The following is a 72,089-nucleotide window of genomic DNA, read 5'->3' as shown; positions in this document are numbered from 1 at the left end:
GTTTTCCACTATGGATCTGACCTCAGCATACCATCAGGTACCTTTACATAAGAGTTGCAGACACCTTACTTCTTTTGTGACTCCAGTTGGCATTTTTCAATTCAAGCGTGTTCCTTTTGGTTTGGCTTCTGCCGCCTCCATTTATCAACACATTATGCACTTAATTTTTAAAGACATGAAGAACGTAGAAATTTTCCAAGATGATATTCTTATCTTGGGGTCAAGTAAAGCTGAATACAACAGTACTTTAAATGCAATACTCCAAATTTTGGGAGAAGTGTAACATACTTAGGGCATGAAATTAGTTTGATGGGTATTTGTCCTAAATCTGAATTGGTCAATGCCATTAACAAGAGCCTGTGTGAGGTATTTTCTAACAGAGGTATTGACTTCATTTCACCAAGAATTTCTAAATTGGTTGTTGGTTTACAAGGATATAATTTCTGTGTCAAATACATTTCTGGATCAGAAAATATTGTAGCTGATGTACTTTCTAGATTGGTCCCTGTTACTGAATCTGATTGCCAAGAAGATTCACCTTTCAATCAATCTCATGATTTTGTCAGTAAAATTGATTGTAAGATTATTTCAGAAGAACTTTGGTGTGAGGCTTGTCATGAGGATGAGGTTATTCAAGGTCTAATGAGACTGATCTGTGTCGTTTGGCACTATAAAGAGCAATCAGATTCATGTTTTAAAGAGTATTGGTGTGCGAAAGATCATCTGTCCTCTGGTGAGGGCATGCTATGGAGAGGCCATAGATTAATCCCTCCAGCTGTAGTGTGGACAGAATTACTAGATCTAGGACATAATGCACATTTGGGCATTTCTAAGACCAAAGAGAGAGTATGTTCTACTTACTGGTGGCCTAGTATGGATCGTCAAGGTGAGCATTTGGTAAGAGAATGTGTTCCATGCTCACTGAGTGAGAAATGTATGAAGACCAGAACTCAGCCTTTGGAAATAAGGTCTCATCCCAGTGGCCGTTGGAAAGAAATTGCTTTAGACATTTTGGGTCCTGTACATGGTAATGGGCAAGACACCTATCTCATCGTTGTGATGGACCTATACTCGAGGTGGCCTGCAATAACATTTGTTAAAAGTGTAAATGCAAAAACTGTTATTGGTTTTCCTAAAGTGTTTATCACAAGAGAAGGAATACCAGAAACCTTATTGACTGACAGTGGCAATGAACTTGTTTGAAAAGAAATGGAAGAATTTCTCCTCAATTGTGGAAGTCATCATAGAAAATTTGCCCTTTACCATCCAGATTCCAATGGGACAGTGGAAAGGTTTAATAGAGAAATAAAAGAAACCATTTCTTTGGCAAAACAAAACTGCATTGATTGGAAGGAGGAGGTATCTAAGAGGGTTGGGGTGTATAGATTTGCGCCTCACTCGACAACAGGTAAAACCCCGTTTTTTTTGTTTCATAGTAGACATCCTGATATTTTTCTGGAACACCCGTAGGTTGATAAGTTTCTCTCTGATAAATATGTGATCCCTAATATGCATGATTGGAAAGAGAAGGAGGATGAAAGGTGCATAAAAAGTCAAAAACCATATGATTTGAGACACGATGTCAAGGCAACCAAAGTGGTGGTTGGTGATTTAGTAATGATTAAAAAACCTGATTTCTGGTTTGAAATTCTCAAAACCCTTGAAGGTTATTAAAGTCTTTGACAATGCTGTTAGAACTTCTGATCATAGGGTATGGAATCTCAGCAAAATTGCTGTATTTAAAGGGAGGAGATTTTGTCATCTGAGTAATGATGGTGACAAACGTGACCTTACGTTTCTAAGGAAATCTGAAAGGGAGGAATCACTGACAAAATATCGACCTACAAAATATTGACCGACAGAAATATTGACGCAGGAATATCGAAGGCAAGAATATCGGCATCCTATCTACAACATGGTAAGTACAAAAATATGGAAACCAAAATATCGATGTTAAAAATATCGTAATTAAAAATGTTGTTTTTTTCTGTAAAAAAAAATTGTAAAATAAAGTAAATAATACTTATAAATAAAATAAACATAGTTAATAACATTTAATAATGTTTAAAATGAATAAATCATACATATATAATAATAAAACATTAGATAAATTAATACATAAAATATATCATATATACTTACTTAATACTACGTTTTAAAAATTATTTTAATAACATAAATTATTTAAAAATATTACAAATTACAAATACATCTACACACTTTAAACAATAACATAAATAAAAAGTAAATACATAAATAAAAAGTAAATAATGATGTTTAATAAAATAAAAAAATTAAAAATACTTTCAATATTTTTAAAATGTATTATATACTACGTTATCTAAAATAATACAGAAAATATTAAATACCTAAATAAATAAAACTACTATTCAAAGTCCCAAAAAAACGACAGTAATGAAAACATTGGATAGCATAGGACTTAAAATTACTATTCCCACTCCAGAAAATGCAACAGTAGGGAAAACGTTGGATAGCATAGGAGTAAAAATTACTATTCCCAGAGAGTGCAACAGTAGGGAAAGCTTTGGATAGCGTAGGGGTAAAAATTACTATTCTTACTCCAGAGTGTGCAACAGTAGGAAAAGCATTGGATAGCGTAGGGGTAAAAATTACTATTCCAACTCCAGAGAGTGCAACAGCAGGGAGAACGTTGGATAGCGTTGGGGTAAAAATTACTATTCCCAGAGAGTGCAACAGTAGTGAAAGGGTTGGATAGAGTAGAAGTTAATTATAACATGCTAATAAATAATTTTAGTATTTAAAATAATTAATAATTAAATTTTTTAATATTTCTACATAATTTACAAATACCTATTAATAATTACTAAACACATAATTACAATTGAATATTTAATTAAAAATAAATTAACAATAAATACCAATAAATATTAAATAATACATATTAGTGACCAAATAAGAAATATTGAAATATTGAACAATAACATATTTTGCATAACAAAAAACATTAATTATTAAAAATTGATTAACAATTAAATAATATTAAACAATACAATTATTTTTATACCCCAACAACTTTTTATGAAACATTAATTACCAATTAATAAAAAATAATTAACAATTAATAAACATTAAATACCAATTAAAGATATTAATGGCAAATTAGAAAAATTTATTACAAATGAATTACCAATTAAAAAGATTAATTACCAGTTACAAACATTAATTGCCAATTACGAAAATTATTTACCAACTAAAATAATTAATTACCAATCAATAATTAATTAAAAATAAAATAAAATAATTACCAATGCCAATAAATAAAAATAAATCAATACTTAATTGCAATTAAATTACTTCCCACCCAATTCCCCTATAAACCCACAACCTGCTACAGGACTTAAATGCAAAAATGAATTAAAATTAATGTACAATTCCTAAAAATTAATAATTAATTTAGTATAATTAAATTACTTCCCACCCTATTCCCCTATAAACCCACAACCCGCTCCGGTACTAAAACATAAAATTGACTTAAAAATAACATTATTAATATATAAAAATAGTACCCATATAATTTAAAACAAATAAAATATGTAACAAAAAACATATAACACAAACATATTAAATACAAAATAAAATACATAACAATAATACAAATATTGATATTAGTAACACCGAGATTAGTAACATCGATATATTTGATATCGATACTACTAACTTCGATATTACTTACATCGATATAAAAAAATTTGATTTTACTTATCTTAGGGTCGATATTCTGCTCAACGATATTCTTGACCTCGCTATTCTGTACCTTTGATATTTCCAACTCGATATTTCTGTATGTCGATATTTAGGAATCGATATTTAGACTGTGCACCAAGAGGGAGACCTGTGCTCCGTTATATCTCGATGACTACGTTGGCATGGAACGCTTTAATAGGGTGTTTAAAGATAGCATTGAGTTAGCATGTAGTAACCACAAAGACTGGATAGGGGAACTTAGGAAGACAGTGCCTATAGGGTCACACACTGTTTGTCTTTTGGTTATTCCCCCATCGAGTTGTTGAGAGGCATATCCCCTTGGACCAAGGATAACAAGGTATGGTTGAACTGTACTAAAACTATTTCGTGGTCTGAGGAGAAAGTTAGAAAATCTCTTGTTGATAACCAAACCAAATATAGGAACAGGTATGACCAGTCTCATGGTACTAAGAAGGTTGGCTTACATGTTGGGGACATTGTCAAGGTCAAAAAATTTATGGAGCTTGATGCACAAAGGGGAGAATATGTTTTCAGCTCCTCTTAAAGTTGTTAAAGTCTTTCGTAACTGTGCTGTGCTCAGTGATGGCAAAGTTTGGCATGCTAATAGGATTGCTGTGTTTAAAGGCACGGATTCCAGTGTGAAGGTTGGTGACACCAGCCCTGGCTCAGCTACTTGTCGTCCCTTGAGGTATGAATGGATTGAAGATGTTGACTCCTCAGGAGGTGTTTGTTTACCTGATTCCTCCATTGCATCCACTGACTGTGAAACAAGTGCAGGTATTAGTGGTAATGTTTCCTCACCAGTACCCTCTGTGTCTACTGAACTTAGTGCCCCATTAGGGCGGGGGTCCCATGGGGGCAATTAGGATGCACCCGCCACAGTTCGAGGAAGGCATGTTGTGCACTTCCATGCATAACATGGCAGGCACCGTGTGTTGCCTGCCATGTTATGCATGGATCTGCTGGGGGATACCATAGGTACTCCCCATGTGCACCCCCCACCCCCCAGAGTCCCTGGGGGCCCGCAACAGGCCCCAAATGTCTAACACTGCATGCAACGCCACCACGTAAAGGCATGTCCCGCCTGCATAGTAATATGGATGGCAGTGTCTAACAGACACCGCCACCATATTAAACCCTTTTCCGCCCGGTCAACTCGTTGACCGGGCAGAAAAGCGGCGGACGGTTTTCTGTCGGCCATGGTCCTCCCGCCATAGTAATATGGCGGGGGGAATTGGGTGGCGGGTGGGGTAGGATCACGGGCAGATCGCCACCGCCATGCGGGCGGTGGCGATCCGCCCGTGATCCTAATGGGCCCCTTAGTGTCACAGGTCGCTCTGATTCTATTGATACAGAGGGGGAGAGTGTGAGAGTTGAGTTGGGTCGCACTAAGAGTGGGGAGGTTTCCAAGTCCCGGAGGATGGCTGTCAAGCCCAATTGTTTAGATGATTATATTACACATATCTGTCACTTTTTATTTAGTCATAATTTCACTCTTGTCAATTTAGCTGTTCATTTTCAATTGTCCTATGTATTTTGTACTATTTTACAAATACTAGGAATTCATAGCGCGTAACTATTGTATTTTTTGTTTTGTTGTTCATTATTGTATTTTGTAGGGATGGGGAAGGGTTGTGTTGTCAGCTTATGTCTTCTTAGTGAGCTCACTGCATTCTCATTCTCGGACCTTCATGAGTTTGGAATGCTGTGGGGTCAGTAGAAGATAGAGCATCCGTTCTTGAAGAGGTTTTGTGTAGAGCTCCTCTATGCTGTTCCAGGGTTTCAAGTCCACAATGTCTATGTTCCTTGCTTTGCAACATTCTCCATTGAAAGCAATAACAAAAGTGGCCCTATCTTAATAGGATTCTCAAGATAAGACAAGGCCAATTTTTCGTGGCAAAATTAATCAGGAGTTGATTGAGAAAGAGACAGGAGACACCTAAAAAATCGACTCTCCTCTACTAGTAATGCCCCACTGTCTGCGAAACCCAATATCACACTACCATAACTAATGATAGGTATACATTGTTTGGTGGGTATTTTTAAAAGGGAAGAGATCAGCTTGCCCCCCACAGCTTTACAGATATTGAAAAGTGAGCATTCTGCTTGCATAAACTTGGCATTCCTGTACCTTACATTTTCTGCTCATGATGAATTAGAATCAAATAGGAGACGTAGATATGTAAATCTGGACACATTCTCTAAGCAGTCCTATTGATACTGAGAGTGTGTAACAAATATTGCTTAGTGCCACATGCCAGGATGAGGGATTTAGTAAAGTTGGTTGACAGGTCTAGATCCAACATACATTTTTAAAAAGCACGTACCAAGCAAAGTTAAGGCATTTGGAGTTTGGGCAAGAAGCACAGCATCATCAGCATGTACATTATAGGAATAGGAACTGAATTGGTATGGGCACATCTTGAGTTAATGCATTAAAAAAACTTGAATTTATTAATTTATAAAATAAACAATAAAGAGGATAGCATGTAGGGTAAAAGGATTGGAAAGTACACAATTTGGTCCGAATTTGGCCCCAGCAGAGAGATTCTGATGCAAACATGGCAAAAAATAAATTATGGCAGAATAGATCCCCGAATCTAATGAAACTCCCAATAGCTTAGTACGATCAACCTTGTCAAAAGCCAAGGACAAGGCCATGAAAGCCAGGTACAATGAGCTCCTTCTAGATAAGTATATGTACCTACTAATAATTGGAGATTTAGACACTGTTCCATTATACCTAGCCTTTCTCTGAACCTATATTGGCAAGGAGATAAGACATTATTGCAGTGTATCCAATCTTTTTGTTGTACTTGGCCTTTTTTGCAGGGTCATCCCCAGACTTTTTCCCTTCACTCCTCCAATTCTGCGCAATTTGTTTTTGTTGGCATCAATACTCTGCGCACTTTACCTCTGCTAACCAGGGCTAAAGTGCTTGTGCTCGCTCCTCTATCCATGGAATTGGCTTATACCCATTTGACATATTTATTTTACTTTTGAGTGCCTAATAAAGTGACACCATATGTACCCGGGGCCTGTAAATTCAATGCTACTAGTGTTCCTGCAGCACTGGTTGTGCCACCTGCTTAAGTCACACTTTAAGCATGTCTCTGAACTGCCATTGCAGAGCTTGTATGTGCAGTTTTAAACAGCCCTTTTAACCAGTCAGCCCCCAGCTTTTTAACAAATATTAGTCACCCCTATTGCAGGCCTGGACATCAAAGGGCAGATGCAATGTACTTACAAAGTAGGATATGCACTTTTAAGTTTTGCAAGTCATGGCAGTGAAAAACTCTTACAGTTATTTTTTTCTACTGCAAGGCCTAGTTTTTCTGTAGGATAACGCTGGAGATACCTTATTATATTTTATAAGTGTAATTCCTAAATGAGAATAGATGACCAGTTCATGTTTGGTGTCTCTGGAATCACATTTTAAAACTCTAACTTTTGTTGAGGTTGGATTTTAATTTGCAATTCTATTCTGAGAGTGCCACTTTTAGAAAGTTAACAACAAGGGGTGGTGATGGACAGAGTCTCTGAATTAAGCAGAAAACTCTCACCCAGTCAAGAGGTCAGGGCTAGATCCAACACCGTTTTTTAGCTCACTGCATCATCCCAGTTTCAGAACCTGGCTGTATGCAAATTAGTCTGTTCCTGTCCCAGTGCATGATGGGAACAGGGCAAACCAAACTACAAAGCCAATTCTTAAACTGGAAAGGAAACAAGCTACCGGGGACCGGTTTCTGGCATTTCAGCCTCTTCGGCCCGGCTTGCTTGAATCCTGATGGTGCAGTGAGCAAGGGACTCATGTCTGAGCATACCCTTCCACGCTTAGGGTGGACAAAATAATTAACAACAAGGGGTGGTGATGGACAGAGTCTCTGAATTAAGCAGAAAACTCTCACCCAGTCAAGAGATCAGGGCTAGATCCAACACCGTTTTTTAGCTCACTGCATCATCCCAGTTTCAGAACCTGGCTGTATGCAAATTAGTCTGTTCCTGTCCCAGTGCATGATGGGAACAGGGCAAACCAAACTACAAAGCAAATTCTTACACTGGAAAGGAAACAAGCTACCGGGGACCGGTTTCTGGCATTTCAGCCTCTTCGGCCCGGCTTGCTTGAATCCTGATGGTGCAGTGAGCAAGGGACTCATATCTGAGCATACCCTTCCACGCTTAGGGTGGACAAAATAATTAACAACAAGGGGTGGTGATGGACAGAGTCTCTGAATTAAGCAGAAAACTCTCACCCAGTCAAGAGATCAGGGCTAGATCCAACACCGTTTTTTAGCTCACTGCATCATCCCAGTTTCAGAACCTGGCTGTATGCAAATTAGTCTGTTCCTGTCCCAGTGCATGATGGGAACAGGGCAAACCAAACTACAAAGCCAATTCTTACACTGGAAAGGAAACAAGCTACCGGGGACCGGTTTCTGGCATTTCAGCCTCTTCGGCCCGGCTTGCTTGAATCCTGATGGTGCAGTGAGCAAGGGACTCATGTCTGAGCATACCCTTCCACTCTTAGGGTGGACAAAATAATTAACAACAAGGGGTGGTGATGGACAGAGTCTCTGAATTAAGCAGAAAACTCTCACCCAGTCAAGAGATCAGGGCTAGATCCAACACCGTTTTTTAGCTCACTGTATCATCCCAGTTTCAGAACCTGGCTGTATGCAAATTAGTCTGTTCCTGTCCCAGTGCATGATGGGAACAGGGCAAACCAAACTACAAAGCCAATTCTTACACTGGAAAGGAAACAAGCTACCGGGGACCGGTTTCTGGCATTTCAGCCTCTTCGGCCCGGCTTGCTTGAATCCTGATGGTGCAGTGAGCAAGGGACTCATGTCTGAGCATACCCTTCCACGCTTAGGGTGGACAAAAAAATTAACAACAAGGGGTGGTGATGGACAGAGTCTCTGAATTAAGCAGAAAACTCTCACCCAGTCAAGAGATCAGGGCTAGATCCAACACCGTTTTTTAGCTCACTGCATCATCCCAGTTTCAGAACCTGGCTGTATGCAAATTAGTCTGTTCCTGTCCCAGTGCATGATGGGAACAGGGCAAACCAAACTACAAAGCCAATTCTTACACTGGAAAGGAAACAAGCTACCGGGGACCGGTTTCTTGCATTTCAGCCTCTTCGGCCCGGCTTGCTTGAATCCTGATGGTGCAGTGAGCAAGGGACTCATGTCTGAGCATACCCTTCCACGCTTAGGGTGGACAAAATAATTAACAACAAGGGGTGGTGATGGACAGAGTCTCTGAATTAAGCAGAAAACTCTCACCCAGTCAAGAGATCAGGGCTAGATCCAACACCGTTTTTTAGCTCACTGCATCATCCCAGTTTCAGAACCTGGCTGTATGCAAATTAGTCTGTTCCTGTCCCAGTGCATGATGGGAACAGGGCAAACCAAACTACAAAGCCAATTCTTACACTGGAAAGGAAACAAGCTACCGGGGACCGGTTTCTGGCATTTCAGCCTCTTCGGCCCGGCTTGCTTGAATCCTGATGGTGCAGTGAGCAAGGGACTCATGTCTGAGCATACCCTTCCACGCTTAGGGTGGACAAAATAATTAACAACAAGGGGTGGTGATGGACAGAGTCTCTGAATTAAGCAGAAAACTCTCACCCAGTCAAGAGATCAGGGCTAGATCCAACACTGTTTTTTAGCTCACTGCATCATCCCAGTTTCAGAACCTGGCTGTATGCAAATTAGTCTGTTCCTGTCCCAGTGCATGATGGGAACAGGGCAAACCAAACTACAAAGCCAATTCTTACACTGGAAAGGAAACAAGCTACCGGGGACCGGTTTCTGGCATTTCAGCCTCTTCGGCCCGGCTTGCTTGAATCCTGATGGTGCAGTGAGCAAGGGACTCATGTCTGAGCATACCCTTCCACGCTTAGGGTGGACAAAATAATTAACAACAAGGGGTGGTGATGGACAGAGTCTCTGAATTAAGCAGAAAACTCTCACCCAGTCAAGAGATCAGGGCTAGATCCAACACCGTTTTTTAGCTCACTGCATCATCCCAGTTTCAGAACCTGGCTGTATGCAAATTAGTCTGTTCCTTTCCCAGTGCATGATGGGAACAGGGCAAACCAAACTACAAAGCCAATTCTTACACTGGAAAGGAAACAAGCTACCGGGGACCGGTTTCTGGCATTTCAGCCTCTTCGGCCCGGCTTGCTTGAATCCTGATGGTGCAGTGAGCAAGGGACTCATGTCTGAGCATACCCTTCCACGCTTAGGGTGGACAAAATAATTAACAACAAGGGGTGGTGATGGACAGAGTCTCTGAATTAAGCAGAAAACTCTCACCCAGTCAAGAGATCAGGGCTAGATCCAACACCGTTTTTTAGCTCACTGCATCATCCCAGTTTCAGAACCTGGCTGTATGCAAATTAGTCTGTTCCTGTCCCAGTGCATGATGGGAACAGGGCAAACCAAACTACAAAGCCAATTCTTACACTGGAAAGGAAACAAGCTACCGGGGACCGGTTTCTGGCATTTCAGCCTCTTCGGCCCGGCTTGCTTGAATCCTGATGGTGCAGTGAGCAAGGGACTCATGTCTGAGCATACCCTTCCACGCTTAGGGTGGACAAAATAATTAACAACAAGGGGTGGTGATGGACAGAGTCTTTGAATTAAGCAGAAAACTCTCACCCAGTCAAGAGATCAGGGCTAGATCCAACACCGTTTTTTTAGCTCACTGCATCATCCCAGTTTCAGAACCTGGCTGTATGCAAATTAGTCTGTTCCTGTCCCAGTGCATGATGGGAACAGGGCAAACCAAACTACAAAGCCAATTCTTACACTGGAAAGGAAACAAGCTACCGGGGACCGGTTTCTGGCATTTCAGCCTCTTCGGCCCGGCTTGCTTGAATCCTGATGGTGCAGTGAGCAAGGGACTCATGTCTGAGCATACCCTTCCACGCTTAGGGTGGACAAAATAATTAACAACAAGGGGTGGTGATGGACAGAGTCTCTGCATTAAGCAGAAAACTCTCACCCAGTCAAGAGATCAGGGCTAGATCCAACACCGTTTTTTAGCTCACTGCATCATCCCAGTTTCAGAACCTGGCTGTATGCAAATTAGTCTGTTCCTGTCCCAGTGCATGATGGGAACAGGGCAAACCAAACTACAAAGCCAATTCTTACACTGGAAAGGAAACAAGCTACCGGGGACCGGTTTCTGGCATTTCAGCCTCTTCAGCCCGGCTTGCTTGAATCCTGATGGTGCAGTGAGCAAGGGACTCATGTCTGAGCATACCCTTCCACGCTTAGGGTGGACAAAATAATTAACAACAAGGGGTGGTGGTGGACAGAGTCTCTGAATTAAGCAGAAAACTCTCACCCAGTCAAGAGATCAGGGCTAGATCCAACACCGTTTTTTAGCTCACTGCATCATCCCAGTTTCAGAACCTGGCTGTATGCAAATTAGTCTGTTCCTGTCCCAGTGCATGATGGGAACAGGGCAAACCAAACTACAAAGCCAATTCTTACACTGTAAAGGAAACAAGCTACCGGGGACCGGTTTCTGGCATTTCAGCCTCTTCGGCCCGGCTTGCTTGAATCCTGATGGTGCAGTGAGCAAGGGACTCATGTCTGAGCATACCCTTCCACGCTTAGGGTGGACAAAATAATTAACAACAAGGGGTGGTGATGGACAGAGTCTCTGAATTAAGCAGAAAACTCTCACCCAGTCAAGAGATCAGGGCTAGATCCAACACCGTTTTTTAGTTCACTGCATCATCCCAGTTTCAGAACCTGGCTGTATGCAAATTAGTCTGTTCCTGTCCCAGTGCATGATGGGAACAGGGCAAACCAAACTACAAAGCCAATTCTTACACTGGAAAGGAAACAAGCTACCGGGGACCGGTTTCTAGCATTTCAGCCTCTTCGGCCCGGCTTGCTTGAATCCTGATGGTGCAGTGAGCAAGGGACTCATGTCTGAGCATACCCTTCCACGCTTAGTATGTTTGCATACAGCTAGGTTCTGAAACTGGGATGGTGCAATAGCCCTGATCTCTTGACTGGGTGAGAGTACTCTGCTTAATTCAGAGACTCTGTCCATCACCACCCCTTGTTGTAAATAATTTTGTCCACCCTAAGCGTGGAAGGGTATACTCAGATGTGAGTCCCTTGCTCATTGCACCATCAGGATTCAAGCAAGCCGGGCCGAAGACGGCTGAAATGCCAGAAACCGGTCCCCGGAAGCTTGTTTCCTTCCCAGTGTAAGAATTGGCTTTTGTAGTCTGGTCTGCCCTGTTCCCATGATGCACTGGGCCAGGGACAGACTAGTTTGCATACAGCCAGGTTCTGAAACTGGGATGGTGCAATGAGCTAAAAAACGGTGTTGGATCTAGCCCTGATCTCTTGACTGGGTGAGAGTACTCTGCTTAATTCAGAGACTCTGTCCATCACCACCCCTTGTTGTAAATAATTTTGTCCACCCTAAGCGTGGAAGGGTATACTCAGATGTGAGTCCTTTGCTCATTGCACCATCAGGATTCAAGCAAGCCGGGCCGAAGACGGCTGAAATGCCAGAAACCGGTCCCCGGAAGCTTGTTTCCTTCCCAGTGTAAGAATTGGCTTTTGTAGTCTGGTCTGCCCTGTTCCCATGATGCACTGGGCCAGGGACAGACTAGTATGCATACAGCCAGGTTCTGAAACTGGGATGGTGCAATGAGCTAAAAAACGGTGTTGGATCTAGCCCTGATCTCTTGACTGGGTGAGAGTACTCTGCTTAATTCAGAGACTCTGTCCATCACCACCCCTTGTTGTAAATAATTTTGTTCACCCTAAGCGTGGAAGGGTATACTCAGATGTGAGTCCCTTGCTCATTGCACCATCAGGATTCAAGCAAGCCGGGCCGAAGACGGCTGAAATGCCAGAAACCGGTCCCCGGAAGCTTGTTTCCTTCCCAGTGTAAGAATTGGCTTTTGTAGTCTGGTCTGCCCTGTTCCCATGATGCACTGGGCCAGGGACAGACTAGTTTGCATACAGCCAGGTTCTGAAACTGGGATGGTGCAATGAGCTAAAAAACGGTGTTGGATCTAGCCCTGATCTCTTGACTGGGTGAGAGTACTCAGCTTAATTCAGAGACTCTGTCCATCACCACCCCTTGTTGTAAATAATTTTGTCCACCCTAAGCGTGGAAGGGTATACTCAGATGTGAGTCCCTTGCTCATTGTACCATCAGGATTCAAGCAAGCCGGGCCGAAGACGGCTGAAATGCCAGAAACCGGTCCCCGGAAGCTTGTTTCCTTCCCAGTGTAAGAATTGGCTTTTGTAGTCTGGTCTGCCCTGTTCCCATGATGCACTGGGCCAGGGACAGACTAGTTTGCATGCAGCCAGGTTCTGAAACTGGGATGGTGCAATGAGCTAAAAAACGGTGTTGGATCTAGCCCTGATCTCTTGACTGGGTGAGAGTACTCTGCTTAATTCAGAGACTCTGTCCATCACCACCCCTTGTTGTAAATAATTTTGTCCACCCTAAGCATAGAAGGGTATACTCAGATGTGAGTTCCTTGCTCATTGCACCATCAGGATTCAAGCAAGCCGGGCCGAAGACGGCTGAAATGCCAGAAACCGGTCCCCGGAAGCTTGTTTCCTTCCCAGTGTAAGAATTGGCTTTTGTAGTCTGGTCTGTCCTGTTCCCATGATGCACTGGGCCAGAGACAGACTAGTTTGCATACAGCCAGGTTCTGAAACTGGGATGGTGCAATGAGCTAAAAAACGGTGTTGGATCTAGCCCTGATCTCTTGACTGGGTGAGAGTACTCTGCTTAATTCAGAGACTCTGTCCATCACCACCCCTTGTTGTAAATAATTTTGTCCACCGTAAGCGTGGAAGGGTATACTCAGATGTGAGTCCCTTGCTCATTGCACCATCAGGATTCAAGCAAGCCGGGCCGAAGACGGCTGAAATGCCAGAAACCGGTCCCCGGAAGCTTGTTTCCTTCCCAGTGTAAGAATTGGCTTTTGTAGTCTGGTCTGCCCTGTTCCCATGATGCACTGGGCCAGGGACAGACTAGTTTGCATACAGCCAGGTTCTGAAACTGGGATGGTGCAATGAGCTAAAAAACGGTGTTGGATCTAGCCCTGATCTCTTGACTGGGTGAGAGTACTCTGCTTAATTCAGAGACTCTGTCCATCACTACCCCTTGTTGTAAATAATTTTGTCCACCCTAAGCGTGGAAGGGTATACTCAGATGTGAGTCCCTTGCTCATTGCACCATCAGGATTCAAGCAAGCCGGGCCGAAGACGGCTGAAATGCCAGAAACCGGTCCCCGGAAGCTTGTTTCCTTCCCAGTGTAAGAATTGGCTTTTGTAGTCTGGTCTGCCCTGTTCCCATGATGCACTGGGCCAGGGACAGACTAGTTTGCATACAGCCAGGTTCTGAAACTGGGATGGTGCAATGAGCTAAAAAACGGTGTTGGATCTAGCCCTGATCTCTTGACTGGGTGAGAGTACTCTGCTTAATTCAGAGACTCTGTCCATCACCACCCCTTGTTGTAAATAATTTTGTCCACCCTAAGCGTGGAAGGGTATACTCAGATGTGAGTCCCTTGCTCATTGCACCATCAGGATTCAAGCAAGCCGGGCTGAAGACGGCTGAAATGCCAGAAACCGGTCCCCGGAAGCTTGTTTCCTTCCCAGTGTAAGAATTGGCTTTTGTAGTCTGGTCTGCCCTGTTCCCATGATGCACTGGGCCAGGGACAGACTAGTTTGCATACAGCCAGGTTCTGAAACTGGGATGGTGCAATGAGCTAAAAAACGCTGTTGGATCTAGCCCTGATCTCTTGACTGGGTGAGAGTACTCTGCTTAATTCAGAGACTCTGTCCATCACCACCCCTTGTTGTAAATACTTTTAGAAAGTTGGCATTTTCTTTCCTAAGCCATTTGTTGCCGTAGCCTGCCTCAGGCTACATGACTGGTTGTAGCTGACAGCTGGGTTTTGTATATGCCTCCCAGACAGTCACACATAATGGGAGGTTAAGTGTGGGTCATCACTAGCAGGATGAGAAGGAGGAGGTGGGAAGACCCCACTTGTACTTGAATAGGCAATGTCCTGCCTCCATACAAAGGGCTGTATACCCCCTGTAGTTAGTCTGGAGCCAGGGAAGGCTGTATGCCTGGCGACTTCAAAGGGAAACCTATAAAAGCTTTGCTCTCACTTCAAAGGTACTACTGGTATAAATATTGAACCCCAGACGCCAACTCTTGTGTATACTTCTGGACCTGTGGATACTTTGCCAGGAAGAAGAACTGCTGTGCTGCTACATGGATGACAACTCTGCTTGACTGCTGCTTTAGAGGAACTGCTGCCCTGCTGACCTGATGCCTGTTTCCTCTTGTCTGGGAAAACAAACTGGACCTGCAACTTCATCTTGAATCAGGCCAAAGGGCTAGTCTGTTGAACTCCTGATCTGAGCCTTAGGGACATAAAGGCTTCCCCAACCAGCTCCTGGACCCTGCTGAAGCGAGTTCTTGAACCCCAAGTGATGCTTCTGAGGTCCTGGACTCTTGATGCGGCTCATAATCTCTTGAAATCAAGCTTTTTGGCTCTTCTTGACTGCAAATGGGCCTGTCCGCACCAGAAACATGCCACTTACACCAAGATTCAGTGTGTGCCGCTGCCAGGCTGTCTCTTCGCACAGCAAGCATCAATCACATATGAAGGATCATTAAGCTCAAGCCCCCCCCCGTCCATGATGCCTGGCCTCCTCCTTGCGCCATGCCTACTACCGCCCATTACGCTCTCCTTGCTCCCTGTAACCCTCTCCAACGTGAACAGGACTCTTGGCACAACACTTGAGCTGGAATAATCTGGTACTGTAACCGACCTGTGCTTCATCGTGATCGGGCTGAACTTGTGACTTTGATCCGGTCCAGTACAACAAGTTAGCTGTGGTGGGCGATTTATGCTTTTAGGTGTTATTTTACAGTTTATTCTTGAAAAATTCATAACTCTAGTTCTGCAGAATGGATCTTTGCCTTTTTGACCTTGTTTTAGTTATTAAATTAAGGTCTATTATTTCTATGTTTTCACTGTTTAAAGTGTTTCACAAATACTTTTCACATTCCCTCTAAGTTAAGCCTGACTGCTCTCTGTCAAGCTATGGGGGGAGGGAGTTCAGCACAGGTTAATTTGGGGTTTGCTCGTGGAATGTGGCTGCTGCTTGACCTGGACTCACACCCGAGTCAACCAATAACCCACTAACACTCAATCTATTAAAAATAACCCTCTCCGGATGCGTGGCCACGGAGGCGACCAAGGTGGCCGCCTTAGTCTGAAGCTCCGCCGGTCGGGCTTTACAAACTCCGAATTTCACTGATGTAACTGCATCTTAGCTGCAGCAGACACCCTCCATCTGCCCCTGTTCACCGATGAAACAGCCTGACACCTAAACAGGACGGCGGCGACAGCACGCTGGCATAGCGTGGGTCGGGTCGGCGCCGGGAGCGGGCATGGCCTAACTGCCTTTCCCCCACGAAGATCCAGCTGCCTGATGTAGCAGTGAGTGTGGCCCTGGTGGGGGTCTGGCGCTGCCCTGCGCTCATTCTCCTCTACTCCTGCGGGCTCTCCCCCCTGTCCCTCCCACTGCTGCTCCCGGCTTGGTCCCGGCACTTGCGGGGCGCTTTCAGGTCCGGCCTGGTGGGCATCTCCACGCCGGGCCTCGATTGTGGGTTGCGGCGAGAGGTGTGGCGGGCTAGTGCGGAGGCCCCTACGTCCTGACCTGAGGCAGCGGTGGCGCTAGGCCTTAAGAGGCTTGCCGACTCCCGCCGTGAAAACGGCTGCCTGTCTGGGAGGCCACGCATGAGCTTGTGGACGGCAGCACTACATATCCGCTTCGGCAATGTGCTTTTGAGGCTGCCTGCTGCCCTTGGATGCTGCGATCTCCCCCACTAGCCGACACACGCTGAGGGCCTACCTGTTTGTGCGAGTGGGCTCTGCCAACTCCTCTGCGTTTTTGGGGGTTCCAGCGAGGCCTTCCTGGCCAACCCTTTCCTGCACTCTCCAGCGCTCTTACTTCGAGATGGGTCCATTGAAGCAATGCCGCATTACCATCTGGCATTCTCCTCTGCACTTTGCCTGGGTCCTGCCTTCGGGCCAGTTGCTCCACTCCAGTGATTTCTTCTGTGTGCAAGCCCGCCTTTCCTCAGTCGCCCAGCGATACAACGGCTGCCCCTTACCACCGTCTGCCACGTGCTCATTCTGCTGCTTCACACTTTGGCGCAGTCACTCTCCCACGCGCACCCTTCAACCTCTCCATCCTCTGGTTGCCACTTGGTGGCGGCCTTGTCAGCCCACCAGCAAATCTCTTTCCTCTGCCGGTGGTATGGGAAAAAAGGACCCCAACCAACGCAAGTCGCAATTTGACAAAGCTCCCGGCCCTAGCCAGGACGCCCCTCCGGGTACAACTAACGGGGCCATGGGTTCAAATGACTCGGCGATCGCTGCCTCCCTCACGACGGCCATACTTAACGAAATGAGGGCCGGTTTCAAATCACTCGATAGCCGATTTGATAACCTTTACAAGAAATTGGCTGATATGGGGTCTAAGGTTCAAGCGCCCGATCGGAGGCTGGATGTGGTTGAGGCAAGGGTATCGGACATCGGAGATGGCGCATCGGCCTCGCTGAAGCGGCTGGACAGGATGGAGAAGATCCTCAAAGACGTTGCCATTAAAGAATGAGGACTTAGAGGCTTGCAACCGCCGGAACAATATTCGAATCATCGGCATTTCGGAGAAGACCCCCACTGGGCGTATGTAGATCTTTGCAGAAAATTTGCTCACAGAGTGGTTCGGCAGAGACATGTTCACTCAGGGCTTCATAGTGGAGCGCGCCCACAGATCGTTGGGGCCCCGTCCTCAAACTGGATCTCCCCCCACGACCTATCATTGCCAGACTTATGAACTTTAGAGACAGAGATGCTGCTCTCCCTTCGACTCGAGACTTAGGAGACGTCCAGTGGCAGGGGAACAAATTGGCTTTTTTCCCGGACTTCACCATCATGGTTCAGGAGGCAAGAAGTAAATTCAATGGTGTCAAGGTGAGGTTCCGTGGATTCTGGACCCGTGTCATAAACATCGTTGTATCATAACGACTTTGGTATCAGCAGACCGAGAATGACGAGTATACTATATACGAGTATTTTCGTCGTGTTCGAGTGACAAGATCACCATGAAATCAGAGATTCCGTTCTGAACCCTCGGTTCCATTTTGTGTACGGCAGCCATTTTGTGGTTGCCCTCACATAGGCTGGTGACTAAGGCCGAACGAGTCTTTTGGGACACGTACACCTTTAGCTGACTTCTGTGTGACCTGGGCAAGCTGACTCCATTGCCCGGAGCCAAACCTGTTCGGCCAGTTCCTTTCCCAGTGGCCGATCAAGATTAGGGATCAAGGCACAGCATGCAATAAACCCTTTATTGCACACAACTATATCTAATCTTACTCACACCTGTCTCTGTTCCTTTCTTTATGACCTGCTTTATGATGAGGAGGTGCCCGTTTTGATTAGGGGTCCGTCCGATTATCTGATGAAAAGTGTTGGGCCTTGCCGGGTAATTGATGGTGGGCTGGACAATGAAATGTGGGTTTGTCATGCAATGCTTTTTGTCGTGTACACACGGGATTGGTCAACTGTAAATAAGGATTGTTTGCCTGAAGCACAATATTTTGTATAAAAGGGATGGCTGGCTTTGTAAGATTGAGCAGTCTCCTACGAATATACATCATTGTACTTCGTGGACTTCTGTTACTGGTTGCAGCCAATAAATCTGTTCTTTGACATCACCAAGAAGATTCCGCGTTTCTGTAGATTCTGAGACAGGTGAATCCGGAGACTTCGGGTGTGTCCCCTGGCACCGCTGGGTTCTAAATAACCCGGTTCTTCAAAAGCTACCCTGAAGAACCTCGGCCTTAGATACGGCAAGCTCTACCTGGCGAGGTTGAAGGTCGATGTGGATGGAAGATTTCGCATCTTTGATACCCCCACGGAGGCACAGGAATTTTGCCAGGAATACAGAAAAAGCAACTCAGGTGCGGCTGCCGTCCCGCGAACGGGCTCCCTGTCCCAGGGGGGTTCGCAAAACAGTGTTGACCTACTCTCCGATCCCGTGACTGGTTGACTGGTTATTGCATTTATCACTGTGTTCTGCTGTGTTTAATGCTTCCATTTATTTCCTATTCGCATGATGACATCTTATTGCTTTATGCCCGACCGGTGTGGCGTTGCCGCGCTCTATGGTGAACACCAAAGTTTCTCTGATTTGTATGATCTTTTTGTGATGTGCTTATTTGTTTTCTATTGTTATGGTAATGTTCACACTGCACTCGTGTTCGACCAAGAAAATTGGGGTTTGCCTCTTTGGGGTTAGCAAGAGGCTGGGTGGGTGGCGGTGGGTGGGGTGTTTGCTCAATTTCATTGCTTCTTTTAGAATCATTGCTCAGGTTGTTCGTTTGTGGCGGTGGTTTTGCATGCATTGCGACTCAAATCTGATTAGGTTTCTCCAGTGGTTAAGCTAGGGCACCAGCCCGGCCCGTCCGGGCTCTCCCTGATGTCATGGAACATTAGAGGTCTAAATAACACTAAAAAACAGAGACAAGTCCTTAACTATATTGTCAGACATACCATTGATATTGTATTTATGCAGGAGACCCATCTGTCCAATTCCGACCTTTCTCCCATCGCCAAGAGCTGGGGTTCCCACAGATTTTTTTCCAATTACAGTAGGTATGCCAGGGGTGTTGCCATATTCACACATAAACGTGTCCCCTTTGCACTGCACAAGACCTAGACTGATGTTAAGGATCAAACTTTGATTGTTACAGGTACCCTTTTGGGGCACAAGATTTAATTTATTGGGGGTTATGGTCCTAATGTAGACTGCCCATCTTTTTTCCCCAAACTGCAGGTGCAACTCCTCACACATGATCCTGGCCTATTGATAATCTGGGGCGATTTCAACTTATTATTAGATCCGACCAAAGACAGCACTTCCACTTCTCCTGATACTAAACCCTGTTCCCGGCAAGCCCTTTACGACATGTGCACTCACTTTTCCTTGATTGACATTGAAAACAAATTACATCCGCATCTCCCGGACTTCACCCACTATTCAGGGTTTCATAATACATGGACCAGAATAGATTATTGGTTAGTCTCCCTGAGAATTGCAGGCTGGGTGGGTGGGCTATTTACTCTCCCCCGTACACTTTCGGACCAGTCTTTCTCAGACTAAATATTCCCAGACCGGGTGGCTATGAATGACAATGGCGCTTTCTTGGAAAGGCATTATTAGATCCGGTTTTTAATGAGGAAATCCGACAATTCATTGAGGACTATTTTGAAATTAATACTGGGTCGGTAGACACCTGGGCGGTTCTCTGGGAAGAGTTCAAGGCCTACATCAGAGGCGTATGTATTGCAAAACATGCGGGAGTGCTACGAGATTTACGCTCCACTTTGAATCGCATTGAAACTGACTTCACCACTTTAGACCGCGAATTGGTGGTCACTGCATCCAGTACGGGAGAGGCTAGATGCCTGGCACTGATGATCGAATTTAGAGAAACAGCGGACCGTGAGTTGTTGTTCCTAAATAAACAAACTGCTGCGCGTCGTTATGGTGAAGGCGAACGGCCTGGTAGATTATTGGCTCAGACTCTACGCGCGTCCTTGAGACTCATCTTACATCACGGAAATCATTGGCCCACATGACACTTTGCTACATTCTACCCCAGACATTTGTGATTCCTTTCTTTCATATTACAAGGCGCTATATACGTCCAGAATCTCTGGGGATTTGCGGGATCAATGGAACTACCTGGCAGAGATTGCTATGGTCTATTTAGAAAGATATATGCAGGATTTTTTGGCTGTTCCCATTATCCAGGACATCATACTAGAGGCTATTGATGTATTGCGAAGCTCCTCTGCTCCCGGCCTTGACGGCTTTTCCGCTGAATAAAGCATACAAAGATATTTTGGTTCTGCGGTTGTTGGAGGTGTATGCTGAGGCATTCAACATTCATTCAGAGAAGCGGTTATTATCCTCCTTCCTAAGACCAGCAGAGACCCTAAACTGTGTAGCTCTTATAGGCCGTGGTCTTTATTGAACCTTGATTATAGAATACTAGCCAAGGTTATTGCGATTCGTCTGTTCTTATTAAGAGAATCCATCATTTCGCCAGCGCAGTCGGGTTTTGTGACACATTGGTCCACTTCCCTCAATCTGAGGACCTTGTTTACTGTCTTGCATAGGATCAACCCTGCCACTCCTGCTGCCGCCATCCTCCTTGATGGAGAGAAGGCATTTGAGTCCCTGGAGTGGCCTTTTTATCTGTCCATCATGAGACGCAAGGGTTTGCCAGAGTGCTTTGTCTCCACAGTTGCTTATCTGTATACCGAGCCAACTGCTAGATTGTGTCTGAACGGCACTGTGTCCGCCCCTTTCACAATGTCCCGGGGCACGCGACAGGGCTACCCCCTATCCCCACTGCTTTTTATTTTGGTGATGGATCCCCTGGTTAGCCATTTCCAAGAAAAGCACCTGCATCGTGGCCTACAGTTCCGCACTGGCCCTCTTTTAATCTTGCTCTATGCAGATGACACTATATTATATGTTAGGAAGCCCAAACTCAATCTCGAACCCCTCATTTTAAAAATCATTTGCTTGGGTAAATTTTCTGGTCTCAACATCAACTGACACAAGTCAGTTATTGTTCCACTTACAGCCAGCACTACTACCTGGACTTGTGCATTTCCGCTTGAGTGGTGCCAGGACGCGGTCAAATATCTTGGTATCCATGTCCATCTTGATACCACTACCATGATTAGGCTAAACTATGGTAGGGTGATTAGCTCACTTGAATCTCAGACAGTGAGGTGGCTGCGTCTTCCTTTGTCTATGGCTGGTAGAGTCGCCATAATTAAAATGGCAGTCCTCCCGCGGTTCTTGTACCTTTTCAATAACATCCCTATCCCGCTCACCCAAACATTTTTTTTGCAGTTAAGTACATTACTATTGCGCCTCGTCTGGGGGGGATAAGACACCTCGGGTAGCTGGTGGATTCTGACCCGGCCATCTGTCAGGGGGGTCTTTGGGGTCCCAGACTTGTATCTATATAACCTGATAGCCCAATGCTGTTACGCACATGTCTGGTTCCATCCAGACGCTCGCATCCCTTATTTGAAGCCAGAAGCCGATCTGGTGCTCCCTCGTCGCCTTTCCACCATTTTGCCTATTGGATTCCCTCGGGACCCCCAAGATATTCAAACGGTTTCGACCACATGCTGGGCATGGGACAGGCTGCGCAGACTGCTGGGCCTTGACCGGCTGTACTCACCGGCACTACCCTTACCTAATTCCTCCCTGTTCCCAATAACGGGTGAGATACTGATTCAACGCACGCTGGAAAAATTCCACATTCGCATGGTAGGTGACCTGTTCCCCGAAGGCCACGCCTTCTCTGTGTTAGAAGATGCCAGATTCTCTGAGCGCTCTTTTATGGACACCTTTGTTCTGACACGTGTACAATCCATGCTTCGGGCCACGTTCCCTTCCTTCCCGATGGCCCCTGAACCGACCCCTCCATTGACGCTGCTTATCCAACATCCTACTGGTGCACATTTGGTCTCTAATTTATACAAGCAATGTTGTGAGTCCATGCCTATCTCTGACACCAGGGTTCGCGCTGCATGGGAGGTGGCCCTAGGTAAGCCCATTACTGATAATCAGTGGGGAACAGTGCAGTAGGGCAACAAAGGAAGTCTCTTTAAAAAGCAGGCACAAACTCCTTCATTTTAAGTTTCTTCGAAGACTGTATCATACACCGGCACGCTCACACAGAATTGACCCCAATAGGCCCCACCACTGTCCGAAATGTGGGGCTCCTTTCACTGATTTTGCACACCTCTCTTGGACATGCCCTAAAATACACCAATACTGGTCCTTGATGCACACTACACTGGGCGACATACTCTATGCAGCTAGTTCCCACACCTGAGATCGCATTGCTGGGTTATGTGGCCAATTTCCCTCGGACAGTAAGAAAACATGCAGCAATGGGCTTCCTGTTGGCCAAGAGGGAGGTTACTCTGTTATGGGGCAGCAAGAGATCCCCAACAATGAAGGCGTGGCTTGGTAGTTTGGCATTCTATAACGTTAACTGCAAAGAATACTCCACTCTGATTCCTAGCGCGTCCTGACCAGTGGACATTTGGGGCCCATACAGGGAATACATTGCCAAGAAAAGTTCCGACCAACAGTCGCAGACAGCAAACGGAATCGTTCCTGAGGGGGTTGGCTAAACGAGAATTTAGGAATATGTGTTTGTATTAATACTGAACTCTCGTCATACTGCCACTGGTGTTGCTGTGTTGCATAGGACGTCTCCGATTCCTTGGGAATTGTAGTCTTATAATATTGCATATCTTTGTTTTGTTCGCATTTGCCTTGTTATTGATATATGCCCGCAATGCATAACCCATTTACATCATAAGCTGCTGTTGTTTACAATTGATTTGCTGTGAATGCTCTTGTTATTGCTGCAGATTGTATACTCTGCAATGTACTGATGGTTTTATTCCTGTATGCTGAATTTGGGAAAAATAAGTTTTAAAAAAAATTTAAAAAAATAACTCTCCCCAATATTTTAATAGTAGAATCAATTAAAGAGGTGTGTCTATAACTTTAGGGTTGGTAAGATTCCATTTTTTTAAGACTTGAACAAAATATAAAGGTTTACCAGGAAAGGGGGGAGATCAGCCAGAGTCTTTGGAGCTGCAGTAGTATTTCTGGGAATGGCAGCCATGGCTCTCTGAAAATTCCTGTCAGCATGAGAGCAAGATCTATCAAACCAGCAAGTAACTATAAACACAGGTCTGCATAAAGGCTTGATAATAATAATAATAAGGACATTTCAAAGTGCCTGGTTACTTCAAACCGAGTGCCCCTGTGCTAGGAAGTGATCCCAAACAGGTCCTGCAGTAAGATTATGGCTAATTATATTTGTTTGAAGCACCAAGTCTTATGTTTTTTTTAGAAAGATCAGTTCTGAATGTTCCTGCCTTAGAAGGGTATTCCAGAGTTTGGGGGGCAAGAAGCTGAAGGAGCGACCACCCATCTGTGCTCTTTTCGCCCTTGGGACTACCGAGAGCCCAGCTTCAGCATATCTGAAATGCCTTCTAGGTTTGTAGGGCTTGATCAAGGCATGAAGATAGTGGGTGCCTTTGTTGTTCAGGATCTTATGACAAAAAAGAGAGCTTTAAGGATACTCTCTTTATAATCTAGTGAAGTTTGGCAAGAGCAGGACCCAAAGAGGAGCATCTTGAGATATTCAGCAGCAGGTGTTCTGCACCCTTTGGAGCATCCTTAGCCTGCCTTGGGTGGCTCCCAGATACAGTACATTGCTGTAGTCTAATCTGGAAACCAGTAGTGCCTGTATTTCTGTCTACCTGGAGGCCTCTGGGAGGAGACTTATGATTGTGTGCAGTGTTTTTCAGAATGCTGAAACAAACTCCTGCGACATTAGATATCTGACTGTCAAACATGAAATTGCTGTTGAACAAGATACCGAGGTTCTAAACTTTCTGTTTTGGGATTGATACTTGACCCAAAGGCAGATAACCAGATAGATGAGTGTTTCCCCAGAATAAGTACCTCAGCTTTCCCAGTATATAATTTGAGGCAGCTGTGGTCCATCCATTCTCCTAGGTTTGCCAGGCAAGTTCGAAAACAGGCGGCAGAGGTTTCATCATCCTTTGTCAGGGTGATATTAAGTTGAGTGTTATCAGCATAGGGCACCATTTTAACGAAATGGCACTCGATCACCTCAGAAAGGGGATGCATGTACAGATTGTACCGATTGAAAAGTGTAGGGCTCAATGCTGAGACCTGTGGTACCCCTGCTAAAGCAATGATCTATTTATTCATTTGCATACAACTTTATACTGACCTGATAAGTTCCATCTAAGCATATCATCAGATAAACATGCCATGAAAATGTCCAAATTATATTTAATTAGTCTGTTAAAAATGTAATAGGTTCAGGCAGGTGCCAAACTAACTGAAGACTGTGGTAAATGATTTCTATACCTTTCCCCTCTCTACCACTTCATCAGAATGTCCTGTGACCTCATGGAATGTTTAAGTGCCTTACTGTGGTGCGATTGTCAGTTGGTCATCTCAGGCTGAGGAGCTGGTAGCTCGCTCCTGATGGGGTTTCTCCTTTGTATCTTCTTACCTTCTAACATGCCACCTATCTTCCTGTTAATAAAGAGGGATCTACTACTACACCTGGACTACGGATCATCTTTTATGTACCACAGTTTGGCGACGTTTCTTGGACTAACCTATGCTGCAAGGAAAGAGGATTGAAACTCAACTTCAAGGAAACCAAGGACTGTATTGGGACTCATTAAAAGCCAAGACTGGAGAAAGCTAATCACCTGGAGATCAGAGAAACGCCCAGTAAGCCCCACCAGTGTCCTTTTCAGCTTGGACAGCCTGCACCCCGGGCGTTTGTTTTGTGTGAGAGCCAACTGCCATTTCGCTGTCATCTATAGACTGTCTGTCTCCAGCTACAGGAGCTACTGACTCAGCGGGCCTGATCACCCTGCTGCGTTTTCCGGCTGCCTTTTGTGCCTTGACAGCTCGCCCTCAACCAGGGCGAGCTGTCAAGGCAGCTTTAGTTTCCTGCTTTTCAAATTATCTCTGTTCCTTGCTTTTGTGTCTACAGTTTCCTCTTATCCTTCTGTTCTGTCTTAACTTCTTACTTGCTGTTGTTCGCTAACGGAAGAGGATGTGTGGTAAATGGTTTCTATACCTTTTCCCTCTCTACCACTTCATCAGAATGTCCTGTGACATCATGGAATGTTTGAGTGCCTTACTGTGGTGAGAGGTGTGGCTCACTGGTTAGAGGCGGCAGACCTGTAAGCAGAGAACGGCCCGGGACCAGGGTTCAATTCCCGACGCGGCAGGGTCTTGGACCAGGGCCAACGGACTCGATAATTCTCGCCTCGGTGCCTACTCTAACCAGGGAACACACTCGGTAACTCTGGGCATTAAGCTTGCCTCATCTCCACAACGGCCCCCCACAGACGCCGGGGATGCCTGGTTTCACCCTGGAGATACCCAGAAAGGGACCATCTCACAGGGAAAACCAGGACGGGTTCCCCAGCGGTCTACAGCGCCAGGACACTCAGGTAGAGTAACAGTGCGCTTTACAAGTATCCAACATTGTCAGTTGGTCATCTCAGGCTGAGGAGCTGGTAGCTCGCTCCTTGTGGAGTTTCTCCTTTGTATCTTCTTACCTTCTAACATGCCACCTATCTTCCTGTTAATAAAGAGGGATCTACTACTACACCTGGACTACGGATCATCTTTTATGTACCACAAAGACCATTGCGTGGAGGCAACGATTGTATACAAGCTTGTTCCGTGTCTCTCACAAAACCCATGTGTAAAGTAAATGTAGCCGCCAGGGTAATATGATTACCAACATGTACATCCAATGTGTTGCACTTTACTAAATACTGTAACATCCCACGGGTTATGAACATGTAGGCAATTATAGAGGCACGTCCTCTTCCATGGAATTCAAAATCCTTGGCTCAATATCGTAATCGATCTCATGAATATTTAAAAGATTTCACATCAGGATATAGCGGCCTAATTCGGCACCTCTATGGTTAGAGACGCTGTGCATAATACAGTTATCAAAGCAAGATGTAATAGTGCCTTAATCAATAGCTGGGAAAGTAAATGTAGCATTACAATCTCCACAAAGCATTATATTACATTCTGTTAGTTAGAATTATTCTTGGACATATGTTTATCAAATATCTTGAATAGAAATGAAACAATTTTTATTGGTGTAGCTGGATAATCATAAAATGAATGATAAACAGATTAAAACTGTGTGAACCAACCATTTGTATTACTTGAAACTCTGTACTATTAAAATCCTGGGGAACTAATTTCACGTCAACCCCAAGCTGGGCCCAAATAGATGAAGCCCCTTTGGGTGCCTGGATATAGAGGGGGTGGCTGCAATGGAATGGTATGAGTATTTGTTACATACAAGAGGAATAGTAGTTTTTTTCATATTAACAAAACCATACTGGTTAATCAAGGACACCCAGTCTTTCTGTGTCAATTTACTGTGAATCCCTGCAACATTCCAAAACAAGAAAATAAAAATAAAAGGATTCCCCTTAGGTTTAGTAGTTATAGTATTCCTCAGTACATCCACGTGTTGCCCATTTACACTAGTTGAATATATACTGTCGGATAAAATATCTAATTCCATAGGTTTGATTATAAAACAAAAGGTGCCCAAATAAATAGTCTCCAGTTAACTAACTTCCCGATAACTCCCTTTGTATAAAGGCTTAGCCCCAGATGGGCAAAGAGGTCAATCACACCCAGGCATGCCTTCCAAAGCTGCCAATATGTTAGCAAGTGCCAACACATTGTGGCCAACCACAGGACACAATAAATTCGGCCTTGAGGAGGGGCATGTGGCGGACCAAAAGTAAGAGGGGGTAAAATATGAGGAGGAGTATAAAAGTATCCAAGTGAGAGAGGGAATATTTGAGAGGCCCCAGAAAGAGAAAAGTTGGGACAGGCTATGTGACTATGGACTATATTAGGACCTTTAACATTCACAACAATACAATCTCAGTCAAAACTTTGGGGGGGAGGGCTCAAACCAATCAACGTTTCTGACATAAATATCTGATTATTAAACATGGTTCTAAAACGTATTTGCTTGTATAACCAGTGCAACAGTGTATAAATCAATTGATTACTGGTCTCTTCCTGAACAAGTTGAAGTTTAGGGACTGTTGCCAGGATTAAGACATAGGGGCAAACAGAAGGGGCAAATTCAAAATAGCCTGCCCCTGTGAACATTGTGTCTCCTAGGAACCCTGCTGAGGAAGAGCAGGATAGCAACTATTACTAATAGATTTAGGATTAGTGAAAACAGGCTGATTAGATGGAATAGATAGGGAAGGAGAATGAATTAGAGAAATGGGTGGCAATGGAGAAGATTCAACAGAGAAAGTAAGATTTCCACTATCCACATTCTAAGTACCTGAGCACAACATGCTACCACATGAAAGGCATCTTCGGATTCAGTTTGTAGACTGTTGGTCATTTTACGCGAAATGAACGTAGCCAGACTGGATTAAATTCTGTCTAACCGACCTGAAAGAGGCTTAATGTGTGCCTTTAACATTGATTCAAATCTAGCACACAGTTTGTTTGCGTAGTACGACTCATAAACCACAGTTCACAATGTCCCACTTAGATTTAGTTGCTTTACTGCCCCCTGCCTCTCTCGACTTCATAACACTCCCTTTTTTCTTTTTAACTGGAGGTTCGTTAGGAGAATGGGTTCTGCCTGGGTGTTACAGGATTGTTCCAATCAAACAAGCAAGCACATTTAGTCAGTATCTGTAGAAGCATGGATCTCAGCAATTTCATTCTGTTGAACTCGAACAGAAGGATCAGCCCCTTCTATTGACAACCTTCTTTCAGTTAATGCAATCTCTTTTGCAATTGTACCCACAGTCCACTCCAAGATGGAATCTATAGTTGTAACATTAGCTGCAGGGGCTATACTGCTCACAATTTTCCTCTTTCCCATGATAACAGGGATATTAAATCACTAGATTAACAAATTAAAAGGGAACTGGCCCAGCCCAGCCTCTTCTGGATAATGATGAGGCCTGTCTTCGCCTGGGCACTCGCCTGGGATTGTCTAGTGCGTGTCCCACGCCACGGGGTGTAGGTGGGGATATGCCATTTATATTCTTCTTCCGCCCACTTTTTTAAGGATGATTGCACGCATATATTGATAAGGAAGATAGTTTATTGAGATATAAGTACAGCAACCCCCAACTGCTGCCATCCACAACTAACAGTCCATTCTTCTCCCCGTTGCTAAGGTCCCATCATAGAACTACATTGCATCACAGGAAACATTTGGAACCCTAAAGGAATCTTACATTAAAGAAACACATCATCATATGAAAATACATCATATCCTCTTTTCTTAATAAAACATTAAATACACTTAAAAAAAATATTCAATTGCAAATGTAAACATGCAATTTAACGGGTGGTCTTGTTACACGATTACTCATTCTTACACCATTGTTAGGAGCAACCTTGTCAAGAAATACATCTCCATCAGACCTTACAGTTTGGTCATACAAATAAGAAGAATTGGATTTCCACCAATCTAGTACTTCTGTCTCATTACACTTTGTTATCCTGTTAGAGTTCCACCATTTCCCATCAGCTAATTTGATCAAATTACCCTTGACAGTACTGATCTTAATAGGATCAGAAAATTTAGAAAAACCCTTAGGATGAAAAGAATTCGATTTTACTCTCACAGACATCCCAGCTTCAAAATTCCTAGGATGCTTGGCCACCTTGTCATTATGCCTATGCTCATACTGAACTTGATACTTATCCACTTTCATTCTTACAGCATCCTCATCAATGATCTTCCTCCTGATTCTTCCCATCCAAGCAGGAACAGCTACAGAACAAGATACCCTGCCCTTTAATAAACAAAAAGGAGTCTCACCCATAACCGAGTTCGGAGTTGTTCTATAACTCCACAGCATGTTCTTCACTTCAGTCTTCCAACAACTATTATTCTGAACAGCCATCTGTATGCATTCACCAATCACTCGATTGACGCTCGATTAAACCATTCCCCCTGGGATGATAAACAGGAGTTCTTGAATGTTTAATACCCCATTTCATAGGAAAATCAACAAACTCTTTAGAAATGAATTGCGGACCATTGTCAGTCAGCACTTCAGCCGGACAACCTTCTCTGCGGAATATGTCTTCACAAAATTCAACAACATTACTGGTTTTAACCTCCCGCACAAAGGTCAATTCTGGCCACTTAGAATAATAGTCCATTAAAACAATGGCAATTCTATTCCCAACACCCAATATTTCAAATGGGCCACATATATCCATTGCAACTTTTGTCCAAGCTTGGTGAGGAAAGTTAACATGGCGGATGGAACTTTCTTGTATAACATGAGACTTGTCACTTCGAGAACATGCCAAACAATTCCTGACAAACCTCTCAATTTGTTTATCCATTCCTGGCCACCAAAAATCTTCCCTAGCTTTCCTCTTCAACGCAGTCATCCCACCATGACCTTCATGCAACATGTCCAATAATTTAGACCTCACAGACGTTGGAACCACTAATCTGTCACTTCTTCTCAAAATACCATTGACCATAGAGAGTTCCTCCCAAACTTCTTTATATTGATTACTGTCTACATGAAGTTTCCAACCATCAAGCACTGACAAATTTCGAATCACCATATTCATACCAATATCATTCATCATGGCCAGTTTCCATTCACTTTCCTCAATAGCACAACAAACATCTGACAAATCAGCTACAATCCAATCATCTGATTCATTAATCAACTCATTATCTCCACACTTAGTGACAGGAAGTCGGGATAAAAAATCTGCATTAACATTCCTCACGCCAGGAACATACTTTATACAAAAGTTATATTCCTGCAAACGATAAATCCATTTCGCTATACGAGGTGTGGCCCTACCTGCCCCTGAAGAAGAAAATATATCAACCAGAGGTTTATGATCCGTTTGTAATTCAAAACGTGTTCCCCAAACAAAATTGAATGAAATGTTGTACCCCCCACCAACACGCTAATGCCTCCTTTTCTATCGTTCAGTACGTACTTTCAGCACCCTTGAGTGTACGTGAAGCGAAAGCTATAACACGTTCCTTGCCCTCATGAATTTGCATTAATGCTGCACCTAATCCATACCCACTAGCATCAGTCACTATAATAGACCTATCACTTGGGTTGAAAGGTTTCAATGCTACAGCATTTGCAACAGCACTTTTCACATTATCGAAAGCATGTTGACAATCCTTAGACCATATAAAACTAACGTTCTTCTTCATAAGTTCCCTTAAAGGACTAACACAGGTGGAAAAATTGGGTACAAATCTAGAATAGTATTCGGCAAGACAAGGAAAGATCCTAATTGGTCTTTGTCCTGTGGTGACGGTGCTTTCTCTAAGTCCTCAACCAACTTAAACTTACCCTTCCGAGGATAAAGAATGTCCTAAATATTCCACTTCCTCCTTACAAAACTTACATTTTTGCAAACTTATGGTTAAACCAGATTGCTCCAACTTACACAAGGTCATCTCCAAAATGTCATCATGCTCTATGTTATCTTTACCCCATACTAATATGTCATCCTGGAACACTAATAAGTTAGGTATACCATTCACAATGCTCTGCATGACCCTCTGAAATACAGCTGAAGCAGAAGCCAGACCGAAGAGCATACGAATAAAACAAAATGCTCCTTCAGGTGTTATAAAAGATGTCAAGTGTTTAGATTCAGGGTGCAACAAGATTTGGTGGTACGCACTTGACAAATCCAGGGTGGAAAAAATATTTGCATTGTAGCTAACATCTCGTTAATATGGGGCAGAGGATAACAATCAACCCAAATACACTGGTTAAGGTCCCTTAAATCCACACACTTGCGGATACAGCCATTGGGTTTTCTTGCTATAACAATGGAACTTAACATTGCCCCTTGAAGCATGCTAAAGTGTGTTTAGCATGCTTCAAGGGGCAAAACGTAAGCCTGCTCAGCCATTGCCTGACTTCACTATGAGTTATTGCATGCTGCCCTTTCACAAGGAGGACATTCACACACAAAGTAGTTCAGTGGCAAGTACTTTTTTAGACCGATTTTTTTTTGTCTTTAGTCAATGCCTTTTTTTAGATTTGAAAGGGCCCAACAACTATTTAAACAATAATATTTTATACAATTTAAAAACCATGACAAACCAAAAATGACAAATGGCTGGTGGCAGTGCCAGACCACTTGATTTGCCAAAGCTTGTTCCACTACAGACTACAATCTACATATATATTTGATAATTAAATCAGGGACATCTGTCAGTCAGTTCCCTTTGCCTCTTCGTTGTTGTATCTCATGCCAGTCAGTGGAATATACCATCTGAGGAAAATAGTTCCTGACTTAAAGAGTCTATTTGTGAGATGACGTAAACTGAATTCATTTACAAAAAGGTTGCTGAATGTACCATTTTCCAATTAACTCGCTTTATAAGACTTTGTTTGTCTGCACAGCTTGCATGCCAGGTGAACTTCTTTTATCCATATGTAGATATTAACATGCACTTGTTTAGTTTTGCAGCATCCAGAGCAATAGTCTTTGAGTTTCAACATTCATGTGGAACTCTGGTTTTCCACTTTTTTCAAAGTGTTTCTTCATATAGGAAATCGAGGGTTCCTGGAATTTGTAACTTTTAGGGATCCTGCCTTAGAGTTCCTTGCCATCCGGTGGAAAATGTTGAAAGAAGGCACCACCCATCTGTGTCCTGCTAATAACTGTATCCTGGGAACACCTAACAGAAGGGGTACCCTAAACAGTTCAGCAGCTTTCAGAGATTACATCCTTAGCTTCTGAGACAAACGCACCCCCTTCTCATGGTTTAACATATATTGGATGACTTGGCATGCTGCAAACAGAGATAGTCAAACCTAAAAAATTGACTTTTTAACCAATAATGTTGTCTCTCTTTCTTTGATGCAACTCACATCCCTGGGTCAGTATCTAGACATCCTAGGGCAGAGGTCTTCAAACATTTGGATGCCGAGACCCCCCTGTCAACATTTTCAAACGTAAGGACCCCCTCCTGACAAAAATTTCTAAACCTCTAGGTTATGAGGAAGGTGAGGACCAAATTATGCGACAGGCTTGACTAAATTGTGTGAGTAGAAAATGTAAATAATGTTCTGTGATGCTCAGACGTGAGTCCCTTGCTCACTTTGCCACTGGATTCAAGCAAGCCGGGCTGAAGACGGCTGTAATGCCAGAAACCGGTCCTCGGAAGCTTGTTTCCGGTCCAGGGAAGGCATGGCTTGGCAGTTCGGGCTGGACTGTTCCCATGAGGCACAGGGTCAGACTGATTTGCATATAGCCATGTCTGAACTGGGGTGGCAGAGTGGGCTAAAGAACAGTAATGGATCAAACCCAGATCTTTTGACTGGGTGTGAGTGTTTGATTGGTTCAGATACTCCGTCCATCACCACCCCCTTTTGTACTGCGTATTTTGGGGTAGCATTGCTTTATTATTTAGAACTTTTTTAAACAGAGTAATACTGAGGAAAGATTTCACCCCATCAGTACCAGTTTATAACCAAAATACAGCAATTAACATCAGAAAGATGTCTAGTCAACCTCTGTGAAGGGCCTCCCAATCCGCAGGAATACGCGCTGCCACATTAGAAGCTCACCTGGCCATGGCCGGGAGCAGCAAGGGTGCATTCAAACCGTGGCGGTCTTGTGCAGAGTTAAGCAGTTTACCCATGCCCCTTTCCTCTCACCCCGTTCCTTCCATCCCTCTCTACTCTCCTCTCCCAACCCCGGATCCCTCTCTCACATTGCAGGCAGATAGTTATTAGCCCCAGGACACCTTTTGGTAACAGTAGCGCACTACAAATGTAAATAATAGGCAGAAGCAGGGGATCCACTAGACCCGAACTTCGGGGGGGGGTTTAACACTCCCAGCCAGGGCTTGTCCAAGCACTGGTCGCACACGGTGCAACAGTCTTTCCACCTTCTCCATGAATTCCCTTACTACCACTCACCAACAATACACCTCATCTCTCTATAGCACCTATCTGACAAACATTTCATTTTTTTATAGCGCTACTCATAGTTTACTCACACTCAGTTCTGTGATGTGCATGGTACATCTTCTTTGTACCAGGCACTTTAACCTTCTGCACTGTGTTGGTGACAAGAGTGCATATGTGACTGCACGGTGAGCAATGCAACAGTGTGAGAGTAGGGTAAAAGGAGTGACTGCAGGGTGAGTGAGGTGACCATATAAATTTGGGTTCGGCTGTAAGTGCAGAGTGGGACGAATTAGTGCATGGTTAGTGATGGCCTTGTTTGAGTGATCTACAGATTGAGCAGTAAGGGGGGGACAGGTGAGTGGAGTGTCACATGAGTGCAGGGTGAGAAGTGTGCTCGTGTGACTGCAGGGTGAGGTACAGAGTGAACAATGCAAGCAAAGTTTTAGTGCAGAGTGATCACTGTGAGAGCAGGGTGAGCGGGTGAATGTTGTGAGTGCATGGTGATCAGTGTGAGTGCATTGTGATCACTGTGAGTACATTATGATCACTGTGACTGCAGGGTGAGTGGGTGGATGTTGTGAGTGCATGGTGATCAGTGTGAGTGCATTGTGAACAGTGTGAGTGCATTATGATCACTGTGAGTGCAGGATGAGTGGGTGAATGGTGTGAGTGCATTGTGATCAGTGTGAGTGCATTGTGATCACTGTAGGTGCAGGGTGAGTGGGTGAATGTTGTGAGTGCATAGTGATCAGTGTGAGTTCACTGTGATCAGTGTGAGTGCATTGTGATCACTGTGAGTGCAGGGTGAGTGGGTGAATGGTGTGAGTGCATGGTGATTGGTGTGACTGCAGGGTGAGCGGGTGAATGATGTGAGTGCATTGTGATCAGTGTGAGTGCATTGTGAACAATGTGAGTGCAGGGTGAGTGGGTGAATGTTGTGAGTGCATGGCGATCAGTGTGAATGCACTGTGATCAGTGTGAGTGCATTGTGATCACTGTGAGTGCAGGGTGAGCGGGTGAATGGTGTGAGTGCATGGTGATCAGTGTGAGTAGATGGTGATCAGTGTGAGTGCATGGTGATCAGTGTGAGTGCAGGGTGAGCGGGTGAATAGTGTGAGTGCATTGTGATTGCTGTGAGTGCATTGTGATTGCTGTGAGTGCATGGTGATCAGTGTGAGTGCATTGTGATCAGTGTGAGTGCATTGTGATCAGTGTGAGTGCATTGTGATCGTTATGAGTGCATGGTGATTGCTATGAGTGCATGGTGATCAGTGTGAGTGCATTGTGATCACTGGGAGTGCAGGGTGAACGTGAAAGTGAAGGCGAGAATGAGAAGTGAGTAGTCTGAAAGCAGGGTGCATTCCCAGAAACTTGAAGCGTAGGGTTTCAGATATAAGTTAAACTATTGCTATAATGGCATTAATCAGGGTTCGAGGGTGGAGGAAATAAATAATGTGCTGATCCTGCAACAAACTTCCAGTCTAATGATTAGGGTTACCAGCTCATTATTTTGATGGCCCAGAAATAAGCAGTCACCTACAGCTGTATTTTTTTGCACTTATCTGTGAATACTTAGAACAGCAAATATAACTAGAAATCACTTTTAATTGTGTTCTAGGGATGCCTCAATGATCCATGACTAAAAATTAAAGCGAATAAAGACAGAAAAGTCACATACCTAATTAATACATACTTTTTTATTTATAACTCAATTTAGTGTCAAGAGCAGGTCTCTGCAGGATCTTTAAACAACACATAGCAGGCATGTTTCTTTTGGCAACCCAACTATATATTTCTTTTCATTAAATGCATTCTCACATTACAGCAGTAAGTGTAAAAAGACAAATGTAAGGAATAGGTAGAGTGGGGGCCCAGGGGGTACTGGAACCATAAAAAACGAAGCTTTGGTAATCAGTTAACAAAGGCATGTAAATATGCTAATGGTCTTTAAAGACCTGTGAAAAATTCGGGCCGGAGATAGGACTCCAGACACTGCCCAGCCGAGGCCCCAGGAGCGCGAGCTGCACTGCAGCAGCCCGGGCTGAGACACAGGATGGGGGAGGAGGGGTCTAAAGCCCTGGAGGCCAGGGCAGAAGTGACACTGTGAAGGCACGACCCCCTTTGCATCGCTCCACGGCCCCCCTGGCGCCCCACAGTTTGAAGACCCCTGCCCTAGGGTATTAGTTGCATTTTCTAAATCTTATTTCCATTTCATTTAATTTCATTAATGTTTATCTATCATTGACCTTCTTAAAAATTGGGAGCAGTAGAAACACAATCGATGCACATAGCTTGTGAGAACACGAGGTGCCGAGGCTGCTGGGGGCATTACCGGCAAACGACCAGAGGACTACCTGACCCAGGAGGCACAGGGTCCAACGAGCTGCTTAAGCCCGTCCCACCATCGACCGGGGGCTTTATCAGCACCTTGCATCTCCCGCTCTGCGGGAGACGCTGCGCATAGTTTGTGAGAACGCGAGGTGCCGAGGCTGCTGGGGGCATTACCGGCAAACGACCAGAGGACTACCTGACCCAGGAGGCACAGGGTCCAACGAGCTGCTTAAGCCCCACCCACCATTAAAGTGGGAGTATTTAACTGAGCACCTTCCTCCGCGAAGCGGGACGAGACGGGCGAAGACCGGGCCAAGGGCGGGCCCGTCTGAGACAGGAAGAGACCAGGCTGGGCAACCCCCTGAATGCTGACCTCTCTGTAAGACTTAAACATTATCTTATCAATTGAAAGTATTTGACTCTATATTTCGCCCACTTAGAATTGTTACTTTGTATCCTTGTAGTACTGATACTGCCATCTTGAGGCAGATGGCATTGAAAAAAGGGAAAGGGAATTTGCCAGCAAGTACGTAGAGGCGTAATGGTGTTATAGGAACGCTAGATGCGTTCATTGTCAGGGCCACATCGTTCCTGGAACATGAAATTGCCTTAACCGAACGACGTTTGTCCTTAGACCCGATGTATAAGCGTTCATCATTGGGAGCAATAGCAGTTGCACCCTCCCCTGAGCAAACGAGTACACCCAATCTCCCTGTAGAAGTCGGGATCCCACTTCGCCAGATAGACTAGTTATCGTGGATTCCAGTGCAATTGCTGTTAACAGTGATTCTTCCTTAACCTATATATCGATTGAATCTGGCCCCAGTGCAATAAATCACTTACTGAATTCACACACCAATGTTAACAAATTACCCAACCGTCTAGTGGATAAGGCCCCTAATGTTAAGAGGAAAAGGGGTAGCAATTCGCAGAAGGGAGGCTGCGCTAAAAAGACAAAAGCCACTAGAATCGCTAAGGTAACGGTAAAAACAACTCAGGGCAGTAATAATATAAATAAACATGCCCAGAACACCGCGCCCATACGTAAATCTTCTCTCAAAGTTGTGGTGGAATCAGTGTCTACAAAGTCTGATAGTATAGAGGGTTTCATGGACAAAATGGAACAGTTGGTGAAATCTCTAATCCTTCCGTTAGTAGAGAGATCGAAAAGGATTAGCGATAAGCTAGAGCTGCTTGAACAGGCCACTCGGGCAAACTCTGCACTCTTGGGCAAATTGGTTGAGTGTAGGGCAATCGAACTAAAAAAGGTAACCACCGTTCCTTCTAACCATCAAATTAGACCATCTGAAACCCCCGTAACACATAACAATGAGTCACCACGACAGGCGGATGTCATGCAAGTGGGTGACAAATTATCATTGGGCAGATCTAAACTCCAGGTAAAAGGGGATTGTCAGGAAGGTTTGGGAGTTGGGGATGTCACGAGAATAGATGATACAAGGAGGGTGTCCAATACTACCACCCCACAGAGAGCTAAAGGAATTGGCAGCTGTCAAATATTAGATCTCCCTCCGGAGTCAACACCCTATGTAGTTGTATTAACAGGTGTGCCTGAGCAGAACCACGATAAAACTGAATCATACTATGAATTAAAAAATAAAACTATGTTCTGGCTAAGTAGGAACAGACCACTAAGACCGGATCTGCACGGCGAAATATTAAATGTTCGCAGAGTAAGCCGGGTGGGCCACAGAACAAAGGACATGGATGGGAACTGTATCATCGTTAATTTTAGATATCCCCGTGTGGTACAGTATTTAAGTGGCTCTCATTATCAAAGGCAAATGGGGGGTATTCGTTGCTTTGAATTAAGATACTTTTATCCTCCACCCTTTCCCACATTCAACGGACCCTTTCTTTATAATTTGCATCGAGGTGGCCTTAGCTTCCCTTTGGAAAACAGGTTTAACGTACCAACAAGAAACCGTTATGATTCCTTGTCTTGGCTCGGGTGTGTAGATTGACCGATAATGGAGTATGAAAATGAGAATCTCCCGGAAATGATAACACCCAAAATGGCGAAAGCTAAACATGTAACATCAGGTTTTATCCACCAACTCCCGGGAATTAGAGCTGTTGCTGAGTTGGTACATTTAGACAAAGAGAATAATATAGAAATTATGGAACAAAGGTTTAACAATGAGCAAAATGCAGGCAACATAGTAAATGCGGGGACCATCTGTAAAGCGACTAAGATGGATACTTGGTCTATTTTGTTCTGGAATGTTGCTGGCTTGAGGTCCAAGTTGGATCATTATAATTACTTGAAACTTGTTAATGAATACAATATTGTTAGTCTGCAAGAGACTTGGACGGTAGAAGCGCACCATCTGAGTGGTTTTAAAACCATATTTACTCCAGCTATTAGCTCATTACGAGGAAGAGCCAAAGATGGACTTTGCACTTATGTATCCAACCTTTTTAAATGTGATAAAATTGAGATTTTATATAATAATTGTTTTTACCATGTGGTTAGGATCCATATTGATAAAAAATTATGTTTATTGATTGTGAACTTTTATAATAATGTCCCCTTAGGAGATATTCCAATTGTTTTGAAAACTCTGAGAAACAATATCTGCAGTTCGTTAGGCAGGGAAGCTAAAGAGTCTATTGTTGTGTGTGGGGGGGGGGTGATTTTAATTGTTTACCTTGCATGCGGGGAGAGAGGGAGATTTGTGGCCTTATGCTTGATAGAGATATGAATTTAACACATTTTGACCTCTCCGAAACTGGGGATTTAGTGAATGAAATTATTTTTACATGTGATTTGGGGTTTGCAAACAAAATGTGTTAACCTGAGGTGCTATTTTCCCCTACTTTTAATGGTAGAGGGGTTTTCTCGACAATTGATTTTATTCTGATATCGACATGGCGTAAAGAAAACGTCATAAGCTATAAAACGCTAGAGAATCCCCTTAGTGACCACTTCCCTTTAAGGGTCGAAGTTCTAAATCCATCCTCTGACCCTGTGCATGACCAAGAACCTAGGCGTTATTCGAACAATATCTCCCTGCAAAGACAGAACGGATATGCACTGAAGTGGTCTAGGGTGGTCACTGAAGATTTTTTATGTAAATTAATTAAGACTTGTGAATCTAGTTTTAATGTCTGTTTGAGTGAGACAGGTGAGAATACTGAAATAATTAATAATTTTAAAACTATCACTGCACAAATAAAGGCCAGCCTATGGGTGGAAGTAAAGAACCCGAAAAGCAAAAGACCTAGTTGGTTTGACACCATGTGTACCAAGGCCTATTCCAATCTTAAACGTGCTTTGAATTCCCCTGTCAGGGACAGGACTTTGATAAGGGAACTGTGGTGGGGATATAACGTGGCTCAAAAGAGGAGAAAGGATGCTTTGAAGAAGGAAGTTTGGGAAGCTTTATGTGACGCTTCACAATCTCGTGATATGACAGCATTCTGGAAGGCAGTAAATGCTCCCTTTTTTAATGATAACTCTAGGGCAAGGATTGAGATTGCCATTACTGAAGACGAATGGGTACGCTTTTTGAAACCCTCTACAGCATACAAAATATGTTTGATGAGGTATTAGAGCTGGGCGAGTCTAACTCCCCACAGAATGCTATTAATTTGAATTTTACAGTAGAGGAAGTAATTTCGAGCATTAAATCTAGTTTGGGGGGAAAGGCTTCAGGCCCAGATGGGGTGCCGGTGGACATTTTTAAGAATAACATGAATTTATGGGCGCCACTGCTCACCCGACTTTTTAATGCCTCCTGTTCCGAGGGATTGGTATCAACCTGGTATGAGTCTATTATAGTTCCAATATTTAAAAAGGGCGATAGGACTAGTTGCGCGTGCTATCGCTCTATATCATTGTTAGACTCGACAGTTAAAATCCTTGGTAGAATGATTTTAAATCGTTTACAAATATGGGCAGACGAGCAGAAGATAGTAAGTGACCTCCAATATGGCTTTAGGGAAGGTATTGGGACTGTAGATCAGTGCCTTAATTTACACATCCTCCTAGAAAAATATACTAAAGCCAAAGGTGGCAGGATGTTTGTAACTTTTGTCGATATTTAACATCCGCCTTTGACTGTGTTACCCACTGTAAGTTGTGGCTAATTTTAGAACGCCTGGGTGTGGCGGACAATATTATTCAATTTCTCAGGGATTTATATAATGGTGCAAGGGCCTCGATAAGATTTGGGAAAAACGGGGAATGCACAAGGATATTTAGCATTGCTAGTGGTGTACGGCAAGGATGCGTCCTGGCCCCATTTTTATTTTCTATCTATATTAATGATTTAGAAAAAACTTTGCTGCAGGAATGTCAGGACATGCCACTGGCTTCCAATGGCTCAATACCAGCATTAATTTATGCTGATGATGCAGTATTGATGTCCAGGACTCGAATTGCAATGCAAAATATGATTACATCATTTGCTACTTTTATGACCAACTTGGATTTGAGAGTCAATTCCACAAAAAAGTTTTGTATGAACTATGGTTCACGTAGACTTAAATTAAAGAAAACAATGTATATTGTCTGCAAACCATTAGATGTTACTAAAACATTTCCCTATTTGGGTATTTTGCTTGATTGTTCTGGTCAATGGTGCAACACAGTAAAAACTAGGCGGCTGCTGTTTTTAAAATCTATCATGGTGCTTAAATTGTTTTGTAAGAAAATGGGACAGAAACCTATCAAAGAACTCCTATGTATTTATAAAGCAAGTAGCGTTGCAATTGCTACATATGGGCGGGAATTTGGGGGAATACAAACGTGACCATCCTTCAGGTAATAGAAAATAATTTTTTAAGATACTTGCTCTCAGTACCGGATAGTGTGTCCACCCTTAATTGTCATACTGAACTGGGACTGCCGTATTTGGAAGATATTAGTAAGGTGCAGCCGGTTCTTCTGTGGCACAGGGTTTGGACCACAGAAGAATGTTCTTTTAATCGTTTCATTCTGGGGGACGCTATAAATCTTGATAATGCCCATAAGATGAGATGGTTACAGTATATTAAGACATTCCTTGGGAACATTGGTCGCTCGAAGTGTTATGAAGATCCCTCTATGATGAGTCTGATCTCAAGGAAAGAGCTGAAAAAACTATGTATAACTTACCTGGAGGAATGTAGGGAAAATGTGGAGCTCAATAAAAAATCTGTGATTTCACATCAATTGATATTAACCTCAAATGTCATCCAACCATACATTAACCTACAAATGAGAGACTTTGAAAGGTTTTTGGTAATTGGCCTTAGATTTGGTATTTTATTCAGGTTGCTAAGTCTTCCCATTGTGAACGATTGGTCTAGGCTAATCATTAAGTGTCCCTGTGACGATTTGTCTGACCAATCTGAAATTCATATTTTATTTTTTTGTAAGTTTTATACAATTCCCAGGAAAAGGTGGATACTGCCCATGTTAAAGTATATGAATTTTAGACAATGTCCACCTGCCTTTTTAACAATGCAGAGGTTAGATAACATTTTTACTGTTGCATCCCTTTCGGCTTTTCTTAAAAATGTTTTTATTTCACGGAAATCAATAACTATCTAATTCGTAATGAGTTATTTGTATGAAATTTGAATGAAGTTGGATAGCTTGATTTTTATTTTGTATTGTATACTTACTCTATGTTTAATAGATGATGTGATTTTATTGTACTTTTATGGTTATTGTGCATTATAACCGAATAAAGTTATCTGACTGACTGACTGACAATCGATGCATCCTACTCCTATAATTAAAAGAAAAGAAATGTCCCATTATTAATGTAGTGAATGATACCTACCCCTTTGGTGCCAAAAACTGAACTTGATTCTCTATTTGGCAGTTGTTTGTTTCTTATATTTTTTCTTTATTATAATAACCCTTCTTCTATTTCCTATTTCCACAATGGGCAGGAATGTTTGTTCTCTTAGCAACACTATCACATGCCTGCTGATAATTTAGGACTCACTAGTTCTTGCTTGACTGATGCTGTTAGCATAGCTACGGTGAATCTAAAGCAAGTATTTTTATCATATGTTATGTTATATTGATTTGTATTGCTCATTAATCACTCGAGAGAGGTGCTTGGGCAGGTGTGTAGGTTTGTGGTCCTCAAGGTGCTTATACAGAGAGCCAAATCTTGCGAACTCAAGAAGTGGGGAGGTGGCTCTGACTTGTTGAGAGAGGTCATTTCACGTCGTAGGTGCTGTTGAAAATGGCCCTTTTTACAGGGTTATCCCCAAACTTTTTGCCTCCTGTTTTTTTCCTGACCTTTGTTTGTTGGCTATAGGACTCTGGGCACCTTACCACTGCTGATCAGTGCTAAAGGGCATATGCTCTCTGCGTAAATTGTTATTGTGATTGGTGATACATAATTGGCATATTACATTTACCAGTAGGTGCCTAGTAAAGTGCACTAAGTGTGCCAGGGCTGGTATATCAAATGCTGCTAGTGGGCCTGCAGCACTGATTGTGCCACTGACATGAGTAGCCCGGAAAAGATGTCTCAGGCCTACCACTGCGGTGCCTGTGCACAGTTTGTTAACTGCCATGTCTACTTGGCTAGTGCAACCACTTGCCAGGCCCTAACATTCCCTGTTCTTACATATAGGGCACCCCTATGGTAGGCTCACTGTAGCCCCTGGGCAGGGTGTAGTGTATGTGAAAGGTAGGACATGTACTGGAGTGTGTGACATATCTTCCCTGGACCGGACAAAAGCATCCTGGGACCGGTTTCGGGCTAACAGCCCTCATCAGCCAGGCTAGCTTGAATCCAGTGGCAAAGTGAGCAAGGGACCCACGTCTGAGCATACCCTGACAACTTAGGGCCAATAAAACAAATGCAAGGAGATGATGGACTGAGTGCAGAAACTTTTCAAACACTCACCCAAAGTCACACATCTGGATTGAATCCATCATCATTTTTTAGCTCACTGGATTCAAGCTAGCCTGACTGATAAGGGCTGTTAGCCCGAAACCAGTCCCAAGATGCTTGTTTCAGTTCCAGGGACGATATGGCTTGACAGTTCGGGCTGGACTGTTCCCATGAGGCACAGGTTCAAGACTGATTTGCATATAGCTGTGTCTGAACTGGGGTGGCAAAAGTGAGCTAAGGAATGATGATGGATTCAACCCAGATCTGTGACTGAGGGTGAGTGTTTAAAAAGTTTCAGCACCCCGTCCATCATCTCCTTGTGTTTGCTTTGTTCTCCCTAAGTTGGCAGGGTATGCCCAGACGTGGGTCCCTTGCTTACTTTGCTACTGGATTCAAGCTAGCCTGGCTGATAAGGGCTGTTAACCTGTATCCGGTTCCAGGATGCTTGTTTCTGGTCCAGGGAAGACATGGCTTGGCAGTTCGGGCTGCACCGTTCCCATGAGGCACAGGGTCAAGACTGATTTGCATATAGCTGTGTCTGAACTGGGGTGGCAAAGTGAGCTAAAGAATGATGATGAATTCAACCCAGATCTGTGACTGAGGATGAGTGTTTGAAAAGTTTCAACACTCCGTCCATCACCTCCTTGTGTTTACTTTGTTTGCTCTAAGTTGGCAGGGTATGCCCAGACGTGAGCCCCTTGCTCACTTTGCCACTCTATTATTTACAACAAGGGGTGGTGATGGACAGAGTCTCTGAATTAAGCAGAGTACTCTCACCCAGTCAAGAGATCAGGGCTAGATCCAACACCGTTTTTTAGCTCATTGCACCATCCCAGTTTCAGAACCTGGCTGTATGCAAATTAGTCTGTCCCTGGCCCAGTGCATCATGGGAACAGGGCAGACCAGACTACAAAAGCCAATTCTTACACTGGGAAGGAAACAAGCTTCCGGGGACCGGTTTCTGGCATTTCAGCTGTATTCAAGCTAGCCAGGCTGATGACGGTTGTTAGCCTGAAACCGATCCCAGGATACTTGTTTCTGGTCCAGGGAAGAGATGGCTTGCAGTTCAGGCTGGACTGTTCCCATGAGGCACAGGGTCAAGACTGATTTGCATATAGCTGTGTCTGAACTGCGGTGGCAAAGTGAGCTTAAGAATAATGATGGATTCAACCAAGATCTGTGACTGGGGGTGAGCATTTGAAAAAGTTTCAGCACTCTGTCCATCATCTTCTTGTGTTTGCTTTGTTCACTCTAAGTTGGCAGGGTATGCCCAGACATGGGTCCCTTACTCACATTGCCACTGTATTCAAGCTAGCCTTGCTGATGAGGGTTGTTAGCCCGGAACTGGTCCCCGGATGCTTGTTTCTGTTCCAGGGAAGACGTGGCTTGGCAGTTCGGGCTGCATGGTTCCCATGAGGCACAGGGTCAAGACTGATTTGCATATAGCTGTGTCTGAACTGGGGTGGCAATGTGAGCTAAAGAATGATGATGGATTCAACCCAGATCTATGACAGAGAGTGAGTGTTTAAAAAGTTTCAGCACTCCATCCATCATCTCCTTGTGTTTGCTTTGTTCACCCTAAGTTGGCAGGGTATGCCCAGATGTGAGTCCCTGGCTTACTTTGCCACTGGATAAAAGCTAGCCTGGCTGATGAGGGCTGTTAGCCCGGAACCAGTCCCAGGCTGCTTGTTACCGGTCCAGGGAAGACGTGGCTTTGCAGTTCGGGCTGGACTGTTCCCATGAGACACAGGGTCAGGACTGATTTGCATATAGGTGTGGTTGAACTGGGGTGGCAAAGTGAGCTAAAGAATGATGATGTTTCAACCCAGATCTGTGACTGGGGGTTCGTTTTTTTAAAATTTCCGCACTTCATCCATCATCTCCTTTTGTTTGCTTAGTTCACCCTAAGTTGGTAGGGTATGCCACACGTGGGTCCCTTGCTTACTTTGCTACTCATTCAAGCTAGCCTGGCTGATGAAGGCTGTTAGCCCGAACCAGTCCCAGGATGCTTGTTTCCGGTACAGGGAAGACATGGCTTTGCAGTTCGGGCTGGACTGTTCCCATGAGGCACAGAGTCAAGACTGATTTGCATATAGATATGCCTGAACTGGTGTGGCAAAGTGAGCTAAAGAACGATGATGGATTCAACCCAGATATGTGACTGGGGGTGAGTGTTTGAAAAGTTTCAGCACTCCGTCCATAGTCTTCTTGTGTTTGCTTTGTTCGCCCTAAGTTGGCAGGGTATGCTCAGGCGTGGGTCCCCTGTTCACTTTGCCACTGGATTCAAGCTAGCCTGGCTGATGAGGGCTCTTAGCCCGGAACTGGTCCCAGGATGCTTGTTTCCGGTCCAGGGAACATGGCTTGGCAGTTTAGGACTGGACTCTTCCCATGAGACACAGGGTCGAGACTGATTTGCATATAGCTGTGTTTGAACTGGGGTGGCAAAGTGAGCTAAAGAATGATGATGGTTTCATCCCAGATCTGTGACTAGGGGTGAGTGTTTGAAAAGTTTCCGCACTGCATCTATTATCTCCTTGTGTTTGCTTAGTTCGCCCTAAGTTGGCAGGGTATGCCCAGACGTGGGTCCCTTGCTCACTTTGCCACTGGATTCAAGCTAGCCTGGCTGATGACGGCTGTTAGCCCGAAACCGGTCCCAGGATGCTTGTTTACGGTCCAGGGAAGACATGGCTTTGCAGTTCGGGCTGGACTGTTCCCATGAGGCACATAGAAATTTCCGAACTGGGGTGGGAAAGTGAGCTAAAGAATGATGATGGATTCAACCCAGATATGTGACTGGGGGTGGGTGTTTGAAAAGTTGGCAGGGTATGCTCAGGCGTGGGTCCCCTGTTCACTTTGCCACTGGATTCAAGCTAGCCTGGCTGATGAGGGCTCTTAGCCCGGAACTGGTCCCAGGATGCTTGTTTCCGGTCCAGGGAACATGGCTTGGCAGTTTAGGACTGGACTCTTCCCATGAGACACAGGGTCGAGACTGATTTGCATATAGCTGTGTTTGAACTGGGGTGGCAAAGTGAGCTAAAGAATGATGATGGTTTCATCCCAGATCTGTGACTAGGGGTGAGTGTTTGAAAAGTTTCCGCACTGCATCTATTATCTCCTTGTGTTTGCTTAGTTCGCCCTAAGTTGACAGGGTATGCCCAGACGTGGGTCCCTTGCTCACTTTGCCACTGGATTCAAGCTAGCCTGGCTGATGACGGCTGTTAGCCCGAAACCGGTCCCAGGATGCTTGTTTACGGTCCAAGGAAGACATGGCTTGGCAGTTCGGGCTGCACTTTTCCCATGAGGTGCAGGCTCAAGACTGATTTGCATATAGCTGCGTCTGAACTGGGGTGTCAAAGTGAGCTAAAGAATGATGATGGATTCAATCCAGATCCGTGACTGGGGGTTAGTGTTTGAAAAGTTTCAGCACTCCGTCCATCATCTCCTTGTGTTTCCTTTGTGTGAGTATCAAACCTAGAAACCCAGACTTTAGATCATTCCTGGAATTAAAGAGGAATCTTTGCCAAGGAGAAGAGCTGGAGAGACTGTGGAGAAGTACTGCCCTTGCTGTGTGTCTGGGGTTGGCCTGCAGTTGCTGTTTCTGCCAATGAAAGGATAAGGACTTTGCAGTGTGCTGTGTACCCTCCTTGAAAGAGATCTCCAAGGACCTGAAGTGTACTGGCTTCCTGTTCTGAAGTCTCAAGGACACAAAAAACTTCCTGCAAATCTGCTGGTGCTGCTGGACTCTGCCATCTGTGAGTCCTACCTTTGCATGAGGTGCCTCTTTCCAGTTACAGGACCTCAGAGGTGGGGTTTGCAGCTAATCTCTGCAAGAAGCGGCACAAAGCATCGCAAAGCTGTGCAAAGTCTCTTGGAACTGGCATCGGACAAGGCAAACCCATGCTGAGTCTCGCTGGGCAATATGAAGTCTCGCTGTGCAACCACAAGCACCGACACCGGATGGTGCGAAGCCTTGCAAAGCGACGCATCACCTCCGGAGTGTCACGCAAAGTACCTGTGCACCAAGTTTTCCACGCATCACCCACAGACCAGAACCGTCTTGGATTTCCCCACCTCACTTACCCCTATAGTCCGGATTTGATGCATCACTTTTCCTGTGTGCAGCAGAACTGTCGCCTCACCTCCCCAAGGACTCAGGAACTGACGCATCGCTGTGTTTCCAACGCTTCCTTTCTCTGCGACTGTTTGGCCTTGTGACTTTTGACACATCTTCAGGTACAAAAAGTGTACAAGTCACGCAGCTATGGTTTTCTATGGTACATGTCCTTAAAACCTTTTGAAAGTCATATTTTTAACTGTGTATGTTGGATTTGTGTCGTTGTGGTCTTGTTTAGTTTAGATAAAGATATTTTATTTTTCTAAACTGGTGTGGTATCCATTTGTGGTGTTTTCACTGTGTTACTGTGAGTGTTGGTGCAAATACTTTACGCATTGACTTTGGGATGAGCCTGTCTGCTTGTGCCAAGCTACCAAGGGGGTGAGCAAGGGTTATCTAATGTGAGTATCCCCCTTACCATGACTAGAAGCAAGGGTCCCTATTTGGACAAAGGTACCTACCTCTGCCAACTAGAGACCCCTATTTCTAACAGGTACATTGTATTAGAATGCATGATCTCTAGTTTTGCTTTTTTGGAACAGGGTATTTGTGCAAGTGAGAGAGAGGCTAGTGGCTGGTGGGTTATTGAAAGTGCATGGGACTGTTCAGGAATTCTGTTCCTGTGTTGTATAAGTCCTTGAATGTGTCCAAGAGAAGTTTGAATTGCATGCGCTTGTGAATGGGGAGCCAGTGAAGCTTCCTGAGGTGTGGTGTGATGTGGGTGGTTGAGGAAGAGTCTTGCAGCAGCGTTTTGGAAGCTCTGGAGTAAAAGTAGGATTTGCTTGGAGATTATGGTGCCGAGAGGTGTTAGACTTGGCATCTTTGGCATGGTTTCCACTGACTTTTTGCCTCTACCTCCAGTTATTTTTATGCTATGCTGGATTTTATTTTTGCTGGCTTAGATGCAGGTCACTTTTCCACTGCTGATCAGTGTCAAAGTGTAAGTGCTACCTGTGTAAATTGTTGTTACAATTGGTTCTCCTTAATTGGCATATTTGATTTACTGGTAAGTCCATAGTAAAGTGCACTAAGTGTGCCAGGGCTGGTAAATCAAATACTGGTGGATCTGCAGCACTGAGTGTGCCACCCACATGAGTAGCTATGAAAAGATAACTCAGATCTGCCACTGCAGTGTCTGTGCGCAGTTGTTAACTGCCATTTCGACTTGGCAAGTGCACCCACTTGCTTGGCCCTAAGCTTCTCTTTTCTTACATGTTAGTCACCCCTAAGGTAGGCCCAAGGTACCCCTGTGGGCAGGGTCCAGTGTATGTGAAAAGTAGGACACGCCCTTATGTGTGTGGCATGTCCTGATAGTGAACTACAGCCAATTCTGTTTTTCATTATTGAAAGGCTATTTGTTACCATAGGATAGAATTTGGAGTTTGCTTCTAACCTCTTATAAACATTACCCCTGGGAACAAGATAGGAAAATAACGTTTCGTATGCCTGAACTCTGAATGTTAAAATGCATCTTTTAGTGAGGGTAATTTTTACATTCTGAGTTTGAAAATACAACTTTTAGAAAGTAGGTATTTTCTTGCTTAGCCATCCAGTGTGCCTCTGCTAGGATGTGGATTGACTGTCTGGGTTTGGAGTGTCAGGGGCTGGGGAGGAGCAGTGGCTCCAGAGAGCCGGATGAGTCAGGGCTGGGCTGAATAGATTTTGGCTGCATTTAGAGTAGGGGGGAGGAGATTTCCTTTCACCTGAATGGGTCTGGTCTGCTTTCCACAATACTGTCTCCACCGCCTCCCAGGAAGCTGCACCCGGGAGGCCAGAACTGGTTTTGATAGAGCATAGGGCTTCTCTGTAAGTGTGGGCCGAAAATTTGTTCCGCTCGCGGAATTTGCGGATTTCCTGCAATTTCGCGATCAGCGAATCTCACGAAATCGCAGAAAAATCCGCGAATCTGCGACCGGGATGAATTTTCCATGAAGCACTTACAGGGTTACAGCAGCAGGTGTCCAAGTTGAAGCTAATTTCTTTGTAACCATTTACAAAAGGGTTACAAAGAAATTAGCTTCAACTTGGGCACCTGCTGTAACCCTGTAAGTGCTTCCTGAGTTGCCTACTTGCAACTATTCTCTGACCCTGCTCTGACCCTCGAAGCAGAGTCAGAGAATAGTTACAATAATGCAACGAGGCTCCTGTCACAAAAATTAAACCTCAGCAGGAAGCACTTACAGATATAAATAAAGCAGGTGCCCTAGTTGCAAGCTCAATTCAATAACGCATTATATTCAGCCCAAGAATCTAGTGAGCACGGTCGATGGTAGGCAGGTGTGCTTTCTCCCCAAATCTACAGTCTACAAATAGCTGTAATCCGTGATGGAGGTCTAGGCATCCACGAGATTCTCGAGCGCAATCCCCCTGTACTTCCAGTGACCAGGAGGCTGCTTTCTCCTCATCTGCTGCTCTGATCGGTCTCTGACCCTTTATAAACAAGAGGCATGTGAACTCGCACAGAAGCCCGGCCCCACACACACTAGGCTATGCAACCTCTTCCCACCCTTTCCCCCACTGTGATGGACAGCTCACTCGGCGCCTATGGGCGCGGTGGAAAAGTTACGGACACACGTGGTGACTGGACAACTCTTCTGGGCCGTTATGCAGCTGTAGTGTAGGAAAAGCACGATACATTTACCCAACGAGGCAGCACTCACTGCTTTCTCCTCATCTGCTGCTCTGATCGGTGTCTGACCCTTTATAAACAAGAGGCATGTGAACTCGCACAGGAAGCCCGGCCCCACACACACTAGGCTATGCAACCTCTTCCCGCCCTTTCCCCCACTGTGATGGATAGCTCACTCGAGGGACCTCGGCGCCTATGGGCGCGGTGGCAAAGTTACAGACACATGTGGTGACTGGACAACTCTTCTGGGCGTTTACGCAGCTGTAGTGTAGGAAAAGCACGATACATTTACCCAACGAGGTAGCACTTACTGCTTTCTCCTCATCTGCTGCTATGATCGGTGTCTGACCCTTATAAACAAGAGGCATGTGAACTCGCACAGAAGCCCGGCCCCACACACACTAGGCTATGCAACCTCTTCCCACCCTTTCCCCCACTGTGATGACAGCTCACTCGAGGGACCTCGGCGCCTAAGGGCGCGGTGGCAAAGTTACAGACACACGTGGTGACTGGACAATTCTTCTGGGCCTTTACGCAGCTGTAGTGTAGGAAAAGCACAAGACATTTACCCAACGAGGTAGCACTTACTGATTAGCCAGTAGAAAGTACTCCAGGAAGTACTCCGCCGTGAAAAAGCATGTGGAGATTTGCTTCTGGGGGGCCCTTGTGGGCCCCCAGGGTGTCGGGGGGTGGGGGGTACACATGGGGGGTACCGATGGTACCCCCCTGCATTTGCATGCACAAAGCGGCAAGCACTGCGCGGTGCCTGCCGCTTTGTGCATGCAAATACAAAGCATGCATATTTAACATTGTGGCAGGTGCTGCACCCGCCGCAATGTTAACTATACGGGATGTGACCGCCAGGGTGGCGGTCACATCCTAATTCCGATGGAGGGAATGCCGCTGCCCCTGCGGACGGTCCCTCCACCTCGGGGTGGCGGACGGACGCAAGTCCGTCCACCATCCTAATCGACGTCTAAGATCCACAGTCCTGTGTGAAACCTAGTATATTAAACAAAGTGCATTTTTTCAGGGATAATTATCAGTCTCGAATAAGGTGAATTCATATGGAACTATTAAATATATGTCAACCTTATTCAATCTGGCTTGATTGCTGTTGTGAATGTCGAGATGGAAGGGACAGAGCACAGTTCAGATGGCACTGTGAGTTCCAATGTATGTGGTGATGAGGTACTGTAATGAGACAAAGGTGAGAAGGAGCCGAGAACAGTGTGGATATTTCAAGTTTATGATAGACTGGTGAGTGTAAAGATCAGTTTAAGGGCCGGTGTTTGTGAGGGTGTTAGTGTGGACGATAGTGTCCTTGTTCTCTACCTTAACCACTAACAATGCAAGCAGAGGATAGTGCCGTTCCCTCCATTGGCGATTATGCCAGTTCCCTTGTTAATGCCCCTACCAACTATTCTGTGTTGTAGCTCTCTGTGCCCTTTTGGAGCCACTTCGGATGCAAGTGGTTTATTTCCGTGTTACACAGTACCCGGCTATGAACCTTAATTTTTGATGAAACCCTCTTTATTTGGTATGTGCAGTGCTTTAAATGGAAAATAATAAGTGCAGGTACTCACCAAAAGGAGCAGTGGGCGGACTTTAGGGCGGGGCTAAGGGGGAACAAGGGGCGGGGTTAGCTTTTTGACCGTGCCAAGGTTGCATGCATGAAATCTGCATGTATGTTATCAACCGCCTAAGGATTACATGCTGCTTCAGCCTGCCTTAAATCGAACCGGTGGCCTACAGCCCACTGAGCCATCTGTCCTGTAATGGTACTCTTTTGTAACATGCACACGTCACTTTTCATTTGTAACATACTGTTTGCTACCTCTTACATTTTGTTTGCTTTAGATACTTGCGCAAGTGCCACCATTGCCTCATGTAACGTTTGTTCTTGTGCTGGAGTGTCTGCCATTTATTGCAGTACTATACCTCTACTTGTACTTTGTATGCTTTTGTAACCTGCACACATATCACTTTTTCCTCCTGTAATGTATCATTTGCGACCTCTTGCATTTTGTTTGCTCACAATTGTCACTTTTGCCTCAAGTAACTTAACGTTTGCTTTTGTAATTTGTTCACTTGTAATTATCTCCTCATGTATCATTACTGTTCCTATTGTGAAGCGCTCTGACACCTTCGGGTAAAGTCCGCGCTATATAAAAACGCATAAAATAAATAAACAAGTCTCTCCTGGAACATTTGTAAACCGGAGTTGGGGCCAGAGCTGACAACGTCTGTACTGGGGAACCAGGGGCCAATCTCCACATTTTTGATTGGTCTTAAGGTCTGTCCAAGGTCGATGAAATAGGAATCAGTGAGTGTGGAAGTGGAAGTGTGCAAGAAAGCAATTCAGATGCGTGGCGACTGTAAAAGCCTTCCCATACGTTCTTTTGTTATGTCCTGAATAGTGACTCCCACCGCCACGCATTAGATTTTACAGCCCCCTCTTAGCGCCCACTGTGAAAGAACTTTGGATAAGCAAATGACTGAGCAGACACACCCCTGCTCTGATTCACAAAGCAGCTCACGCTGGGTCCTGGTGATGAGCTCCATTGATTGATTCTGTGCAGTGCTTGAAAGGTTCTGCCGTAGTATAACTTGAGGGATAAAAGGAGCGCGCTGCCTCGGGTAAAGTCAGATCCCCATGAGTACCGGTACTCTCTTTCTTCTAGAAAAAAGTGCTGGTACTCAAGGGGAGAAAATGAAGAAGTGCAGGTACTCAGTACCGGTGAGTACCGGCCCATTTAAAGCACTGGGTATGTGTTAGCCTACTACGTGGCCCTCTGCAACTATTTATTTCTGTTGTTTATTGTTTTGGTTTATGTGCGAGAATGCACTGTTATTTTAAGTATCTTTATTTTCGTTTTATTTTTATATCTATCACCGTGTTTTTGCTTTTTGTGCTTTCTTCAGTAGTCAGCTGATTCTCTCTTTGACAGGAGCTTCTTGGTTATTTTTTTTTTTTTACTAACCCTTCTTCTATTTCCTTTTTCCTCAATGCGAAGGCATACTAGTCCTCATAGCAACTATCTCACAAACTTGCTGATGATGCAGACTCACTGGTCCCTGCTTTATTGCTGCTGTTGACATAGCAAAGGTGAATCTAAAGCAAGACTCTGTACCAATCTGCATGACGGCCAACAGTGAATGACTGGAATCCCACATCCCAGAAATCCAGAGTTTCATACTACAAAGAACAGCTGCTCACTCTCCAGTGCCATTCTTGGTCTATGTTAAGTATTTCCTATGCTTCCTCTTGCCAGAACCAATACACAGCTGGCATTATTTTACAACCACCATCTTCCCTCTTTCCACTACCTCTCTTACATACCACTGTTCTTAAATGTATTCTTCCAAAATCATTCAAAAATAAAAACGTGATATAAAAGATCTTATTACTGATAACTCCCTCAACGTATGTTCCATCACAGAAACAAGAGTTTTTTAATAATCGGTGCCACATCGTTCTGAAGCAGGTCGACCTTTCTATAAAATCATGCATGTGGTTAGCTAGTCAACAATTGGCAGAGGTGTTATTATTTACATACCTTTTAACGAGCCCATTTCTTAGTGCACATCACAACATAAATAGGTACAAATAGTCCATATGTCAATGTAGAAATCCCAAAGTGCCCAGTTGATGTTTCCAGTATATTCAATTCTCTTCGTGTGTTACATTAGTTGGCAGATCATCTGCTTCATAGTTCAATTGACCAAATATTGATTATGTTACGCACACTGTGTTTCACAGGATGAGTCCGCTTTCTCAAGGCTGTCTAATGAAATCAGTGATGCGAAAATTCCTGGTATGTAGTAAAACCTTAATGTCTACATAAAAAAGAAAGCCACATGTCTGCCCATTAGACCAAGAGTTGAAAAAGCATCACGATGCAGCTACAGGTGACCGTTTATGGGTCCAGCTTCAAGAGTTGTGCGAGTAAATGCCCGTGCTAGAGCTTGAAATAGACCTCACCCCTTAACCTGCTCTCTTTCTGGCAATCACTTTGATCTACATCTTCAAAATACCCTCCGCGTCACTGCTGTACTAAGACCTCGCTCATTCTTTGGCTTCTCCATTCAGTTGGTAAGGCGACCTGGCAAGCATGAACCGGGCCCCCTGCAACAAATCAGTGCTTTTTGCATTGGTATGTCAGATTAAAGCTGGCATACGTGGCAGGAACTCGTGGTATATACTCCATGGGACATAGTCATCAGGATCAGGGGATTGGATGGCATGTGCTGCACAGACCGCAAAGAGGGACACATGAACCAAAGTAATAGGGTCCAAAAAAACATCCTTCCCCTCTATTAGCCTTCAACAAAGGGTCAATAGGATGCTTCTAAAGCGCATGAAAAATCTATGACGCCCACACATTACTTTCTGAAAAAGTAATGTTTTTGTGGTGAATAGGAGCGTCATTATATGGACAGAATTGTTGTTCGATGACCCCTGCTACTGTGACTCTTTGCACGCTATATTCAGTTTTAGTTTACATGAGCCCTCACTAACCATTTATTCACAGCAAGTTCAGAATCACCATAAATCTCAATTAAATGTTCCAACGAGGTGTGTGCTCAGAATTGCACACCTTTATAAACCTATGCTCTAATACACCCCAATGGAGCCGGATTATTTTAAGAAAATGGGATATCCTTTCTGGAACCTTTTTTACCAAATGTTACTGAACGTTGAGTACTAACTACAAAGGCTAGATTGAGTTACTGTCAAATCCTCCTTAAAAAACAAACTGATGAATCTCAAACACTAACCTTCAGTTGAAACAGAGCATATTTGCATTTTAGCATTTCTACAATGCTATTTGATTCTCAGTTGAGAAGCAATAGAATTTTCCTGATTATGCACTTTTTATTATTTTGATAGTGGATGCTCTGTGTGCTATGTTATGTTACAGTGTATGTTTTTTTATATGGCACAACAACCCCTGCTTTGGAAACTTAGTGATGGTTTGGTCCAGTTGGATGCTGCCCTTGTGTCTTGTGTACCCAAGTCTTCTGATAGTGCATGTTTTAGCTCTGCTCTCTGACTACTTGTCCCTTGCATGTGCCTCTACAGGTTTGTCTCAAATCTCGATTACTTCCTTCTTCGTGTGCTCCCTTCCCGCCCTACCTCCCTGCCTCAGGTGGTGAGTTTCACTGTGGATGTCTCCCAAATGGGTGATAGTCTTGTGACTTACAACCAACCCATCAATGATGAAGGATGTATTCCCCTTAGATTGGTTTTCAAGCTGTCACAACATGTTGAGGAAGTAGGACAAATGCTCTCTGTTTACGATTACAGAAGGGTAACAGGTTACCCTCTCTCAACGCCTGCTTATCTGCCCTTTAGGAGTTCTGTGAGTAATCATTTTTAGGTCTCGGCTAAGCGCGCGGAAGCGCGTTCTCGCCGAGAACCTTTTGTTGCCGTGTCTGCTTTCCAGGAGACAATCCTGGCCGCGCGCAGGCGATTAGAAACTGGCACGCGCACAAGTACGAGCGCTGCGCGAAGCTCCCACACAACACACGCATGCGCATACACAGAAACACACACACAAGCGCACACGCACGCACATACATACAGAACCCCCCCACACATACACACACGCACGCACACACACACGAGTGCACCACCCCACCCCCCTTTTAAACTTACAGGGCCATTCTCGGGGGACTCCGCTCTCAGCACGCGTCGCGCAACCTCCTGCTGGCGGCCCCGGGGCTCTCCACCGCTCACAGGAGCCCCGGGCCGCGAGATGCATTGACTCCGCCTGCCTCCTCTTCCGGTCCGGACGCGGCCCCGCCCCCGTCACAGGTGACCTTGCCTGACTTCCGGTGCGGCCGCGGCAGGATTCCGGGGGCATTTTCTGCACAAACCTTGTTTTCTCCTTCTCTTTGTGCAAACTGTGGAAAGTTTAACATGCTCCTTTGTACAAATTGTTACCGCTTTGATTATTCAAAACTCCAAGTGAATTGATTTCTGTGCCTTGGTATTTCCTCTATCAGGTCATTTAAATCTGCCATCGTGTCCTGAGAAGCTGCACCAAAAGAACTACTGTGCTGCGAATTACATTGCGAAAAACTCCACTCTTTGCTAATAGTGGGAAACTGCAAACACTGTTAAAGAACCTATGAGGAAGGAGGTATTACATGCTTTGCAATACAAGTAAGAAAATGCCCCTGTGTGTGACTCAAACTAGACACGGGACACCATAAGATGTCTCACAGCATAGGGTTTCCAAGGTGCCAACCCGCACTCTAAACGCTTCCTGGCAGCTCTCCCCTCCTCTTCTAATGATTTTCTTTCCCCTTCTATCCATGTCCATCTTTTTTCAAACTATATGCTCTTTCTTGACCTACACTCCCTCCATTCCTGCTTTTCTTGACTCCCTTCGTCTCCTTCATTCTCTTCTGTACCGCTTCACTGCACTGCAATACCTTTAGACCTGGGCGAAATCTAAATTATGCCGGCAAAATCTATATCACTTTGGGAATTTAGCCTTAACCTTCCTGTGCAAAAATTCCTACATTTGGGCCATGTCGCGTAATTACACAGCTGTCCATCGCCCCTTTTCACTCTTGCGTGTGCGGTGAGGCGCCCCCGGGGGAGGAGGAGGCTGGTGGAGAGGAGGAAGGAGCGGCGAAGATCCCCTCCTCGGAAACCCGGTGTAGGTATGGACTACCCTTCACGCTCGCTCTCAGAAGGCATTGAAGGCGAACAAACGTCCTTGTAAGCAGCACTGATTTCATCTGCGCAGGCTGGCACTTATGAGTGTTAAGGTGAGAGAATAGTTAATTCTGCCAAGCTATGTGGCACTTTATGCCTCATAATCAAGACCTGTGGAATTATGCACTTTCAAGGCTGCAGTGTTTTCCCCATAGTTATGGATTTTCCGCCATTGTCACATAATCCATCATCTCACAATGGGGCCACACACTGTGCACGATCGTTAGCTTTTAATTAAAACTCTCCCTCCCCGTTCCACAGTCCTGTACATAGTATCTCTGTGTGCATTTTCTTTGAACAGCACGGCCTGCCGCTAAAAGTATTTTTTGAATAATAGCGGGCACGCCCGTTCATTTTCCCCTCAGTTTCCAGTTGGTTGTCTGCTTTGTAGGTGCACACGCACTGAGATGCCGGTGTTAATACTGTTACTCTTCAGCGGCTTACTCCGTTCTCTCCACAGTCCTTAGGCACATTTTACAAAGGGTGAGGCCACCTCAAATAGCGGGACCATATGGGTTTTGTGAGAGTTGCAGGCTACATGTATCTTCATGGTGCGTTTTCTGTGCATGAAGGGGTTGTAGTCCGAATTTCCTTTGGTACTCGCAGTTTTGTAGCCGCCCTCATGGTATCTTGTGCATAACTGTGTGTGATGGCCTGATTCTCAATAGCAACCTCGTATCTCCCTTCCCCGGCCCCCATGTTGGGTGCATAGACTTTATAAACTGAGCCGCTGCCTATTTAGCAGCTGAGAGTCGGTATCTTTCATTTCCACACAGAGTTCTTCTTTAAGCAGGTTATTTCAGGTGAGTGCTCAGTAATTCGCTATCGGCAAACGCAAATCGAGTGGTCCTCCTACTGTGCCCCGCAGAGTCACATCTACTGATAACATGCTGCTAACAAGCATTTACAATGCAATGGTTTCGCCTTTGGAAAAGTTAGAGTTATTGGCATTGCTCATGACATTTCTTTTTTTTTTACTTATAAATAAATGGCATTGTTATTTATATTGCCAACAGCTCTCACAGCCCACACAGCTCTCTCAGCCCACACAGCCCACAGCCGACACAGCCCACACAGCTCTCAGCCCAACACAGCCCACACAGCTCTCAGCCCAACACAGCCCACACAGCTCTCAGCCCAACACAGCCCACACAGCTCTCAGCCCAACACAGCTCTCAGCTCTCTCAGCCCACACAGCTCTCAGCTCTCTCAGCCCTCACAGCCCACACAGCCCACACAGCCCACACAGCCCACACAGCCCTCTCAGCCCTCACAGCCCTCACAGCTCTCAGCCCAACACAGCTCACAGCCCTCACAGCCCTGACAGCCCTCACAGCCCACACAGCCCACACAGCCCACACAGCCCACACAGCCCACACAGCCCACACAGCCCACACAGCCCACACAGCCCACACAGCCCACACAGCCCACACAGCCCACACAGCCCACACAGCCCACACAGCTCTCACAGCCCACACAGCCCACACAGCTCTCACAGCCCACACAGCTCTCACAGCTCTCACAGCCCACACAGCTCTCACAGCCCACACAGCTCTCACAGCCCTCACAGCCCTCACAGCCCACACAGCTCTCACAGCCCACACAGCTCTCACAGCCCACACAGCTCTCACAGCCATCCGCCCACACAGCTGTCACAGCACAGCAGTTGTTCTCAGTGCAAGTGTGCACTGAAGCAGGTACTGTAGTAGAATTGGCCTATACCATGTACTGCACTGTGACATTTACACAGCACTTCATCCCCGGGCTGTGGAGCGCTCTGATTTGCACGGAGATCCTAGGTGCAAAGGTTTAAGATGGCGCGGGTTCGAGCGTGACCAGTGCCTGTGATGCTGGGTGACGCGTGTGAGGTCTGGAGATGGGGACTCTGCGCAAGCGCAGATCGGCCCTCTTACGTGGCTGGTTATAATATACTACTTTGCACAAGCGCAGACATGCCCTGCCTCTTACATGGCTGCGCAGCCAAGTTTTAATGTGCTCCATTTTTTTTTTTGCTGTTTGCAAAGTCCTCTTATTCCTGCTGGCACGGAGTGGTGCATCTTCGGCGTTTCACCCTGTGCGAGATTTGTTGAAGGAAGGAACAGATAGGAGAGGGGCTGCTCCATGACACTGTGGTTTCCTTGACAGTGGTTGCTCACTTTTTTTTGCTGGGGGAACGAACAGACAGGCTGACATTGCAGCACGCACACAGAAAGACGGACCTTAGACACTGCAGGCACACAGACAGACAGAGACTGCAGGCACACAGATAGACGGACACTGGAGGCACACAGACAGACAGACGGACCTCGGACACTGCAGACACACAGACAGGCTGACATTGCACGCACACAGACAGACGGACACTGCAGGCACACACACAGACAGACGGACCACGGACACTGCAGGCAGGCAGACAGCCGATCACCGCAGGCACACAGATAGACGGACATTGCAATCAGACAGATGGACACTGCAGGCGCACAGACAGCGGGACACTACAGGCACACAGACAGACGGACACTACAGGCACACAGACAGACGGACACTACAGGCACACAGACAGACGGACACTACAGGCACACAGACAGACGGACACTACAGGCACACAGACAGACGGACACTACAGGCACACAGACAGACGGACACTACAGGCACACAGACAGACGGACACTACTGTTTTCAACCTTAGCTCTGTGGTTATTAAAGCTTGCGGTGTCAGTGCTGAGGGATGGTCGAGTCCTTGGCGATGTGGGGAAAATAAAGTACCTATAAAGCATATCATGAACGGTGCATGACTCATAAGTGCAATTAAACAATATCTTAGGCGGACTACTACAACTGATGTCCAATCACATGCTGTGCTTCTGACAACCAACATGTGTGCGTAGCCGGAGCAACTCTATGTAGTACCCCTGATGATCACAGAAGGTCTCGCAGCAGATGGGCTATCAAGCCAGACCTAAAAAGGGGGTAAACGTACAGGAATCTCCTAGGTCATGTACTTTTACTTTCATTGTTCAATAGTGAATGGAGCGTAATGACGAAGTAAGCAATATATCCGGGTAAAATGTATCACAAATGGAGATTTATTACTAGAAGTCGACACAAAGAGGGGTAGTTACAAGCAGAAATTCAGTCCATAGCTGTCTTCATATAGAGCAAGATGTCCAATGCAGACGGCTGAAAGGAACTGACCACAGCACGTATCAAGCCATACCTGCGCATATCGATGTGGCACAAGAAGTGGGTTGTACGAAGTAAGTCCACTGGCAATAAACCCCCACCAGGAACACGTTGACAGCAGTTCAGCACTACTTCTTCGCTCTTCCAGCTGACTGGTAGAATATACTGCACATTACTTCACAGACACTATAGACACAGTCAGCAGACACTAGATACACAGCATACAGGGCACACCCCTCCCTCTGTCCAACAAGCACAAGTAGGCATCCTTATTTACCACACTCACAAAGCAAACCATGGTGAGAAGCATGTGACAGCCCCATCCTGCCCACGGTTTATACCTAGCATGGAAAACAAACACAATACACACACAAATACACCACAAACACAATGTAGCCAAAACAATCATCATGGGACTACGTAGCTTGCTCATGAATTGCACACCCTCTGCAATGGTGCACGTGACCCACAGCCTGTCTATTAACTACAACTAGTCCAAGCAAATCATGCTGTGATCCATTGACTGTCCATGATTCAACCACAACATGGTGCAATGCAACACATGGGACCCACAGTCTGCCCATGACTTAAATACAGTAAACACATGACACAAGCAAGCCCACGACTTATACACAAACATAACACGATGTAAGCGACTACACAGTCTGTTTACATGTTGCTCACAGTTTGACTTAAGAAAAAAAAACACAACTAGCCTGTTCAAGACGTAAACTTAACATGCAGCACATGATCCAAAACTGAATATGTGACGTGAAGATACACATGAAACGAGCCCATGACCAAGCCTGACTAACAGCGAGAACTTGCAGCTCCCCAACATGCATGCCAAAGGTACCCGATAAAATCAGAAGCAGTATGTCCATGCGCTTAGCCAACATGCAAGACACAAATCTAACCAGCATTCACCAACATACTGGATAAATATGTTCGCACTGTGCACTGTTACACTGCCATGCCCGAAACCTTTCATTCCTAAAATGGCATCCACAGCCCATAAAATAACCCAGAATTTTCAAATACCAATAAACAGTCAAGCAGACAGGCCCACACCATGCTTAAAAAGGGTGCCATTATGGCTTTCCTCTATAACATCCTGATATCTGTCATCTGTGAAGCTGCCACTTGGTGAACTCGCATACATTTACCAAACATTTCTGATTGTATATTCTAGCCCGTCAAGAGGCACTTGTGGGCCAAACTTCAATGGCTTTGTTCCAAACATCTGCATCATCTGCCCGCTAGCCACTGCTTTGGGTAAAATGCATTTAAGTCTATAAAGAGCATTTGTATCTACAGATAAAATATCTGTTATTACTGACCCTGTAAGCATCTGTTCCTAGCGTGTTGTGCTATAGATCACATATGCGCACCCTCTTCCTCAGAAGCTGGCGATGTTCACACTTCTCTTTGACACTACCCTTACACTACTCACCCACTGGACAGAAGGGAATCTAAGGTGTAGCCTGTGTCCCTATGTAGTGTGGACTATGAGCCGTGTCTTGTGAATCCAAGTTCTTAAAAGAAAAACATGTTGCGACATCTGAGCCCACTACTTGATGACTGGAGTGGCAGAGCACGTGAATCTACAACAGTACATGCTAGCACATGTATTTACAGGGTGTCACATTTTACTTTTTCTGAAGTCATTGCTCTAAATAGCATTTAACTAACCATTACGGTTTGTTGGTGTGTTCAGAGCAATAGTTAGCTTGTTCATTTACTCCCTTGGAATAGAGTACGGTTGAATTGTTTTCTGACCTAATCATCTCCTGGTTGGCTCTGAAGCCATAATTATGCAAGAATGGGTTACACTTCTGCCATGTTGGATCGGAGCTTGTACATTTACATGACTCTTGACGTCATTCAAAAGAAACTAACGCTCCCTATAAACATGAAAGTGCTTTTAACTAGGTCTGCCCGTTTTTGTAACATTTTATTTGCTGTTTGTTTTCCCTTAACCTTTTCTTATTTGTAGCCAGATCCCTAGAACTGTGCCTTTTGATATGAATTGAAATTTAAAGAGTGGATTTTGTAATTGTAAGCATTCGACTGCCAGAGATCAGGTAGGGTAGTGGCGAGAGGCTTAATTCCTACAGACCAGTCGTCCAGTTTTTCTCTTAGGCAGTTTCAAGACCTCCTTAAAATACTCGGGGCTCACCTACAAGCTGTTGAAAGCTCATTGTGGTATCATTTGTGCAAATTCAAGCTAACACGCATAGAAAACGCAGACAGTAAACTTCTATTTTGTGCTTCATGCTCTGAGCACGAACCACTCACCTGGACTTCCTCGGCTGGCCGGCCCTCCGCTCCTGTCCGGTTAGCCCCCCACCCTCGCCCGCTTCTTCCTCCTTCCAAGTGAGGCGGCCGGGGTGGCAGCGCTGCAGGCCAGTCCCGCCTCGCTTCACCCGGGTGCTGCGGGAGTTCCTCTCTGGGCTCCCAGTCTGCTGTCACCCGGCCGGGAGCAGCGCAGACTTCCAGCGCTCGCCGTGGCTCCTCTTCTCGCGCTGGGCGGCGGGGGGGGCGGGCACTTCCGGCCGGCCGCGCTGGGATTGGCCGGCCGGCTGAAGAAACCCGCGGGCGGGACGGGATACCAATATTTGTTTGTGAGGACACGGGGGGGCGGGAGAGGACGAGGGGGGCGGGCGGGAGAGGACGAGGGGGCGGGAGAGGACGAGGGGGGCGGGCGGGAGAGGACGAGGGGGCGGGAGAGGACGAGGGGGGCGGGAAAGGACACGGACGTCGGGAGGGAGGAGGGAACAGCAAACACGGCCCGGCCGGACCAGACACGGGGGCGTTCCCGGCGTCGCGTGACGTCGGCAAAAGGAAAAGAATCTCGGGAACGCCCCCGTGTCTGGTCCGGCATTGATGGACAGGCCCCTCGTCCAATGGCTAGGCTCCATTTATGGAGCCAGCCAATGAATGACGAGGGCCGACCCAAAGCCACACTACAGTTCTCATAAGATTTCTCCTGCGCAAAAGCTGCTTGCGCAGCTTTTTGCAGTCGAAACCTAAAAAGGGTGGTGGTGTGGGGGGAGGAGGGGTCCATAACTCGCGAAATTGCTCTGACTGAACGTTATTTGCCCCTTAACCAGGGGCAAGTACTTAGGGCAGTAATGAGTACTGATGGTGTTTCTATCATTGGTGTTGGTGCTAGTGCTGGTTTAACTTTGGGACGAGTGCAGGAGCTCACATCACTGACACACTCAGGACAGGGACAATCGGACCTCTAGCAGTGTTTGTTATTGTGTTTAACATTAAGCTTCCTTACATTCAGAGATGGGACGCTGTGGTTTATATGAGCTTGAGATTAGGGGCTGAAACTTTTGAGTAGTTCCAAGTTTGTGCACTTTGCAAAGAGTTTAGTGTTCCTCGGTTTTCCTTATTACCCATTTTTTTACCTCTATGTAGCAAGGTAATTTTCACTCTAACAGCCTAACCAAATATTACCCTACTTGCATCTTTCTGCTATGCTTCCATACAATAAAATGATAGCTGCATTTTTCTCTAGAAGTTTACTTTTGCAGAGCCCAGCTCATATTTTAACTATTCCTTTAGTTGCACATTGTTACAGACTAAAGGATATGCTGTCTCTATATATGTATCACTCTCTTTGTGTGCGCAGCTCGGTTCTATATGTGCAACTCTGTCTTTACTTTTTTATCTCTGCGTGTCTGTCTCTGTATGTGTTTCTCTGTATATGTGTCTCTTTATGTGCAACTCTGTTTGTTCAAGCCTATCTTTATATTTGTTTTTGTCTCTGTATGTGCATCTTTGTGCATGCATTTACTATATGCCTGTTTTATGTGCCTCTCTGTCTGTGTGTTTGTGTCTGAGTGTATCTGTTTGTGCATCTCAGTTTCTGTTTGTGTTCCTGTCTCTGTGTATGCATGTCTGTGTCTGCATCTCTGTCTCTGTGTGTCTGTTTCTGTGTGTGTGTTTTTGCCTGTATGTGCAACTTTGTCTTGGTGTTGGCTTTCTGTCTAAGTGTGTGTTTCTGTCTTTCTGTGTGTATGTCTTTGTCTTAGTGACTGAAAACCTGTTTTTGTGTGTACATCTATTTTTATTCCCACTTAAAGCCCTGCCTCTCCCTGCATCTCTGACTGCCCATAGTAATCTTGGCCTTCTAATTCACAAGAGCTTATGTTTTCTGTAGTGTTTCCATCCAACCCCCCCACACCATCCATCCATCCATCCATCCCCCCACTCCATCCATCCATCCATCCATCCCCCCAATCCATCCATCCCCCCACTCCATCCTCCCCACTCCATCCATCCATTCATCCCCCCCTCCATCCATCCATCCCTCCCCCCACTCCATCCCCCCACTCCATCCATTGATCCCCCACTCCATCCCCCCCACTCCATCCATCCCCCCACTCCATCCATCCATCCCCCCACTCCATCCATCCATCCCTCCACTCCATCCATCCATCCCCCAACTCCATCCATCCATCCATCCATCCATCCCCCCCACTCCATCCAACCCCCCATCCATCCATCCCCACACTCCATCCATCCATCCCCCCACTCCATCCATCCATCCATCCATCCATCCCTCGCCCCACACTCCATCCCTCGCCGCACAATACATCCCTCGCCCCACACTCCATCCTTCGCCCCACACTCCATCCCTCGCCCAACACTCCCTCCCGCGCCCCACACTCCATCCCGCGCCCCACACTCCATCCGGCGCCCCACACTCCATCCGGCGCCCCACACTCCATCCTGCGCCCACACTCCATCCCGCGCCCCACACTCCATCCCGCGCCCCACCCTCCATCCCGCGCCCCACACTCCATCCTGCGCCCACACTCCATCCCGCGGCCACACTCCATCCCGCGCCCGCCCTCCCTCTATCTCTTGCCCTCCCTCTATCTCTCTCTCGCCCTCCCTCTATCTATCTCTCGCCCACCCTCTATCTCTTGCACTCCCTCTATCTATCTTTCACCCTCCCTCTATCTATCTATCGCCCTCACTATCTATCGCATAACAACAGCATCACTCAGCACCACCACAGCATCACTCAGGGGCACCACAACATCACTATGCGCTACCAAAATGCTTATAACTACAACAGTAACTTACAACATTATTATAATATAATATTATTGCCAACATTGCTTAATATTTTTCAACAGCTATCATCTTGCAAATCATCTTTATACACCAATACAGACTTTGCTAAAAATGTAATGCAACACATTGTCATATACACTGCCAATAACTCAAACTTTAATGCTGCGAGACCTATTGCATTGCAAATGCTTGTTAATTCCTCTTTGGAATTGGAATACATGTGTTGGTCCTAAATTCGTAAATCTCCATATACGTCGTTTATGATAGCTTTTTGCCCTGGAAACATGTATATGCATAATGTATTGCCCTACGTTAAAGAAATACTGTGCAAACTGTCCTTCACTTTTTTCGTTACATTTTTTATTTCATTTCTGTGTTCTATCAGTTGGCGAGCGCGCATGTGCCCTAACACGCTTGTAGTTTCATATACACTACAGTGTCCCTCTCACTGGACTACTCTGAGCAAACGAATGCCCCCGTTTGAACTGCATGCGAGGCTCGTCCTTTGGCCAGAAGTCGTGCTCAGCTTGGCTAACGTTGCATATGCAGTCTGGTCTGGGTATACAAATCTAAAAAGAGCACGGCATATGGATTTGCTATATCTGGCTGTCAGTCATAAATCTATTTCTGATGACATAAGCCTTTGGAGTTTCCTAACGTGGTTGTGTGCAGCTGAAACAGCCCGGAAGCGCACAGTGGAAAGTGAGATGACAAACTGCAGAAGAGAATTTCTTTGGCCAGCAGCTGTGATTTCTCTATTTTCTTCCCTGCCTCTCTCGTGTCCCTCTCCCGCCCCTCCACTTTTTCCTTCTCAATTCTACATCGTGTCCAACATCTCTATTTATTTTTGGCTTCTTCTGCATTACCCTTGCTGTCTGTCACCGTAATCTTCTTTGCTCTTATGGGCCAGTTTCAATATGATGTTTATCTCTCTTTCTCCCTCTGTTCTCATTTTTGTGTCAGATTATTTACTTTTTTTTATGCTTAGTGTTACCTTATCTCAGAAAACATTAGTAAAGCGCTGCTGTATTACTAGCTCTTGCCCGATATACAGTGTGACTGGCCAGACATCCCCTACAAATAGTGGAGGGGCGCCATTAGTTGCTCCAAGGGCAGGCGTCAAGGCGGAGAGTCCGTTGTTTGTATTGCCACGAAGGATTGCCGTGACGACATATGGAGGTGCACTGGTAGTGAACATATAAAGCGCCGAGAGGCGAGGGGTCGGCCACGTTTCTCCCCACCGCACTACAGCAGACAGGATCACAACCCACCCCTGGAGGAAGGCAGAATTGGCAGAATATTTAGGAGCAGAAAAAGGTGGCTAACCCAAAATTTTATTGATTTACTCTACTGACCCCTTGGAGGGGTGTTGAGTTGTGTGAACACTGGGAAAGCAAGAGAGGGGCCTGACCTGCGGACGATCCTGGACCATTTCTGCCCTACTCCGGGATGCCTGGAGTTGAACATTTTGGCTGAGATGCCAGTTGAACATTTTGGGTGAGATGCCTGGAGTAGAACATTTTGGGTGATTTACCTGATGATGGCAGAGAACTGACCCCTCAGAAGGGTTTTAATTTGTGTGGGCAGGGGGGAAGGCGGACTGACCTGCTGGTGGTCCTGGACATTTTACCCTGCCCTGGGATGCCTGGAGCCCAATCATTGGGGGGATTTCCCTGGTGATAGGTACCAAGGTAGGGACGGTGCACTATGTGATGCCCTGTTATAAGTGTAGGTTGAAGAGAAGAGAAAATACCACTATATGGAAAGGCTGTGAGGGAATATTTAAAGACCAAGCGCGGATATGCTCCCCCATTATACAATGAATACACAACGATGATATCCCCGGGTCTAATACAACCATTTAAGATCTAAAGACTGTGCCACTTTACTAAAAAAGCCTATAGAGCTCTAATGAACCAAAAAGGAAATATACTTTTTTTGGATGTATTCCCATCACTAACCAGGGTGACATGCTTCATTATCTGGGTCTCCTCATAATGTCCCTCTAGTGACACTAAGGGCTACTACCTTTTCAGAAAGAAAGGGGAGCTCCTGGATGTTTTCAAAATGATGCCGCCCATTGAATTAAGGGCCAAGACACTACTGGTAGCAATGACAGGACCTTTGGCCACTCACTGTGAGGGAAATGCGATCAATTGACGCATAACAGCCTTTCCCGCCCCTGGCATTTATGGTTGCAGGTACATATAATGGATGCAACCAGATGGTTTGATGTGAACCTACCATGAAAGTTACATCTGGAACCCCAACAGCCCTGAAGAAGTTGCCTGAAACTCTATATGGGCAACGAAACATGTCGGCAGCATAATTGATTATGGTTTGATTAGAACCATTTTTAATGTGGGAAGGTAGCAGCACCAAATAAAGTTACTTGTAGCTAGGTAGCTTCACCAAGTTTTAATTGCGAGGATTATCCGCTTATATCCTCATGGGGTCCATTGGGCATACAGGATATTAGCTTGTTATGGCACTTAGGTTTTGAGTTCTTCCTTGGGTTCATGGGTTAAGGTTTCTGTTAAATAACACATACACAAAAGTTTCTTTAAATAGGAAAGGTGGTAACCGATGATGATAAGTGGACTTGCTGACGAGTACCAGCTAGGAGTCCCCTTGGTGTTACGACCCTGAGGTGCCTCCTTTCCTTTCCACACTTTTTTCTTGCACATGGGGTGGAGTGTGATGGTATGAACATTTTAGAATTTGTACACACCACAGCCTAGGGACGCAGTTAGGTCCGTGAGGGAGGTATAAAGTATATAATATCCCCTATAGTGCTGTACAGTGAAAGCTGGGTGTATTGACTAGTGATCAGGCCCATTGTTGATTGGTAATACGTTGAGTGGGGGGCGGCCTGTTCACTTCTTCCCCCTTTAGCACCTATTGTATGGATGACTAGGTTGACTAGCCATTTTCTTGAGAAACACCATCGCCCTGACAAATTTAAATAGACTGTACTCGAACAACCGTTCATCCCTGAACATATTACAGATATGCATCACCAACTGCGATGCAGTGCGCGCAACGAAATTCGTTTTTATGTTTACTTACCTGTTAAGGTCTAGATCCCATACATTACTACCCCCCACCCTGCCCCTCCCCCTCCCCACGTCACTGCTCGGCCGGTACTCCCACTACCGGCCGCGGCTGTCCTGTTGGTAAACACGATACATGCATCTTTAAAATGGCGATACATGCATCTTTATAAAGCCGTAAGGCGAACCACTACCTGTACCTCGCCATAGGACTTTTTGAACCGTCTAAGGTACTGATGGATAGGTGAGTGGGGGCATCCATTCAAGTGCATCTGTCTAGGATTTGGCCTTATTCGTATGCCTGAGACAACACTAATGTTCATAGAGTAGTGTTAATACAATAATTTGAGCCTGGGGCGCGACTTTCACCAACGTTTCCTGGGTGTTCGCGCCAGTGTATATTTATGTACGGGCGTTTGGAGTGACTTTGCATTATCCTTTAACTTTTGACAGTCCACAGGGGTTGAGGGATTGTCTAGTTTTGTGTCTTGAGTACTGGCATGATATTTGACTGAGCTCATGCTATATGTATATATATAGAGCTGGTAGCTAGGTAATGGGAGAGGTTCCTAATAAAGTTTGAGTTGGTATTCCTCCTAAAATGACATATGATGCTGTTTAGTATCCTTAATATGAAAAGCCCATATCTTTCTAACCAATTAGTCTGTAGTGCTGGTTGAGAGGTGAACGAGTGGTTACCTGCTGGATTGAGATTAATAAGAGATAAGAGTGAGATTCATGTTACCAAACATCCCGGTTTTATGTTTTTTCACAGAGCGGTGCCTCCTTTGTCCTGAGCCGTGGCAAGGTGAGGTGAGGTCTTATCCTTAGTAAAAATGGGTAAGAGGATACAGTATCATATATTGATAATATGGCACATGCAATTTATTTGACTGGCCTTCATATTTCTATTTATGATCATAGACCTTAGTTTAATTCTAGAGACTGTACCACAGTTACATTGTAAGTCTTATGTTGTTGCAGATACAATAATTGGTCCGTATTTACAGAGGATCTGTTATTCCTGATTACAGGTAAAGAGGTTGTATCAGTCCAAACTTTTGTATACAGTTTTTTTGTACATATTTCACTGGATGGCTGTAGCAACAAGTTAGTGGTTCTAAAGAAGGCATAGGATAATAATCCATGTGTGCTGAAACATGTTGACCCTTCACATCTAGACAGTTATTTGTTAACACTGTCCTTTGCTCTGTTTTTATCCCTCATCGGTGGGGGATAATAATAAAAGGTGTTTTCGCCAATCGTTCAGTTTTAATTCACTTTCATACATTTTTGCACCGCACTTAAATTCCCACACTACTTTTCCATTCACACCTGGAGGTCCAAACATAGCGCTATCGCTACAAACTGCATAGTTTTGAAAACATCTATGAGCTCCCCTTTCCTTCTGAAAGGGTAGTAGCCCTTAGTGTCACTAGCGTGACATTAGGAGGAGACCCAGATGATGAAGCATGTCACCTTGGCGAGTGATGGGAATCCATCCTAAAAAAGGATATTTCCTTTTTGGTTCATTAGAGCTCTATAGGCTTTTTTTAGTAAAATGGCACAGTCTTTAGATCTTACATGGTTGTACTAGGCCCGTGGATATCGTCGTTGGGTAAGTGTAGGTTGCCACTAAGGTTTGCCTGCCAATAATCCCCAGGATGCCCTTGGCTCCGGGCATGGGAGATGGAGAAGGAATAGGGGATTTCTGGCACTATGCACAATTGGTGTACTGCTTGTAGAATCTTTTGAGATGTGCTTGTGGTGATCTTATCTCCTGTATTCTCATAACTATAATGTGTGCTTAACTATGCTTCTCTTTTCTCACTGAAGCTATGTGAATAAAGATAACGGGCTACACCTTGGCAACGCCATAATCAAAGTTATCTCTCTCCTGTAAGTCCTTTCAGTGGGGGCAGCGACTTCCACATTGTCAGCGCACTATAACATACACCATTCTTGTGTCACTGAGGTTGCAGCGTCCATGGTGGGCAGGTAACCAGCTGCCCTTTCCTATCTAGGACCCCGGTTGCTTGTTCTGTGGTATAAAATCCAATTCCAAATCCTCCTAGGGTGTCCGTGAGCAGTCAAAGCTGATCTCCGAGGAAGTGGCAGGAGGCTGAGTCTGGCGATAGATTAAGAAAGTGATCTCAGTAGCAATAAACAAGTGAATGTCCAGCCAGAATTGTACATTTTATTTCAAAGCCATAGCATTTTAATGATATGACAAAGTGAAATGAATGTCAAACGGTACAAATCACCCAAACAAAACACACAGTAAATAGAACAGTTGAAATAGAAGGTAGGCCACAGCACCAAGGCGTACACACCACATGCTGTTGGTGATCAGAAAATGAAATCACACATGTAAGAAAGTCTAATTGGCTCTATGCATTCACCAACATGCATTGCTTTGGCCGAGAAGATTATGCTGTAGGATGGAAGATGGCGATACTCCTGTCAAAATGTGGTTGCCTTGCAAACAGTTTGCGAACCTTTACAGTTCATGTTGCTAGTGAATGCAACACACAGAAAATGATTACAACAAATGAAATACCGTGGCATTGACATAGCATAATGGCACAGAACTTTGCAAAATGAAAACTTAGGGGCATATTCTCGAGAACGTGTAATAATTACCGCAAAATAAGCTCAATGCAACTCTTCACATCTCAGGCTATCGCGGTTAAATAACGCGGTGTTAAAGTGAGATTCTCGACACGGCGGTACCATGCGATAGTCTCACGATAATGCGTCAAATGACCGTGTACAAATTAATGCCACACCAAAAAAAAGCAAAACACGAATGCGAAAATAGCATCGATGAGGCCAATCGGGATACAAAAATCAGCACTAACCAGCGACAGGCCTGCATGAACCCCACAAGCCCCACAGACCACCAGCAAGGTACCCCGGGGTCAGGGAAGGGCAAGGAGAAGTGGAAAAGGATAAGGGGTTTATTTCTTTCTTTATTTATTTATTTATTTTTGCCATTTATTAAGCGCGAACGAATACCCACAGGCATCTCGGCGCTAGATTATTCACATAATTTTCCCAAAACGAAGAAGAAAGGCTCCAGGTGATTTGGTGATCGATATTACTGACTAAAAAGCCACGTCTTCAATTTTTTGCGAAACTGCAGGAGTGAGGAGCTTGTCCTAATGTGCTGCGGCAAAGTATTCCATAATTTAGGAGCCGAGACCAAAAAGCGGCAATCACCCCACGATACTGTTTTAGACCGTGGGACCACTAGTTGGTTAAGAGAGGCACATCGGAGCTGTTTGGCCGGTTTATAGGGTATCAGCTGGTCCTTGAAGTAATGTGGTCCTTGATCATGGAGTGTCTTGTACACTATGCAAAGTGATTTAAACTTAATCCGATTCCGGATCGTCAACCAGTGATACTTCTTGATCGTGTCAGATATGGCCGAGAACTTGGGTTTCCCAGAAAGCAGACGTGCTGCTGCATTCTGTATTGTCTGAAGCTTATTGGTTACCCTGACATGGGCATTTAAAAATAAGCCATTACAGTAGTCAAGAGACGCTAAAACTAAAGAACTCACCAGTGTTTTAGCCGCTGTCTCTGGCAAAAACGGGATGATTTTCTTAATCATTCTTAATTTGTGATGGGCTGTAGCCGCTACTCTGTTTGCATGCGCCACAAAGTTGAGACCCTCATCAAAAATTACTCCTAGGTTCCTGACCTTAAGGGCCGGGCTAGGAGGGGCTCCAAAGGCTGAAGGCCACCAGGTTTCTGACCATCCTGGTGAAAGGGGTCCAAAGATGACCACCTCCGTCTTTTCGGAGTTGAGCTTAAGGCAGTTGGACGCCATCCACTCACCGATTGCTAGCATTCCGCCTTTGAAGCGCTCTGCCACCTGGTGTCCATCGCCTATAATGGCCAAAACCAATTGCGTGTCATCAGCGTAGGAGGTTAGGCTCATCCCATATGCTTTGATGACATTAGCAAGGTTCGACACATAGATATTAAATAGTGTCGGACTTAGGGATGAGCCTTGAGGAACCCCACACGGTAGTGACAGCTTGGCAGATTGGTATGGTCCCAGGATGACAGCCTGTGTTCTATCGGCCAAGAAGGATGCAAGCAGATCTCTCGCTTGATGGTGAATGCCCATCTTTTCGCCACGGTCAACCAGAATCTTATGGTTGACCGTGTCAAAGGCCGCCGATAAATCGAGCAGTACAAGTACTGCTGTCCCTCCCTGGTCTCGAATTGCTCTAATGTCGTCTGCGGCTTTTATTAAGGCGGTTTCGGTACCATGATATTTTCGGAAACCGAATTGAGTATTATCCAATAGAAGATGTTTCTCCACACGCTCGGATAATTGTAGGTTCATAGCTTTTTCAGCCACTTTGGCTAAAAAAGGGAGGCTTGCTATGGGCCTATAATTCTTTAATTCGGCCTTGTCCAGACTTGGTTTCTTCAACAGGGGTTTCACCAGCGTGTTCTTTAAAGAATCCGGGTATGTCCCAGAGCCCACGATGGAACAGTCTTCAGGAAAACCAGATATTCGTCATGGAAGAGATAGAATACTAACAACAACTGTTCGTCACACCCACTGAGTCATTG

Source organism: Lissotriton helveticus, chromosome 7, assembly GCF_964261635.1.
Source record: "Lissotriton helveticus chromosome 7, aLisHel1.1, whole genome shotgun sequence".
Lineage (NCBI taxonomy): Eukaryota > Metazoa > Chordata > Amphibia > Caudata > Salamandridae > Lissotriton > Lissotriton helveticus.
The sequence above is the reverse complement of the archived record's forward strand: the minus strand, read 5'-3'. Positions refer to the sequence as shown.